This window comes from Gossypium hirsutum, chromosome A08 (genome assembly GCF_007990345.1).
Source record: "Gossypium hirsutum isolate 1008001.06 chromosome A08, Gossypium_hirsutum_v2.1, whole genome shotgun sequence".
NCBI lineage: Eukaryota > Viridiplantae > Streptophyta > Magnoliopsida > Malvales > Malvaceae > Gossypium > Gossypium hirsutum.
The window spans coordinates 108,287,276-108,355,101 of NC_053431.1; the positions used below are offsets into that span (position 1 = coordinate 108,287,276).

Consider the following 67,826-nt stretch of genomic DNA (forward strand, 5'->3'; position numbering starts at 1 on the left):
AACATCATATAGTTTGTGGCTCTTATGTCAAGAATCCAACCGTGACTAGGAGAAGCAAGATTTATACTTGCCATATGAGCAGCAGCATACACTATTGACTCATTTCCACGCAAATTAAGAATCTGCTCAGCTGTAAAGAGAGGTGTCTAACAAGGAATAGAAGAGGCAATACTGTTGGACGATGACTCATTCAAGGCAGGATCAGACACACTTGTTGTCACAGCATTATTGGCAGATGATTCTTTTTTTTAGTAAACTTATAATCAACTGGATAGCCTACAAGTTTGTAGCATGTCTCCTTTTTATGACCTTTAATATGACAATAATCACATACATCATTGAAGCATTTCCTTGGCTGAGAAGAAAAGAAATTTGTGTATAATGTTGTTGGTTCAGCAGCCAACAAGGATCCACCAAAATTCTGACGCTTCCCTCCTCTTGAACCAGTATGGAATATGCTTGGGTAATAGAAGGTATTGGCTGCATCAACAAGAGTTGACTACAAACCATAAGAATAAGAGTTATTCAATCCCATGAGAAATTGAAACGGACGTTGATTTACATATTCAGTATTTTTCCAAGATACTTCACAATTGCATAATGCAAACGGCACAATCGTATCTAATTCATCCCAAAGAAAACACAGACGAGTATGATAAGCTGAAATGAAAGAAGTACCTTGAGAGTGTGAGACAATTTCCCTGTGCAAGAAGTACACACGAAGCCATCAATTTTATCAAATCGTTCCTTAAGATCTTGCCAAACCAACGAGACGCTGGAAGCAAACACAGTCCCTGCAGAGAGCTCTTGAGTAACAGTGTTCAAGATCCAAGAAAGACAATGGTGTTACATCGATCCCACTGAGCCAAAAGTTCCAGTGACAAGGCATCACGAGAACAAGAACCAGCAATAAATCTTATTTTGTTTTTGGCAAGGAGGGCTATTCAGATTGATCAACTCCACAGATTGTAATTTTCAATCGTAGTCAACTGACGAGACACAAGGAACGTCCTAGGTGTATCTGACGGATGAAGATAAAATGGATAACTAAAGTCAATTTGGTGTTCTTGTGGAGTAACCATGATTTTGTGGAAAAAGAAAAACAAAAAAAAGTGCAAATCTAGAGAAGAGAATAAATAAATCTAAAATGAGGTAGAAGAAGGAACTTGAGCAAGTTGAACCATTATTGACTAATGGCAGCAAGTTGAATGGAAGCAACCACCGATGGTGGGTCTGATACCATGTCAACTGGTGGCTGATGATCGATGTTGATTGAAGTCCGATGACCAGAAGGCTGCGTATACTAACAGAGATAGACAGGAGTTGAATAAATTCCTTCTATTTTATCGTGATAATTACGAAACAAAACCAATGAATATATACTACTACCTAATTGCTAATAACCAACCGCTAACTAACTAACAGTTCTTCAACACATTCAAACTGTTTGATCAACCTATATATATAATAAATTAATTTTGGTCATGAAAGGTTAGCTTGCTTTCATTAATATGTTTAAATTTACTTATTTGATTTTAGTACTGACAATACCACAAGCTCCTTTATCCGCGATTCTAACAAACTTTGTTCATTGTGAGGTAAGAGTAAGGTTCCTAGAAGTCTTACTTTTTATTCTTCTATTTTTAAATTTGTTTATTTATGATTGTGGACTTGAGTGTAAAATATATTATTTATATGTTGTTAATTTTTTAAGGAATAATATTTAGTACTACAACTAAGATTAAATAATAAATATTAAAATAATAAACATGATAATTTTTAAATTTTTTGTATGGAATAGAAAAAAGTAAACTATAAGTGTACTAAATATTAACCTATTTTTAATTAATTTATTAATGAGGTGATAATACTGATACACGAATGATGTCTTAATTGAATAATTAATTTAAAAGAAATAAAATTTTAAAATATCTTTAGCCTAATAAATATAAAAAGAAAGCCTAGAAATTTGCATTGAAGTAAAAACTGTTAATCCTTATCCCAATCCCAAATCACTTTTAATGTAAACGACTAAACAAATGAAAATCAAAATAAAAACTGGTAAACTTCAATCAAATTTGTCCACTTATGTAAAGTAGTTGAAAAAGTAAGAGGCAGGCCTTGCCTTTGGTCAGCCTTGGCGTCTCAACCCAGCCCATGGTTTTTTTCTCCAAATAAAGATAGGTGATTCTGAAATTAAAACTTCTCATTGGCCATATAATTTATTTTAATATTATATGCCCCTTCAGTGTCAAGGATTCATCCATAGAATTACACCAAGTAGTAGACACTTGTGAATTTTAGATATCACATGATGTATCCATTTCCATAAAAAAGTCATGCTGACTAGAAAATTCTAAGTTAATAAAGGTTTAGCTCTGCTTCCCCCCTTTGTTTTGCGGTTACAAATCATATTTTTTATTTTAATCGCAAAATAAGTTAGTGGTAGGGTAGGGAATCATTATCCGTTCGCTTGTGGAGCTTGGAACGCTTTCGATCTAAGCTGTTATAAAAATAGACGGACCCGTGTACTCGGCTGCCCCATCATTTATTTATATATATATATTATATAATAAATAATATAAACGAAATTAAAATAAAAAATAGTTTAAATTAAAAAAATTTAAATAGGTAAATATATTATATTAAATGTTATATTTCAATAAAAAAAACATTACCAATATATTGTGGGTGACATAATTGTAATAAGATTCAAATATTAAAATAAAATTTTGAGTGAATTAATAAAAAAATATTTAAATTTTAATATCCGTAAATTTTATCTTTATTTTATTAAAAATGTAAACGAATAAAAATGCCCTTAAGAGTATAAGTTATTTCAAATATGCAAGAATAATTTAGTAATTTTCAACTGATCTGATTTTCCGTCAATTTGTAATATTAATTTAATGAAAAATTTAAATAATAGTATAGATTATAAGATAATTATAAATTGAAAAATAAATAATAAAAAAAATCAAGGAAAAGATGTGAAAGATGTACTTACCATTTAATAGAGATTTTTTTTTTCAATTTTATTTTAACATTTTCCTTTTAAATAATTAACCTTGAATTTAAAAAAAAAGTAAAATCGAAATTTGTTACAAGTATGACATTTTAACTTAGATTTAATGGATTGATACAACTTTGACGCCAGATATTATCCGTACATTAAATATTGAACTTATTTGTGTTTTCTCTTCATATTTCCAGTACTTCCTCCCTTTCTCTGTTCCTTCCATAACCCATTCGCTTTGCATACCTTTCTTCCATCCAATTACTTCTTGTTATACTTACATATGATAATATTTTTTATTCCACCATCAACAACTACTATAACCAAACCCTACCTAGTTTTTTCTTTTTCTCTGTTTTCTCAACCAAACCAACCTTTCTGCACTGCTTTCTTTCAGTCTTCATACCACTCTGCTCTTCAAATTAGTTTGGGGGTTTTTTTGGAGGCTCTGCTTCTAGGCCTTGCCTGTCCAAAAACATAATAAAAGAATCCATTTCAATCGCAACAGAGACGGGGATGTTGCAGCTGTTCTTCACAATTGCTTTCTCTGCAGCGCCGTTGACTCTATATGTCCCGCCTGTGAGGAGCTTGAATCACTTCGTAGAGACCATGGAGGATCTGGTAAGGGAGTCGCGGGTGTATACCCACAGGCTTTACCCACGTGCACGCTTCGTCTGGTCTAGGCTCTTGGATTGCATGCTTTGCAACTTGAGTTTAGATTAGAGTAGGCTGTGTTGTGTTGTGCCATCTCCTAACCCTACTTTAATTATTAGATCTCTTTCAATGTACATATGGAATTTTGGTTTCTTTTGCCTCTCTGGTCATGTGACAAAGGCTCTTGTTATAGCCAGGAATAAAAGTCAAAAGCATTCTTTTGGTGGTTCCATATATGTTTCTTTGTGTTGTATATATATCTTCGCGGGATCCATAGAGTGATTGGTGAGTGTTATTTAAAGTTTATGCTATCAACCCTTTTTTATTTTAATCACTAGTCTATATGAAATCCCCCAGGGTTAGGGTTTTGATGTAATATTTGTATCTGCTTGTGATGGGATTCTGAAATTTGATTATGTATCTGGGTTTGTCCGTTTCCTCATTAACCTTTGTATCAACCTCAATTAGCAATCTTACTTCCAACATTAGGAAACCCCTTTACTTGACTTCAAATTCGACGCTGAATCCCCATTTTAAGCATCCAACTGTTTATTTACTCTTTCTTTGTTTAAGTCAACTAAATTTGCACTCAAGCTGAGGTGGATTCATTACGGTTAAGTTGCTCAGCTTTATTTAGCTCGATCATAGGTGATGTATTGTTACCTGCCTAGGGCTTTTGGTGCGGTATGTATGTTAGCGTAGTATGCCAGTTTGTGTGTGTTTTTGGGTTTTGTTGCTTACTCTAATCTATGAGGAATTAGGTAGATAAAGATGATAGGAGAAATTGTCTGGATATGGAAATGGCGGTGGGAGGACAAAATTAAACACAGAAAAGCCGTACTCATGTACCTTGTCATAAAGACAGAACTTTCTTTAGTATTAACAGACAATTAATGCTTCATTAGTAGTGTTAAATGTTGATTTGAGTACAAACTGATAGTCAAGAAAAAGGCGAGAGAGAAAGAAATAAAGAATCATGATATTGGCTTTTTATTCACTGAAAAGGGTTTTCAATACAATTATTAAACAGAGAGAAAGCTACATAGCTGACACTCATATGAATGAAAGAATGAAGACATTTGAGTTTTGTTTACTCAGACATTGTGCAAGGCTTGAGGAACCAAAATACATCCAACGCCCTTGCTTGTCTTCCATCCGTAACATTAACATTATTAATAACAGAAGAACAAGAAGATACACTGCTTCCTGCTTTTTCTGTCTTCATATCCTTGTTTTGCTTCACTTCTTGAAGGATTCCCCTCTCCTACGGACACATCATATACAAATATAAACTAAACAAATCATACCCAAAGCAAAAAGCATGCATACTGAAGCAACTAGTTGCATACCATAAGTCTGGATCTGGAAGCCTTGGAAGGGGTGGCAGTTGTTTTGGTAGGGGCAGAAAAGCACTGAGGAGAGGGTGGATTGGTCCGTATTTGCAGTAACCTTTCTTCCCCTTTGTTTTTGTGCTTCACATCCTCCAAATTTAGTGAGATATTAGAGGGTGCCATGTTCTCTGCCTCATCACCATGTGTTCTGCTTCTGTTTCTGCAACAATATCATTCAACATGAATCAAACTTAAAGATCTTTTAAAATTAGTTTTTCACATAAGTGATACTCACATTTTCATCTTTTCTTTCTCTTTAGCAATGCCTTGTTTCTCTTGACCCAATTCAAGCAATGGTTTCCTCTCTTTGTCCAACTCACCCAGAACCTGGGTCTTTTCATCTTGAGTGTTTTCCTCTCTCTCTTTCTCCCTAGCCCTGCTTGCCAATTTCTTTAACTCGTTGCAAAACTCACTTATATGACTCAGTATATCCCTACCAGCAAACAAATTCCTAGCTGACGCACTACTTTTCAGAGACCGTATCTCGTCACTTTGGGACTGGAGTATACCATCTGTTATAATGGGTTTATTTTTTTCACTGCTGGACTTGATTGCCGCTTTCAAAGACTTAGCTTGGTGATTAGTAGGAGGAGTTGATAAATTTGGGTTATGGTTTTCACTATCGTCGAACTTTGAAAAACTAGAAGATTGAGTTTGTTGCCCTCTTCTCTTCAATTTGGCATCTCTGAAAACAATACAACGCCCAAAAATGGAAATAAGATGTAAAGAAAAAAAAAACACAGAATCTTGAAACCAAGACATGTTGTAAGGTAATTAAGTTGCGTTTAGTAAATACCCTTGATTCAATTCCCGAAATGGGAAGTTTCCAGCTCCACCGCCAGGAACTGATCGTCGTGGAAGCTTCAAAAGATTAACAAAAACAAAACAAAAAATGAGACAAATGGTCCATAAATACATGCAGCAGCATTGTAGTATCTGGAACTAAATGGAAAGAGGCATAAAAGCAGAGAATAAAAACCTTAGAAGGAGGAGAGGGTTGAAGGAAATCCTCAGCAGTCTTGGGATGGTTACAGTCTGCAGTATCCAGATAAGAAAAAGTTTACAAAAAAAAAGAAGAAATGAAGTGAGAGGGCAGAGGAGAAAAGGGAAAAGAAGAGAAATGAAAGGGTACCAGGAGTGCAGAACCAGGCATCATCGTCGATGGAAGGTTGGTGAGGGTCAGGGGCCAAGAAATCAACCCATTTAGGGGCGTTGATGTGTTCGTAAACGCAGTCCTCAACGAAGCGGGAGTCTATTCTGGTCCAGTCGATTTTTGCTGGTTCCATTATGCGAAAGCCAAAAAAGTAGGGGATTAGCAGGAGGGCAGAGAGAGATGGAAAAATGCGTCAATAGGCTGAGTTTCTATTCTTAAGTGCGAGTGAAAGTGAACGTTATTACGTTACGTTAGTGGGGTCCTTTTTCTTCATTTTTAATTAGAATTTATTGTTTCTTCTGACCGTTGGGGATTTTTTTTTTTTTTAATAATCGGTGTGTAGTTTACTTGGTCTTGATGGCCAGGGATGGCAAACCACTTCCAGTGTGGGTTTGTGGAATAACAGAGGCTGGGTAGGGCAGAATGATATTTTTTGGGTACCAACTGCCACCACTTATTCCATTCCATTCAATATATGAAATTAACATTTATTATTTTTAATTGTAAAAGAAAAAAAAACCAAGCATATTATAGAATAAATCTTAAATTCTTCTAATTTTTCATTTTCTATTTGTATGTAACAGCATTATTTAAATTGAATTGAATTAATTAATTAGTTTGGTTAAATTGAAAATGAATCGATTCATAAATTAGATTAAATATTAATTGAATTGACTTTTTTTTAATAATTTATTTGATTACGTGAATTAAATTTAAAGTTAATTAATTAGCGAAAATATTGAGTATTGATTACAATATAAAATTATGTATTAAAACAAAAATAGATAGAGCGGAAGCTGTATTGTGATCCCTACCGAAGAATATATCCTAAAAGAAAATGGAAAGGCTTTGTTTAGTTTAGTTTCACGTGCCAAAGGGCATGTGATGAGTAAACTTCGGTTGTTGCCTAGATCCAAATCAACGGCTTTTTTTTTCTTTTATGCCAGAATCTTACTTAAGATTCAATCTTTTACGCTTTACTATTATTTGTTCATTCCTCACTATAATTACATAACTTCTTTTTAATAATTGAAGATGCTAGGGTTTCATCATTCACATTAGGATTCAGACTTTAACTCTCCACCAAAAACAATCACATGTTTTTTTCTATCATGTTCAACATTACTCTTTTATAGGATAATTTTAATATATGTTGGAGAAATTTTTTTTATTTGACTATATATGTTATTGTTTTTATTTAGAGAAAAAGGAAAACGCGTTCTACATAGTACGCTTTCAGTCACATTAGCTGAAAATACATTCTGTAAGACACATTTTCACTAAAAATAGACAAAATTTCTTTCGGCCAAGTGGTTAAATGTTAATATTTTTGTCCCTGAGTTTCGAGTTCAATTCCTCTCCTACTCACATTTATATTTTTTATTCCATGTTGTTTTAAGCTTCTTCTTTTTTAATTAATATTTTTAACATATTAATTCTTTTGGTTAGATGGTTAGATAATTGTGATTTTATCTTTGAGTTTTAAGTTTGATTCCTCTTATAAACATTTTAATATGTATTTTTTATTTTATGTTATTTCAAATTTTTTATTATTTTTAATTAATGTATATAATTAGTAAATATATTATTTTTAAGTTTTTTATTTTTAATTAATCTTTTTAACTAATAACTCTTTTATTTATAAAATCAGATAATTATTGTAAATATCATTGTTTTTAGTAATTATAATTTTTATATGTGTAATATTTATATTTCAATCCATATAATGAGTGTTACACATTGACATTTTATATATTTTTCTATGTGTATTTGACATAATTATTTGAAATATTTTACATATAGACATAATGATATTTGAAATAATTATTTGATTTTATAATATTAGAAATCCCATGCTTCCACAATATAGGTGGATAAAATAAATATTTGACATATAAATATTATGTATAAAAAAATATATATCTAAAAATTAGTCAATATTTTTAAAAAGTAATTACATATTTATTATTTGATTTTATAAATAAAAGAGATGAATTAAAAAAAATAAAAAAATATATATTTATTAATTATAAAAATTAATTAAAAATAATAAAAAAGCTTGAAACAACATTAAAATAAAAATACATATTTTTTGAGAAAATACTGATATTCCATTAAAAAAGATTAAGTGGCTCAAAAAGAGACTGACACAGAAAACAGGAAACGACATAAAGGAAGCATAAACAACAGAAAGCAATTAAACCCACTACAGAAGCACACTAACCAAAACAACAAAAACAAATAGAAAGCCAACAGACACAAAAAACAGCCACAAAATCAAAACCATTAGCAGAGAAACCCACTAAGAATACCAGCCAATTCTTTCCGACGAACAGAACCCCTTCACAGCCTTAAAAAAGAAACGGAAAGAGACGACTTTGAAACCCAGCAAAGGAGATTCAACGAACCTTCTCCAATTTTCAAAGCCCACTAACAGCTCAGCACCAATGATACCTAGCAGATCAATCCATCTCGGCCAACGGTGCAACAGAACTTGGTGCCTCCTCAACCCAGAAACATGGTAAGATCCGATGACGACCATCCATTGCCAACGCAGGCGTCATCCGATTAGTATCTCTGGGAACAAACTGGTACACCACCTCCTTAAAAAATCTCTCTAAAAGCTGAATATTCTGTGAAATTGGGCTTAGAATAGATCTATCCACTATGTTTGAGTTTAATTTCTTAATAACAGTAAGAGAATCAGCTTCCAGGATGAGATTTCTGAAACCCATATCCAACGCAAAGTAAAGAGCCCTTTTACACGCTCTCACCTCTGCTACAAAAGCATCTGCCACATCCGCTATCGTGTAAGTACAAGCACCCAATATCTATCATTCCTCATCTCTAGTTAACACTGCTAAAATAGAAATCTTAGTGTTGTCCATAAACGATGTGTCGAAATTCAGCTTAATAAACCCAAATGTAGGTGGCCGCCACAAAATATTCCTTGGTATATCAAGAGAAAAACTTTAAACTCTACTGGTACTGAAATCGTGGGCATAACTTTGAACAAACCCCACAATTTCATGTATGTCAAAATTGAAACCTTTATTTACCAGCCTATTCCTCTTAAACTAAAGGGCCCATAAAGAAATAGTTAGAAGTTTCTTAAATTTCATATAACTGCAAGAAAGAAACTTACAAATTGTGTTCTTCCATCTGAGGGACCTATACTGTTATCAAAGGAGAGATGCAGATAAAGCCAGAGTTGACGCAAGACACTATAGAACCATAATAGATGGTGCAAGTCCTCCGGGGACTTTTTACACAAGGGACAGACTTATCAACATGCAGTCTCCTTTTGGCCAAATTGGAGAAATGAGGCACATAGTCCTTTAGAATACACCATAGATGAATTTTAATATTAGCAGGGATTTTAAGGTCCCAACTAGATGTATAGAGTATTTTGTCATTTTCATTTGTACTCAAATTACTGTCTGTATACTAGGTCACTTTTGTAAGTAATGCTCGATACCCACTCTTCATTGAATACTCCCCTGAAGCATCATAGTGCCAAACAAGAAAATCTGGAATACTACACCCAGCAAGAGGAATGTTGATAATGTGTCGAGCATGAACTTCATCGCATATCTTAAAAATCACCTCATTTTTCCAAGTACCAGAATCCGCATTAATCAATTGATCAATAGTAGACCAATGAGAATCCATATTCGTTACTAACAATCTGCCATTTCCAGGACTAGGGAGCCAGGGATCATTCCAGATATTCACCTTCGCACCATTTCTAATTCTCCACAAGAGCCCGTCATCAAATAAGTCCCTAGCACAACAGATACTCCTCCAGGTAAAAGAAGGGTAAGAACCAATTTTAGCTGATAGTATATTAGTAAAAGGATAATATCGGGATTTAAAAACTTTTGAGATATGGCAGTAGGGCTGGGTTAAAAGCTTCTAGACTTGCTTAGCTAAAAGGGCTTTATTGAACAAATATAGGTCCCGAAAACTCATCCCACCATTAACCTTCGGCAAACAGGGTGCACTTCAAGTGCTCAAATGGATTCCTTTGGCAATTTTACTATTTGCCCACCAAAACTTGTTCAATATACCTTCAAGTTGATAACTTATCTTTTTTGGCAATGCAAAACATTGTATCACATAAACCGGAATTGCTTGAAGGACAATATTGATACAAATTTCTTTACCGCCCATCAATAAATACCGAAGCTTCCAACCCTCAATTCGCCTGCGAAATCTGTCCACGAAATAAGCAAAAGCCCATTTTTTCTTCGCCGGTAAACTGTCATTATGAATAGCCCATACCTTTAGAACTGTCTCTTCAAAAGAATTATCCAAACACCATGAAGTAAAATGCTTATAAAAGGAATTGAATTTAGGACTGAAGAATGAAATTACAATTATCTAATAATCTAATCAAAAGAGCTAATGTGTCAAAAATATTAATTAAAAATAAAAAAAAAGCTTAAAACAACATGAAATAAAAAAAATACAAATGTGAGTAGGAGAGGAATAAAACCTAGGACTCAAAGATAAAAATACTAACATTTAACCATCTAACCAAAAGAGACGAGTTATCTATTTTCAGCTGATGTGGCTAAAAGCACACTCTATAGGATGCGTTTGCATTATTTAAACGCATTTTCCTTTCTCTAAAAAAACAAAGATCGATAAATTTAAAAAAAAAATAGCATAATACTCAAATAAATTTTTTTTCAGCATATATTAAAAAATTAGTTCTTTTTTATATGAGTGTTAGATTTGCTGCAGCTATGAACATATAGATAAATAATAGTTTACAACACCGTTTTTTTTTGTTTTGTTTTCTCCACTAACCAAATATGAAGACATTTCCATCGGTTGCACCGTATTGCATTGTAGCTTAGCATGACATTACATTTGTTACATATATACATACTTACAATTTCAATTCGACTGAAAAATTAATAAAAATTGTTTTTTTACAGAATCATATATATTATTATGAAAATATTTTTATCTTTTTATATTTTATATAAAATTAAATAAAAAAATTATACATAATAATATTTCAACAGTTCTAATATAATTTTTTTATACAATACCTAAAACTACCCATAACCTTCCTACTCGTAAATAATATTTCAACAATTAATAGGACAATAAATGGGCTTCAACGCATTTGAACCCATCTACTCCTGCTCTAGCAATAATAATGTTTGATATCTCACTCAGCCAACAAAGAACTAAAACTAAGCTATGAACAAAAAAAATGAAAACAAAAAACAAAATAAAGTCTACTTCTTTTATTGATAATAACTCTGATAATCTCAAAATGTTGAAACTGACTCAAAACGATGAAACTGAGTCTAGGATTTATACAAAGAGATTAGGAGCTGCAAATAGTAGTTAATGCTAACAAAAATCCTACACTGACTTTCCTTGCAGTTGACTAACAAAATACCAAAAATACAATAGCTTAGAAACTAACTACTTGACTAACTGAAGAAACTGAAATATAGTTTACCTAAGCTAATACAATATGTGCTAATACAGTTCTCTAATATCCACCTATTTACCCGCCTTTTGAAAGCTCTCCAAACTTGTTTTCAACCTTTAGTTTGCTTCAAAATTTGCCGAAAAGTAACTCATACAAAGGTTTTGTAAACACATAAGCTATTTGGTCTTGATTAGGCACCTAACCAACAACCAAATTTCTAGTTGCTACCTTTTATTGAATGAAAAACAGATCCAATTCAACATGTTTAAATTTGAAATGCAACACAAGATTGATTGCAACAACAACTCCTCCTGAGTTATCACACCAAAGTTGAGATTTATCAACAAGTGATGTTTGCAACTCACCAAGTAAAGACTCGAGCCACATAATCTATATTGTGGTATGTGTCATAGTATGTGTCATACTCCTGTATTTTGCCTCAAAAGTAAAATGTGACACAATATGTTGCTTCTTAGAGCACCAAGCTATTTGATTCCCACCAAAGAACACACAAAATCCAATTGTTAATCTTCAATTGTTGATATTAGCTCCCCAATTAACATCAACAAAGCTACCCAAAGACAAACATGAAGTAGGTTGAAAAGACAAACCGTGATCCGTTGTTCCCTGGAGATACCTTAAGATGCGCTTGACAACTTTAAAATGAGCATCTAAGGGCTTTTTGCATGAACTGGTAGACCTTGTTGACAACAAATGCAATCTTTGGCCTTGTAATCACTACGTACTGAAGTGCTTCCACAATGCTATGATACTTAGACTCATTTTCAATAAGGCTACCAACTTGAGCAGAAAAGATACCATTGCTAACCATGGGTGTAAAGAACTTTTACTTGGTCCATATAAAATAAAATTTAACTTAGTTCATAAATTAAGGATTAAGCTAGAGGGGTACTATGCATAAAAAGGTGTGACACAACCTTCAAGTTTTTGAGAATCAACTAAACCTTGACTTTGATACCAAAATTGATACATAAAGAGTGCGGAAATGTGGAAGAGGATTGTAAAGTTTTTCTAAGTTGTAGATTTGACTTATGGCTCTAGACATTCAAAAAAAACTTGGATTTTGACACAACCTAAAACGCAATCAAATCCAAATTAGATAAAACGATTAACTAAGATAAATAAAATAGAACGATAAAGAAGAAAATAAAGAAGATAGATAGAAAAGATAAAACATGACAAGTAAAAGTCCTAAGAAGCCTTGGAAACAAAAAGAATCCACAATCCCCTTCAAGTGACTCTAATTTTCCCACTAAGAAAGAAAACTTGGTAGGAAAAAGTTTGAAAATTATCCCCATAATCTGAAAAGATTGTTAAAACTTTTCTAAAAGAAAACTCAAGAGAAATTCTTGAAAAGAAAAACTCAAAGAGAATTTATTAACTCAAAAGAGAAGTTGCTGAATAATAATGAACTGATCTTTGTGTACAATATAAAGGCCTTTATATAGGCTAGCTAAATAAATCTAAATAGAAATCTTAAGTATACTAAAAATTTAATTAAACTAAACAAGAAGCAGTTTAAAACTAAACTTTCTTGTTGGCATAAAACTCCTAAATAACTTAAAATACTTAATAATTATAAAAAATTTGGAATAAAAAATAATAAAATAATAAGAGCTGATAAATACAATATTGAGCTCACATATAATAAAAATTAAGCTTAAAACCCGAACCCAATATGATTTAAACTCGAATTAAATGCCCAAAACACGTAATTCTTGTCCAAAACTTTTGCTCACATAGTCTTCACTAAAACGGTCATAACTTAAGCTCCTGAACTCAAAATTGAGTGATTCAAAGTGCGTTTCGAAACTAAGAGATAGATCTTCAAACATTATGAGACATCTTAACCAAGAAATGCCTGGATCCCATCCAAAAAGTTGTCGCAAGTCTGCTGATTCCCCAAACTTAAAAACTGGCAACTTCGGTGAATGTAATTTAATAAATTTCACCCATTTCGTGCATGTATCATTCCTCGTTTCCTCAAAAAGATTTATCCTTACATATTGTCTTTGATCAAAACTTAGTTTGATTTGTTTGGCCTTTGATTTATTGTTAGGCCTTGAGGTAGTGTAAGTCCATCACATCCATGGGTTTAAAATTGGGTTTTGAGACTCGCATCATTCCCGCTTTACTCAAGAAGATTCGTCCTCGAATATTTAGCTGCATAAAAAGAACAGGGATTAGAATTTATTAACATTAAAATTTTAAAAAAAATACTTATCTAAACTTTCTTGGATGCCAAAAATATTTTCAGGATCAAAGACATTATTTCGATCCTTTAAATCAGCTTCGATCATAGACAGCTCCTTTAAAAATAAGGTATCAACACTAAACAAACAAAATGTTAGGCACACGAGTGTTCAAGTAAAAAATAACCTATAACTTTCTTTGAATATGCATGGTCATCCATAAGAATTTCCACCGACGAGTCAATAATTTCACATGATTATAAAAATCAAGAAAATTAAGATTATGTAAAATTTCATCATTAAAGGTCAAGATAGAAAATTTTGTTGCTATGGAAAATGTATAAAATACTTTACTAAACCTATTTAATGCAACAAAACTACTATTTTTAACCTTTACAGATCTAGATAAATCCATAAAACTAATTGAAACTTGAATAACGGGAAAACATGTCATAAGGAAATTTAAAATTAGTAGCATACTTATCAAACAAATGCAATGCCTTCTTAATTCAATTTCTAATGTTCTGTTGCCTTTCTTAACTTGTAGCACTTGTGGATAATTATCAATGTTCAACTTACCTCCCTCCTACAAGTAAAATTGTCTATCGATGGTAGAGTAATGTAATTGGAAGTCTTTCAATAGATCCTTGAAATCCTGTAACAAGAAAACACCACTAAACAAATTTGAGTTATGGTTAGTTAAAACATAATCATTCCTCACATTTGCACGAGTATTTTCTTGTTTTTCATTTTCTTTTCCCACTTGACAACTCTCCAATTTTACCTCATATGGATTTTCACTCACCAAAAGTGGACCATCAAATAGATTTTTATCACTCAAAGTCTCTTTTCCATCTATCTTCTTTATTATTCTAATCTTTAATTTATTGTTCTATTTTATTTATCTTAGTTAATTATTTTATCTTTGTAACGGCCTAATTTTCAGTGGTGTCGGAAATGGTGATTTGAGATCACTAAATCCGACAAATAAGATTGAACAAGATAGTGATTTAATATTTATTAGTCAAGTAAGAATTTAGAAGAATTTGTGAAATGGTGAAATTAGTGAATTAAAAGAATTTATTAGGTCAAATGGGTCAAAAACGAGGTATCGAGACCTCGAATTTGAAAATCAAGCTATAAATATTTTTATAAATATTTATGAAGTTTCAGTTAGCTAGTATTAAAGTTTGGTTGAGAAATTTTAACGATTAGGTAGTCAATTAAATAAAAAGGACTAAATTGTAATAAAAATAAATTTTGCTAAAAGGATTAAATAGCTCAAGTGTTAAAAGAAGGAAGATTTAAAGGGAAATTAAGCCTAAAAGTGAATAGGCTGGACGGCAAAGGCAAGAAAGTCAGTAGAAAAATAAGGGAAATAAAGGCAAAATTGGAAATTTTACAACTTTAACATATAAAATAAGAACAAAATTGAAGAATCTAGAGATCTCTTCATATTTTATCAGCCAAAACGCCATAGAAGGTCTGGAGAAAGCTGGTTTTTCATATTTTACATCATATCAAGAAAACGAATTGAATCGTGGAAAGGAGAAAATTCAAGAATAGTCCCTGAATTTCTACGACTTTTGCAAATTAGTCCAGGTAAGTTCGTATGGCAAAGTTCAATGTTTTGATATGAAAATCTTATGATTGTTAAAGTATTTTATTGTTGATGAATACTATCAATTTGTATTAACTAATAAATAATGTGTAACTAAAAGTACAAATTAGTAGGAACAATGGATTTGAGTGCTTCTATTCTGTGACCCTGATGAATTGACGAAAAATATGTGATAAGTGCGCCCGTTTAAGACCATAGCTGGGCTATGGCATCGGTGCAATGTGATAATGTGACTCCGTATAAGACCATAGCTGGGCTATGGCATCGGTATAATGTGATAATGTGATTCCGTATAAGGCCATGTCTGGGATATGGCTTCGGTATGATATGTGAACAATGTAAGACCATGGCAAGGCTATGGCTTCGGTGTGTGATGCGTAACTATGTGAAAGTCCATAGTTTACTATGGCAATGTGATAATGAAGCACTCAATTCCCTTATTGTTCCCTAATTTGACAATGAAGTAAATGAGAAATGAGCCTAAGGGAGTTAAATTGTGAGTAGCCATATGAAAATTATTCCAATGAGTTATTAATGAAATTGTGATTTGGAGGATGAAATAGTTAAACTAATAGATAAATGATTGTGTACAATATTTAATATGATTTGTGTTTTTATGCCTATGAGCTTACTAAGCTTCAATAAGCTTACTTGTGTGTGTTTGATAATTTCTTTTGTAGATTGAATTAAAGAGAAGTTGGTAGATCGGATCAACACAACAGGGCACACTATTCAGATCAATTCCGGTAGTTTTTGTTTTATGTTTAAAGATTTATATGGCATGTATAGAGTTTGAATGAATTGAAGTAAGGATGTTATAAACTAGTTAATAATATTTGTACTAAAACAATTTTTGATAAGTAGCAGTAGTTTGACTTTAAAAATTCACCATAAATTGTGGAAATTGAGTTAAGGGCTGAGAAAAAAAATGAGATTAAAGCTTACTGAGTCTAGTTTCATATAGAGGAAACGGTGCATGCAATTGGATTTTATGTTATGAGATATTTAAATTGTGGTGAGACAGAGTCTGAATGACTTCGAGTTCTCCTGTTCTGATTTTAGAAAATCATTAAAAATTTTAAAAAAATAATTATGAGTCATACTGTATATGTATGGATTCCTCATTGGGTCTATTTTTAAGAGAAACAAACGGCATGGTTATTTGAATTTTTTACAGAGAGAAATTTGGTTTGTAGTGCACAGGGGTTAAAGTAGCCAAACCCTGAAATAGGGGAGGATTTAACTAATAAACTGTACTAATTGGACCAACCAAAAATTATATAAAAAATTGTTAAGTAGATATATGAGTATAAATTCGGGGAAAATTTACGGATTTGGATTTCGAGTTTTATAACTCGAGATATGAATTATTTAGCAAGTATGACGCAGTTGGACAGCTTGTCTGAAAAATATGATATAAATTATCTGAATTTGGTTAAGTGCTCAAATAAGTTTAGTAGTGCCTTGTGCTCGACTCCGGCAACGGTCTCGGGTAAAGGGCGTTACAATATTTGATTTATTTGTAACACATCAAACCCGATCCCTTTGAAGGACCCATGTATGATATGTCACTACTTAGAAATAATCCATATTTAAAACTATTTTTGGCGAAAACTTTGTATAATTTGCAGTATTTGGATTAAACTTTTAATAAAATACTAAAATAAAGTATAAGCCAAATGATGTATAAACTTTAATAAGGTAATTTCATTATTGAAATATATAATTATGAAACCATTCCAAAAACTTAAATGAAATTTCATTAAAGCATTATTTATCAATCATAAGTTTCAATTACGATTTCATCTAAAAAATACAATTAGACATCACTGATAAACCGTAAATTATACATATTTTTACCCCATGTTTAATGCATTTTATAGATGATTTCTCATTAGAATTGGTGAATTCGATACTCTTAATGCTTTAATTTCATGTTTTGTACTCAGGAGAGCACCAAGAGTCAAAAGGAGCCAAAAACGAGCCAAAAAGAGACAAAACGGACCAAATTGAGAAGTTGGCATAGCTTAAGCCTTGCCACACGGGCAGCTCACACGCCCGTGTCTTTCGAGGGTGTCGACCAAGGCTTTCACGATTCACACGGCCTGACCATTGACCCACACGGCTGTGTGCAATTTAACGGATCGAACATGGCCTGGCAATCACGTCACACGGCCGTGTCACACGGGCGTGTCCCTGCTGAGCCCAAGTTAAGTCCAATTCAGAAAAGGCCACTTTGGAGGGTTTCTAGGCATTCCAAAGCCTATACATACGCACTAGAGGAGGAGAAAAGGGGAGAAGGAGAAGAGGGGTAAGGAATTACCCTAAGGAAGCCGATTGATCCATCTCAGAAGCCGGATTCATCATCAAGACTAAAGATCTCTCCCCAATTCCCCTTCAGGAGTTTTAGGTTTTCTTTATATTTTGTATTCTTTATTCTTCTGAAATGTTTTCTTATTTAGTTATGAACTAAATCCCCTAAATACCTAAGGGGAATGAAACCTAAGACGAATCTTGTTATTATTTTCTGAATCGTATGATAAATATTTAACTTGTTCTTAATTATGTGTTCTTAATTATGTGTTCTTAATTCTTGTTTTGATATCCTAGGATATTGATTCAAGACACGCTCTTATTCAGAGGGGGAATAGACCCTGTCTAAGAGTGCATTTGCCATAATTAAGCGGAGTTGATTGCTTGCCTAGAAATAGGGTGACAAGATTTTTCCGGATTAGGGTGAAACCTAATAAGGGGATCCATAGATCGAGTTAATGCAACCTTAGAGTGTTAATTAGAGAAAAGTCTCGGTTATTCAATCTAGGGATTAGACGTTATTAGTATTGAATAGGGATAATAACATAACTTAGGGATCTCTACGGAACAAGTTGAATGAATAAATCGTCCGATTCGGAGCCAGAATAACAAGTAAAGTCTAGCTGGATTTTTCCTTAGGTATTGTCTCAAATCAATCGATTTTCCCAAAAGCAATTCCCCAATTCTTTTATCTGTGCGTTCTTAGTTTAAATAATTAGTTAATTAAAACAAACCCTTTTATTCTTAGGCTAGATAATAAAAAGATAGTTATTACTAGTACTTTTGGTTCCTTTGGGTACGATATCTCGGTCTTGCCATTACTATACTATTGTTCGATAGGTGCGCTTGCCTTTTCATCGTGATAATAGTTAGTCTAGGTTTGATCTTCATTATAAATATTTATTACTTGTCACGATCAAGTTTTTGGCACCGTTGCCGGGGAACTGAAATATTAGGAACACTAAATTTTTATTACTTTAGCCATTTATTTTTCTTGCAATTTTATTTTATTTTATTATTTATTAATTTACTTTTTTCTCTTTCTTGGCAGATTTTTATAGTTTATGACTAGAAGAAAACCGTCAGACCATTACTCTTTGACAAAGAAACCGATTGTATAATTCAAAAAAATCAAAGAGAAATAAGGCGTAATTTACGCTACAAGGAGAACGAGAGAGAAAACGATACTGAAACCCCAACCGAAGAGATGGCCAAAAACCCAGGCGATCAGCTGCCTCCTACAATTGCAGCTAATCAAAATCCTGCTCCACGTACTATGTATGGCTATGCTAAACCTTCTTTAACAGGAACCGAGTCTGGTATAGTTAGACCTGCTATTGCTGCGAATAATTTCGAACTAAAACCTAACACAATTCAGATGATACAGCAGTTTGTTCAGTTTGATGGTTTGCAGGATGAGGATCCTAACAAGCACTTGGCGAATTTTCTTGAATTTTGCGATACATTCAAAATCAATGACGTTTCTGATGATGCCATTCGTCTTCGGTTATTTCTCTTTTCACTGAGAAACAAAGCTAAACAGTGGTTAAACTCGTTACCATGAGGGTTTATCACTACTTGGAAACAAATGACCGAGAAGTTTTTACTAAAATATTTTTCGCCGGCTAAAATGACTAAATTGCGTAATGATATCTCTTCTTTTGTGCAGATGGATTTAGAAACACGTTACGATGCATGTGAGAGATACAAGGGCTTACTGAGAAGGTGCCCTTACCATGGGTTACCGCTTTGGCTGCAAGTTCAAACGTTCTACAATGGTGTGAATCCCTCGACAAGACAAATGATTGACGCAGCTGCTGGCGGAACCATCAACAATAAAACACCGGAAGATGCATATGAATTCATAGAGGAGATGTCTCTGAACAACTATCAGTGGCAAGTTATGAGGACAAAGTCGACGAAAACAGCCGGCGTCTATAACATCAATTCAGTGACCATGCTCCCAAATCAGGTAGAACTTCTCAATAAAAAGATTGATAGTTTTCTTGATTCTACGCAGGTACATCCAGTAATGAGGTGTGACTCAAGCAGAGGAGATGTGCATACAGAATATCAATCCTTCAATCCCACAACCAAAGAGGAACAAGTCAACTATATGGGTAATAATAACTTTAGATCTCAAAATAACCCATATAGTAATACTTATAATGTAGGTTGGAGGAACCACCCAAATTTTTCCTGGGGAGGTCAAGGAAATCCAAAGCCACAAAATCCTCAAGGTTTTCAACAGCCACCTTATCAACAGGAGAAAAAACCAAACCTTGAAGAGATGCTTTCTCAATTCATCTCGGTGACAGAAACTCATTTTCAAAATACCGAGACAGCACTTAAAAATCAACAAGTATTGATCCAAGGACTCGAAACTCAGATAGGCCAGCTATCCAAACTAATCTCCAAACGACCACATGGTAGCCTACCAAGTAATACTGAACCTAATCCGAGGGAACACCTCAATGCAATTAGCACTCAAGATACGGAAAGATTCATTACACCTGAGCCAGAAATACAGCAAGACAACGCGATGAACAAAGGACGAGAAGAGGTAAACAATAATGATCCCAAACAGGTAAGTACAAATCATGGACCTCGTGTGCCATATCCTAAAGAAATGATAAAAGACAGAACAGAAGAATAATTCGGTAAGTTTGTCAAACTTTTAAAGAAATTACATATTAACTTACCCTTTATTGAAGTTCTTTCGCAGATGCCCAACTCAGCAAAATTCTTAAAGGAACTTCTAAGAAATAAAAGGAAATTAGACGCTACATTGCATGTAGAACTCAATGCAGTCTGCTCAGCGATTCTAAAGAATGAGCTACCTAACAAATTGAAAGATCTAGGCAGTTTTACAATTCCTTGCTTAATTGGTAGTCTATCTGTGAATAACGCTTTAGCTGATCTAGGGGCAAGTATAAATGTTATGCCATATAAAATGTTTAAATGACTAGGTCTCGGTAAACCCAAACAGACTAGGATGAGTATACAATTGGCTGACAAAACAGTTAGATTTCCTAAGGGTATTATTGAAGACGTTATTGTTAAAATTGATATATTTATTTACCCAGTAGACTTTATTGTCTTAGATATGGATGAGGATAACGAAGTACCTTTAATTTTAGGATGACCATTTTTAGCAACTGCCAGAACCATTATATAGGCACAGGAGAGCTAACACTTCGTGCAGGTGATGACGCAGTAACACTCCAAGTACGCGACTCAGTCAAAACCTCTAAGACTCAAGATAATGCTATAAAAACTGTCGATGATGAAACTAATATTCAATCGTCCTTGTAGGAACTTCCTCAAACAATGACAACAGAGACAGTGCGCTACTATCATGAAGTGAAAAAAGACGTCCATGAAGAACGAAGACTACGGATAGAGGAGCTAGACGAATGGCGAGAACACAAATCGAGCTCACATGATAAACCGAAATTATGCAAAAACAAGCCCGATGCCTCTCCTATTCAACTTCAGGTCGGCGATACAGTCTTACTAGATGCCGTTGATCCTCACATTATTACTACCACACCAAATGAGGAAATCCCTCTTACGGTACTTAGTATTTTTTCATTCGGTACAGTAGAGGTGAGTCATCCCAAGTTCGGCACTTTCAAGGTAAACAACACCCTTTTAAAACCTTATTTTAAAATTGACAATAGGAATGAGGAGTATGAACTCCTCGAACCACCATGATCATTCAACGGAGAGGTAAGTCGAGCTTAGACTATAAATAAGTGCTTCTCGGGAGGCAACCTAAGCACTAACATATTTTGATTTCTTTATTTTTGTTTTCTCACACTTCGAATCAATTAACTTAATCTTTGAATTGCAAATTTTTTCAGCACACACGGCCAGGCACACGAGCGTGCCTAAAGTCGTGGACAAACAGGGAAAGAGACACGGCCGTGCGATATGGTCGTGTTGAAGAAGGACATGATTTCCCCAAAACACGGGGTGCGATAAATCCCCAAAGCCATGCGACATGGCCGTGGATGAACTTGATAGGAACCCACGGGCATAGGAATGAAAACCCATTTGCGTGCCAAACACAAGGCTCGGTTCTGTTTCTTCGACATTGGCATGCGACACGCCCGTGCCATTCAGCCATGTACAACAATACACGGGTGTGCTACCATAACACACGGGTGTGGGAGAAGCGAACAAAGCTAGGCACGACTGTACAACATGGCCGTGTGGCACACACGCCCAAGACACACGGGCGTGGGACTGTAGCCGGGCACGACCTAAATTGAAAAATTCAAAAAACACGGGCTCACCCTCATAAGTACACGGGCGTGGCCCTAGGCTGTGTGGCCCTCCCCTATATAAGCAAATCACTGTTCATTTTCTTCTTCATTTCCAAAGCCCTAGCCGAAATCTCCCCTTCTCCACTCTCTGATCCTTATTCTCAGCCACCACTATCCTCTCGTCCAGTTCATGTGGCAGCTTCATATGCTAACATCTCTAAGCGCCCACCCGATTTAACATCAGTGTTTTCAATGATTTGACAACATTGATGCTACTTTACACCAGATTTGTTAGCACCTCCACATCTCATCGCTAGTCCCACCTCGCGAACCATCCAGCGATGAGGATATTTAGAAATATTTATTTATCATTTTATGTTTTTAATTGAAACTACTTTTTATTTTTTTAGATTTTAGAATTTTATTTTTAATCATAAATTTCGGTTATTCCTTTTCGAGTACTAATTCTTCCTAATATCCCCTAAAAAGTTCATAATTTTATCACAGTTATATAGAACTCCTAAGCTCATCATCACATAGGAACTACAACTCCACCGGGGAAGGTTCTCCATGACTGCCATGTCTTGCTCGACCACGACCATAGCTGCCACTAGATATAATATTCTTTTGGCGCAGGACTTATGGCCTAATGAACCTCTACGACCGCCGAAGTATCCTCCTCCACTCTCAAACCGATCACTCTCCAAAACTCTAAGTTCAAGGAATTTATCATACAGGAAGTTTCACTTCTCTCCCCATCTTATTTTTATTCTCTAACATCTATCTTTGTACATTGAGGACAATGTAGATCTTAAGTGTGGGGGGTATTCATTAATAATCAGCTTGTTCTCATGAAAAAATCTCATATCATATTTAGGATAAATTTTAATTGATTTATGATTCTGATTGATATATCTTGAATTAAAACATAGGGATTTATGCATTGGTTATTTAAACTTTAAGACATTAGAGAATCAAGTATGATAAGTTGATTTTTAAGAAATTAAAATTATAGGCTGTTTCCCCAAGTCTAGGTATTACTTTGAATTAGAATTCATGAGTCTAAACATTAAAAAGCCATAATTTTTGTGAGATTTTTGAGCCTTTTGAGCATCTATTCATCCTTTCATGCTCACTTTTATTATTGCTTTGAGTGCGTCAGTATTGAACTGTTATTCTAGAACTTACTTGATTATGCATGTCGAGACCACACCATTTGATTTGATATATCAAAATGATTAAGGCACTTAGGATTAACTCACTCATGCCATGAAAAGCCTACCTCCACGATTAACCCCTAGTAAACCCCATTGAGCCTAACAAGCTATTCCTTGTATTACCCTTAATATTAACCATTAAACCATTATTGCTGAAATTCCCAAAATTAATTTGATTCCTATTTTTGTCGAGATCTGAGTTGGAAAAGTTGCTTAGCTATGTTTTTCTTTTTTATTTAACTTGTTCTTAAAAAAAAAGCCTATGTATACATATTAGTAATTCCATATTCTGAGAAGAAGCTCTGTTGTACGCAAGTGAAGGTTAACTCTTTTTCTAGTTAGGCAATTTTTCAAGTCAATCTCGATTCTAACCCTTTCTTTCAGCTTGTGACCACACCCCCTAACCAAACCTCATTACAACCCTCTAAAGACCTTTTGATTGATGTATCATCTTAAATTATAGTGCTGGAGATTTGATTTTCATGCAAGCCTATGGTAATGACTTTTCATTATTGACTATTGGGTGTTTCATTTATTGTCCTTAAACACCTCGAGTGATTTGAGTGAATCTGTAGTCAGAATGTGAAACTCTGTGATATTTTGAATCAAAGGTAATTACTTAGATGAGGGGAGACACCCATGTTTGCATGAATAAAATACTCAACTTGGAATGTTTGAAACTTTTATGTTCTTTTAGTTGAACTCTCAATGTATGATTACCTATGGATTATTTTGAGATATTATCGATAAGAATTATAAGTTGAGAAGAATTTATCTTGATTATGAGTTGAGAATTTTGCTTGAGGACAAGCAAATGCTTAAGTGGGGAGGTATTTGATAAACCGTAAATTATACATATTTTTACCCCATGTTTAATGCATTTTATAGATGATTTCTCAGTAGAATTGGTGAATTCGATACTTTTAATGCTTTAATTTCATGTTTTGTACTCAGGAGAACACCAAGAGTCAAAAGAAGCCAAAAACGAGCCAAAAAGAGACAAAACGGACCAAATCGAGAAGATGACACGGCCTAAGCCTTGCCACACGGATAGGTCACAGCTTGTGACTTTCAAGGGTGTCGACCAAGGCTTTCACTATTCACACGGCCTGGCCATTGACCCACACGGTCGTGTGCAATTTAACGGATCGAACACGGCCTGGCAATCACATCACACGGCCGTGTCACACGGGCGTGTCCTTGCTGAGCCCAAGTTAAGTCCAATTCAGAAAAGGCCACTTTGGAGGGTTTCTAGGCATTCCAAAGCCTATAAATATGCACTAGAGGAGGAGAAAATGGGAGATGGAGAAGAGGGGTAAAGAATTACCCTAAGGAAGCCGATTGACCCATCTCAGAAGCCGGATTCATCATCAAGACTGAAGATCTCTCCTTCATTCCCCTTCAGGAGTTTTGGGATTTCTTTATGTTTTGTTTTCTTTATTCTTCTGAGATGTTTTCTCATTTATTTATGAACTAAATCCCCTAAATACTTAAGGGGAATAAAACCTAAGACGAATCTTGTTATTATTTTCTGAATCGTATGATAAATATTTAACTTGTTCTTAATTATGTGTTCTTAATTCTTGTTTTGATATCCCAGGATACTGATTCAAGACACGCTCTTATTCAGAGGAGGAATAGACCCTGTCTAAGAGTACATTTGCCATAATTAAGCGGAGTTGATTGCGCGCCTAGAAATAGGGTGACAAGATTTTTCCGGATAAGGGTGAAAAATAATAAGGGGATCCGTAAATCGAGTTAATGCAACCCTAGAGTGTTAATTAGAGAAAAGTCTCGGTTATTCAATCTAGGGATTAGACATTATTAGTCTTGAATAGGGATAATAACATAACTTAGGGATCTCTACGGAACAAGTTGAATGAATAGATCGTCCGATTTAGAGCCAGAATAACAAGTAAAGTCTAGGTGGATTTTTCCTTAGGTATTGTCTCAAATGAATCGATTTTCCCAAAAGCAATTCCCTAATTCTTTTCTCTGTGCGTTCTTAGTTTAAATAATTAGTTAATTAAAACAAACCCTTTTATTCTTAGGCTAGATAATAAAAAGATAGTTATTACTAATACTTTTGGTTCCCTTGGGTACGATATCCCGGTCTTGCCATTACTATACTATTGTTCGATAGGTGCACTTGCCTTTTCATCGTGATAATAGTTAGTCTAGGTTTGATCTTCATTATAAATATTTATTACTTGTTACAAATCACGCGATCAATCACCCTTATATGTCATGCATAGTACAAATAGCAGATGTCTCATAGCAGTAGATGTCCTCTGGCGTAGTCCTTTGGAAAGTCTTCCTTCAACAGTAGGCTTGAGAAGGAAAGGGTAACAGGGTAAGTTCAAAAGAACTTAGTGAGTTCCATGAAAATATTAAGTAAAAGTATGAATAACATAGTTTAATATTGTAAAGGATTCACTCATAGTACGCCTACTAGCGTATATAAAACTCAGACGGGCTTAGTACGCCAATAACGTGTCACATGGGTGAATTCTATGAGCCAAGACAATCATAACAAAAACATTCCATTTTCATGCCAGCCACATACCTAGAGTTCAGAGTCAGATTCATATCAGATGTTTCTATTTCATTCATATACATTCTCTCCTTATAACTCCCCATTTCAGAATCATTCAGTAGCATGTTTAATTATGTTATGCCAATTCAATTTACAATATATATTTCCTCTACCGGAGGCTACACAACGTGTTTCCTTTACTCTATTTCTGTAGATTATATCATTCATACCAGAAATAGCTGGTAGTGACTTAACATGAAAATGACCCATACTTCTTATCCTAAACATACAAAACTTGGTCTAATGACTCTGGACAAATAACTATTATTGACACACACACATACACTAATCATCTTTATAATATTATAAAGTAAATATAATCATAACACATGAAAGTAAGAAGGAACTCACTAGAAAAATAACAAAGTCTAATAGCAGGTCATTTACCTTTGTTACTCTGACCATCAGTAGCAGCTTACCTAAAAATAAGGTTATTTAAACATATTAGATTACTACTTTATTGAATTTAAATATGCATGCATGAAACATTAACATAAACCAGAACCAGAAAATTTCCTTCCTTACATACTAGTTTGACACTTATGTATGTAGAGTCAAAAACACGTAAATAACTTTAAGAATAACCTAGGGTTCATCAGTAAGTACGAGAGAGGTATGGAAAATGTATAAGTTGGCTGACTAAGCAAACCCAACTTCATACATGTTTTCTGGACTTTGGTTTTCAGGAAAAACAAAGAAGATTAACGAGGAAAATGAATATAAAGAAAACACAAAGATTTTCGATGAAGGCACTAGTACCCTTATATACTTAAGCACAAAGACAATGTTTAGTGGAAAAATTAGATAATTCCACTAACACTCTTGATTCTCGTGATTAAGTGCACTTATCATAATTTATTAACTCAGAAGAATCAACTTGAGAACCAATAGGGAAGTTGACTTAGCATTTGAGATGTTGTGGTGGAAGTAATAAAAATTGTGCAACAAAGAACACAATGATTTATAGTGGTTCGACCCCAATTGCCTACTCCATTACCTTAGCTTACCACAACTAAAGATTTTTCCAAATTCACTAACTTGGAAACCTTTGAGGATAAGGTTTAACCTTACAATCTCCCTTAAGATTTATACCCAAAATATTAAGATACACTCACTTAAGGTTTCTACCTAAACCTTAAGAATTAACCCTATCTCAAAGAGAAACAAATAAGCAAACAAAGAAACAATCTGTAAAAGATTAGAATGTTAGCCAATTAATAACAAATATAAAGAACACTTGAGTTAAATGAATACAATGAAAACTCACAAGTGTTTACAAGAAAATGTATGAAAGAATTAAGCTCTAAGTTGTTTTTATTGACGTAACACCCTATACCCTTAACCCACGCCGAGGTGGAGTACGAGACATTACCTAACTTGATCTCATGCACACAAACAATCTCAAGACAACGAGACTCGGTCCAAAATAAAAATTTTTCAATTTCTACTTTAAACTTCTTATTATGGGCCTACGAGCCCTAAATCAATCGTTAAAAACTATTCGGGACCATTCCTGGTCCTTAAACCAACTTTAAGAAATTTGCCTTTAAAACAGGGCACACTCTCGTGTGGAAGGGTAACACGCCCGTGTATCCATTTCGACATGGTCGTGTTAATGACCCATGTGGCTCACGCGGCCTAAGCACCCTGGGACATGCCCGTGTCCCACAGCCGTGTAGAATTAATTTCTAATTCACACCTACAGGGGTTTTCACACGGCCAGACACAGGCTCGTGTCAATGGCCCGTGTCTCTCACACGACCAGGACACACACCTTGTCCTAGCCCGTGTGCGAAAACATGAACATTCTATTTCTGACGTTAGCATGCTCAAAATGTCACACGGCTAAGGCACACGCCCGTGTGCTAGGCCGTGTCCTTCACACGGCTGAGACACACGGCCGTGTCTCTGCCCGTGTGGACAATATAAGGCTATTTACCAAGCCTCATTGCCACCTTTACATAGCTAGATCGAACAAATACCAACCAATACCAAAACAAGCACGATTCATATGATCAAATTACCCATATTAGACATTCATTCAACCATGAAAACGTATCTTTTATAAACTCAAAATGGATGTTAGCCATGATTCAATGCTTAATACAAAATGAAGGGTTTCTAACCCAAGCCGACCCATTTGGCCAATTTTTTTAAAGTCACAAAATAATAAATTCTAAACCCTATACATGCCATATTAAAAAATATAAATCCAACTATACCGAATGCTTCAGTCGATAGTGTGATTGATATCTCTGACTTCCGGTGATCCTTGAGCTAGTTAGGCGGCACTATAAGAAAATGGGAAAGGAAAGAAGTAAGCATACAAGCTTAGTAAGTTGCATAAAAATAAATATACAACAACAATTTATCAATAATCAACATGCTCATAACACAAAGGTGGGCATAAGCACAACTTACTCATTACCATCCATACGAGGCACACATTATATATTAAGCTTATATCTCATACGTACCAAATAGGTACCTGTACCACTCACCAAAAAGTTATACTTTTCTTCATTAACTTAAAATCATGACTCTCACTGTTGAGCCATTCAGAACGCTATCAGACATTCCATAAGCCCCCAATATGGGGTAAGTTGCCGATGCCATGTCCCAGATATGGTCTTACACTGGCTATCATCATCGAGGCCGATGCTATGTCCCAGACATGATCTTACACTAGCTCTCGCATATCCGTGCCGATGCCATATCCCAGACATGGTCTTACACTAACACATCTCGTAGTCGATGCATGTCCCAAACATGTCTTACACTGGCTTACGTCTCGAAGCTGATGCATGTCCCAGACATGTCTTACACTAGCACTTGTCTTAATGCCGATGCCATGTCCCGAACATGGTCTTACACTGGCTCTCATAATGTGGCTGATGCATGTCCCAGACATGTCTTACACTAGCCCACAATAACCCATATGTCATGGCATGAATATCCGATATATTTCCTAGGTTTGAATGGGAACTCTACTATCTCTATTATCATCATACTTTCTCAATTTCAAAATCAAGCAATTCATGCTATATTAATTCAATACAATTCAACACATATACATTAGTGATGTAGTTGTATTATCTACATACAACTTACCTCGGATTACAAAACGTACACGACTAGTCGGTTTAGTCGATTTGCTTGGCTTTCCCCCGGTCTAGGTTCGAATTTGGAAATTCTTAATTTAAAATAGCAAAACGAACTCATTTAATAACTAAATAAAATTAAGCAATTAAAATTTCACATCTTCGATAAAATGACCATTTTGCCCCTAAACTTTGGCAAAATAACTATTTTACCCCTATACTCGAAAATCGATTTTTATCGAATTTCTTTGCATCTTAAGTCTAGATGAACTTTTTTTACTCTTATAGCAACTCCAAATTCTTTCTATTTCACACATTTATTAACTATTTTACAACTTGTGCAAAATAGTCCCTTTAGGTGTTTTCATGCTAACACCTTTCACAAAAGTTGTCTATTACACTACTAAGACTCATTTTCTTCCATAAAAACTCAGCAACTATTACAAATCTATTCATGGAAAAACCCTAAACTCTTAATCATTTTGCAACATATACCCCTCATTTGAAAGTTCATGCTTCAAGGGTCTCAAAAATGCAAAAATCATCAACAAAAGGTATGGAAATCACTTACTTCTAAGGATGATAAGTTGCTGCAAATTTTGAAGTTCAAAACCCCCCAAAAATGGATGAAAATTGGTTGAGAAAGAAGATGGAAAAGGGATGATATCATCTTTCTTTATTTTATTTCCTTTTTAGTTAAATAAGCCACCCAATTCCACCTAACCTTGAAAATTGTCTCATCTTTTTCTCATGGTCGGCTATGCTATCATAATAAGGTCTAATTGCCCTTTAAAGACCCCAAATTTTCCTTCTCTAGCTATTGAAACCTTTAGCTATCAATTTAGGACTTTTGTATTTTATGGGATTTAGTCCTTTTTCGCAATTAGGCTAAAAAACGTTAAAATTTCTCCACCAAAATTTTCATGCACTATATTAAAGATGCAATGGCTCCAAAATAATAATAAAATAATTTATTTGACTCCGTATTTGTGTTCTTGAGACCACTATCCTGACTAGGCCCTAAATTGGGTCGTTACGATTGATCTTTAAGCTTTGCACATGTCTCTTGTTGTTGCTAAACATTTGGAAGATGGTATTTATACCCTCTAATTGATTTTCAACCTTTGTGGTTGTTGTAGAAGTGAATATAGCCGTTGGAGATGAAATACCAGGTCATTAACTTCATCTGCAGCAACGAGTATTGATACCTACTAAAAGGGTATCAATATTTTTTGTAATTAATGCTAATTTTAGTGACTGTTGGAGCAGGAATATCGATACCTAAGGGATTTATTGATACTTTTATGAAAAGTATCGATACTAGATCGATACCTAGTGGAGGCTACAAATTCCAGAATGTCAATTTGATATCGATTAACAAAGGGGTATGATATCTTGTAAAATATCGATACTTTTTGTCGTGGAGCAATTCTAACTAGTTTGAAAAGGATTAAAACATATTTGAAAATTTTTGACTCAATTGAAACCATTTCAACTTAATTTTACGAAATTGCTCAACTTTACTTTTATTCAAAAACACTTTAATTTGTTATCTCAAAATATATTATCCAATAAGGCTTAGTTTAACAATCTCCTCCTTTTTGGTATAACAAAACATTTTATAAATTTATTTTTAAATAAACTGCTTCCCCTTAATAAAAGTTATTTTCAATCTAAGTTCCCCCTGTATAAAAATCATTTTCGTTATTTTCAATCTAAGTTCCCCCTGTATAAAAATCATTTTCAATTTAAGGCATAAAAATTTCGAGCATAAAAATTTGAAATAAGCTCAAATTTGACTTTCATTTTGCTTTAAAAACATAGTCACTAAAATTGGCATATAAGTAATCAATCAACCATAAAATTTACCTTTCTCTTCTCCCTCTTTTTGTTATATAAAAAAAATCAAGAAAAACTCAAGAGGAAAAGAATGTGGCTAATCTAAAGATAGATATTAAAAATAAAGAACAAATGAACTACCATACCAATCAACATTAAGGTGCAATCACATAAAATTTGGATTTGATCACCCTAAAGCAATGCACCTTACCTACAAACATAGAATTAAGTTTTTGGTACCCAATATCTTTTGGGTTCATAATCATTAGTCTTCAAAATCTTAATATCTTTAGGTATCCATTTTGAAAGAGCTTCCTTGTCTTGAGTAACACTAAGTCCTTTAGGGACCCATACACTCTTAACAAGATTTCCCTTATAAAATCTTGAGGAATCTCTATGTTTATAGAAAATAACACTATTTTAACAAGTTTTGTTTTGAATTTTCTCCTTTTTCAAAAACTTTTTTAGAGTGACCTTTTTCACTCTTAATTCAAACTCAATAGTAATTGGACTTTTACAATTTAACCTTTGAGCTTTAATTAACTATTTTATCAGTTAAATTTCTTAACCATTCTTTATTATATTTTCTTATTAACTTTATAAATATTCTTATTTTTTATTTATGGACTTGGTTTATGAAAATAGGGTTTCAAAATCGTATTTTTCGATACCACTAAAAACTGGATCATTACAATTCATAGGTTGTTCACCACTAGACTAGGGAGCAATGCCAGAAAATGTGTGATCAAATTGATAACAACATTTCTACACTAAGTGGCCAAATTTGCATTTCTACACATAAAGAATGAATGATTTTACCTTTGAGGGAAACACAAGAAAATATGTTGAATCACTCTCTCCTTGAACACCATCTAAATTACATGGTTCTGTTTTACTATCTCAAGAAGCTTCGACTTCTAAATTCACCATGATGAAAGAATAAGCAAGAACAACAAATCACCTGAAATTAGCAATGAAACCACTCAAACCTACTCTATTTAGCTAACTTTGATACCATGTTTGATATCTCACTTAGCCAACAAAGAACTAAAACTAAGCTATGAACAATAGAAATGAAAACAGAAAACAAATTAAGGTTGACTTCTTTTATTGATAAAGATTAATAATCTCATAATGATGAGATCGAGTCTAATATTTATACAAAGAGGTTATGAGTTGCAAATCTTAGTCAATGCTAACAAGAATCCCACACTAACTTTCTCTGTAACAGACTAACAAAAAATACCAAAAATACAACAACTTAGAAACTAACTACTTGACCAATTGAAGAAACTGAAATGCAATTTACCTAAGCTAATGTAACATGTGCAAATACATTTCTCTAATGAATACCGATGCCAACCGAATTAAAACCCAATTACAATTCTAATACAAACTTTTAATAAATATATATTTCTTAATATAATATTTTTTCACCATAATCTAGTGTTTATTAAGACTGAATACCTACCCTGAAAATTATTACTTTCAAAATTACAATAAAATAACCATAAAAAATAATAATAAAAAAAGCAAGTTAAATTGCCAAGGACAATGACACACAATCCTTGAAACAAATTGCATGCAAATGAAGCAAAATATCAAGGCAACGAAGAAAATCAAATGTCTCAAAAAGCACCTTAATACATATATGATATGCCAATTCAAACTTCATAAACAAGGGTAAAAATATCATTAATATTATGGATGTCCATGAAGATCAAGATAAGTTTTGATGTACTTTAAAATCTAGTAGTCATTAGAATTAGATCTCTACTTCATTTATACTTCTTATGCCTATAAATAGAGACTTTGAAGAAGCATTGTAATTATTCCATTGAGCAATAAAATACACTCTCTATTGCTTCCCATATTTTCTTTGTTCTTTACTCTCTCTATCTCTCTTTATTGTATAACACGTTATCAACACAATACTCAATTTTTTTTTCATAATTCTAATCCCATCTTGTCCTTATTTTTCATTTGATAACCCCCAAGAAATTGAAACCCATACCCCAATTGCTTTCTATCCCTTTCTAGTCCCCTATTGAATTACTTTCATTATTTTTCTAACTTAGCATTCAAATTGGTTGCTTGGCTACCCCAAAATTGACGAAAAAAGAGGGTTTTAGACTTGTGCAGTGATTTGCTTAAAGTTCTCGGGAGGAATCAAATTTGATTTTTCTTTCTACTTAAGAATATGAATGATCAACAAAAATTTGTTGGATCCAAAATCAATGGAGACGTGTGTCTTGTAGATAGTGCTACAACACATATTATACTCAAAGATAAAAAATATTTTTTTATTTAACAATAAGTGATGCTCATATTAATACAATATCGAGTAATTCAAAATTTATTGAAGGCTCTGGAAGAGCTATTATATTATTAACTAAAGGTACAAAATTTGTCATTAATGATGCTTTATTTTCCACTAAGTCGCAAAGAAATTTATTGAGTTTTAAAGATATTCGTATTAATGGATATCATATTAAAACTATGAATAAGAAAAATATTGAATATCTATATATTACAAATGTTGAATGTAGAAAGAAATATATTTTGGAAACACTACATGTTTTCTAACTAAAAGTTTTTAGAGCCACATCCTTTTACAATTTGCTATAACCAGTTAGGTCATCTCGAATCTATTATGATGCAAAGAATAATTAAGAATTCAATTGAGCTATTATTAAAGAACCAAGAAATTTTTAAATTCAAGGATTTTTCTTGTAATGCTTATTCTTAAGGTAAACTAATTATTAAACCATCACCAGTTAAAGTTGAGATTGAATCTCTTGCATTTTTGAAATGTATTTATGGTGATATATGTGGGTTTATTTATCCACCATGTGGACGATTTAAATATTTTATGGTATTGATAGATGCATTAACATAAAATATGTAACATATCATATATCACTATTTGATGGTTGTCATGGTTGTCAGCAGGTACAACACTTCGTATAAAAACCTTCCCATAAACAAAGTGTTTAACAACTTGAAACAGAAACAATTATTAAAATTAGAACTTTAAATATAAAGTATCCCTGAATTCATAAAAACCAACAAATCAGAGAGGCGGCAATGGCATTAGTCACTGCTCTTTTTATCAGCTTTTTTCTAAAGCAAAACTTTCATGGTAAAATAGAAAAATTGTTTGGAGAGCAACTCCCCAGTCCCCACTAAATCTGAATTATTTTAACGAAATCTTTGCCAAAATAAATTTATCCGGACTAAAGAGTTTTTCATCACCATCTAAACCTATAAACGGAACCAAAAAGGGAAATATACCCAAAAGTTTAAGCACCACCCGATCCATATTTCTTTCCGAACACAATGAGCTGCAACTTGTCATATCCAGCAAGCACACCAGCACCAGCAATAGCACGAAGAATGTTAGCTCCAGCACCCTTAAATAGAGACTTGGCACCCTCATTTTTCAAGATCTGAGAGAATGCATTAAGTGAGCTCTTGTACTTCACTGCTTCACCAGAGGTCATCATCATTCTTCTACGAACAGTGTCAATCGGGTAGGATGCAAGGCCAGCACCATTCGTGATGAGCCAACCAAGGGCAAAGCTAGCAAAGAAACTATCCTGCAATTATCAAAGAGGGAAACAAAAAGCAACTTGTCATTACAACATTACTTATAGAAGTAACATTTACAAGCTCAATGAGTGAAAATAATAATAATAACATACATACAAATGAGGATCAGTTTAACTAGATAATGTTGTCATATAAACAAACTGCAATCAGAATTATTTAATCACACAGGATAAAAACAACTTTATATTCACATAGCTATCAAACAACAAACTAACCTGCATCTTTCCCGTCAAAACCACTGGCTTCAGGGAGTCGTACATTCCGAAGTATAGACCACGGTAAACAATGATTCCAACACATGAGATATTGAAACCACGGTAAAGCCCAGCAATACCATCAGATTTTAAAGTCTTCCTGTAGACATCAACAAGGCCATTGAATTGCCTCTCTCCTCCCTTCTTTGCAGCCTTTGCATCATTGGCAAGTCGTGTTCGCGCATAGTCCAAGGAGTAAACAAACAGAAGGGAAGAAGCACCAGCAGCTCCTCCAGATGCCAAGTTACCAGCAAACCATTTCCAGTAACCATCTCTGTCTTTCTTGAAGTTGAAAAGCCTCTAGAAGTAGTCCTTGAAAGCAAAGTTCAAGGCCTGTTGCCCAAGGAACAACGCAATAGGTGTAAAACACAAGAGAAATCAAATTAATTCAACAAAAAAACAATAGTTACAATTGCTATGCTAACCTGAGTGGGGAAATAACGAATAACATTTGCGGTGTTTCCTCTCCACAAAGAGGCAAATCCTTCATCCTTAATCGTTCGCTTGAAACAATCACCAATACCCTTGTAGGGTTCAGAGAGCCTACCACTTTTAATCATTTCATCCTGGTTCTGAATCAAAAGCTTAACACGCTCAATTGGAGCAGCAGCTGTCTTAGATACAGCAGCAGAAACTCCACCCATAAGGAAATCAACAGCAAAGCCGGTAAACCCTTTCTCAGCAGGAGCTTGAATACAAATAGCAGATGCTGTTGATGGAACCATAGGCATGTCACTGGTAACTCCACAAGCTCGGACAATAGGGTACTGCAGTGCAGCATTGGAGTAATTTTGATATGCAACATTTCTTTGGTAGAGAGCAGGCCTACGGAAAGACCCATCACACCCTTGAAAATCTTGGGAATTGCTAAAACGAGTGAGCTGCCCTGCTACCTTCTGCATGACAGTTGGGTGTTGAGCCTGATCCATGCTGACTTTCCTGCAAGAAAGCTGGCGAGTCAATTAAAAATGAAAAGAAATGTCTGCTACTCGAAACAAACATATCAATGCATCAATTGTAAAAAATGACAACACAGTCAGATGTAAGATCATGGACACAAAAGTGCTATAACCATGAAAACTACCTAAAACTCAAAATATCTTGCAGAATGAAAATTTTGTAGCAAGCACAAGCAAAAGATGCAACAAGGTAAACTAAAGGGGATATACATCTAGACGAAAATAATATGAAGCAAAATGATAAGCAAAAGCAACCCGGACACAAGAATTTAATCATCACACTAGCATATGCAGAAAACAATTATTTACAACTAATAAATAGCAAGTAAAAAACCGTAGGATCAAATGAAATACATGGCCATTTTAAAAACATCCCAAACAGTCCTAGATATAACAAATAGATCAGGTAAGCTGACATTCGATTGTTATATTACTATCTTACAAAATATTAGAAGATACGAACAATAAACATCAACCACAGTTTATCACCTGACTAACATAAGTAAATGTATTCTAAATGCAAGTATTGCACTATGAGGTGACAAATCTCTGAGGAAAAGGTTTGAAAATGTTTAAACTACAATTACATAACATGTTGCCTCCTATTAAAGTAAGCAGTAGCTACTGAGCTTAAGGGAGTGAAATGAGCCATTTTAAAAGGTCAGAAAGAATTAGCTTAAAAGTAACGCAAAGCAACAAACAAGAGAAATATAAGATTCGTAACCCAGTACCAATAACCGAAAGCAACAGGTCGGAAGAATCCAACTACAAGTAAGGGTCAGATGCAGATCGGACAGATTTTCAGGCCACCGATTGCACTCAAAGGCCAATAGATCTAATGAATCAAGACTCAATTTTACAGATAACATTGTATTTACTGCTGACAACATATCAGATCAAACGTGGACAAAATTATTTAAAATTCATTTCTCGGGAAACAAAATTTATAACAGATCTACGAATAATGATGAATAGTAGAACAGTAAGCTAACAGTTGAACAGTAGTATAGATCTATGAGAAAAGTAAGGAACTAGAATAAGTAAACAACAGAAAGAAAGAACATCGGATCTGACATGTTGGGATATTTTAGAGTAATAATATTTTACCTTAAAGAGTAGAGCGTGATTGGTGGCCACAAGAGATTGTGGGAGGACTCCGCCTTTCGGTCTGCGTTGAAAGGGAAGGACAGAGGAAAAAATAATCCTTTTTTTGTGGAGAGGCGAGCATGGACCATACTGCCACTTTTATGGGCTTTATATATAAGTGGGAGGCCTGCTCAGCTCAGGCCCCATGTGGGTAAGCAATAATTAATTGCAGTTAAGAGGTTCACTGCTCAGCTCTTTTCCTTTTTTTTTTTTAAATTTTAGGTTAAAATATGTGATAAACTATTTACTTTTATAAATTTTAAATTTTAGTTTTTATACTTTTATATTTAAGAATTTAATATTTTTATATTTTAGATTTTAAAATTTAAGTGGAACAATTTTGTTAATTTTTTTATTAGATTTAAGTTAATTAATTATTATTTTATATAACTATCAAGTGAGTTTTTTTTTCAAAATTCGCAACATTATTAACAGTTAACTTGAATTTTTAAAATATAAAAAGTAAAATAATTAAATTTCTGAAAATAAAAATAAAAGGATTAAATTCTTAATTTTAAAAAGTATATTAATTAAGTTTTTTTGGTACATATATGTAAAATAAGTTTCAAATATTAAAAATCTATGAAAAGTTTAAAGAAAAACATACCTTATACTTCAAATTGAAAAAAAACAATAAATTTTTTTCTTCTTTTCTTGTTAAGCACCAATATGAAGAAGAAAGATGATAAAAATCTCTTCATCTTTTCTTTTCTTTTTATATATATTATTATGTTAAGTAAACTATTAAATAAATATTAATTTATTATTATTTAATAAAAATATCATCCACAAGTCATCAAGAATAAATTTTTTAATTTTATTTTTAATCCTATAAAAATATTGGAAGGGCCTACTTATATTTGTAGGAGGGTTATAATATATATACAAAGAGACAAATTGTAAAAATCTTAAATCTTGGGAGGGCATATTTATATTTTTAAGAGAGCCATAATGTAAATTTAGAAAAGGTTAAATTAAAAATTTTACACTTTAGGGCTGATTGGCCCTGGGCTGGCTCCGCCATTGCATTGATGAATGGACAAGTAAGCAATGTGATTTTATTGTTTTGAAGGCTAATTCTGTACTTTGCTATGTAAGGAATGGAAAAATAATAAAACTAAGAAAAGAATCGAAATATGGAAGAAACACAAAAATTGAGAAATATTTTTAGTGAGTTTAATTATTTTTAAAGTTGATGGGCATCGAAACCACTAAATATAAATTCTTACGATAAAATAACAGTAAATTGAAATATAGAGTAGTAAGGTCGAATCCACAGGGACTAGTTGTCTAATTTCGCCTTTTCTCGTGACCAAAATTGTTATCGCGGTAATAATCGTGCCCATGACTAGTGCATTGCAACGCTGGAAAATAAAAATAGTCGTTTAAATTTGATCACTATCTCCCTTGACAGAATCTAACTAGCTTTTTTCAATTGAACACGCCAATTTGTTCATGAGATTTTGAATATAGCACCGCCGATTCAGCTTCCCAACTGTACGCCAAACGATTCTAACCTAACGCGCACTTTTTGAATTGAAATCGAATCAACTTTGAGGGATGAATTTATACTATCTTACATATCGGAGAGATAGCGAATACCGAATTGCAAAGTCTTTAGTGTGGGTTTATATCTCACGATTATTTTGTCGAAATGATAACAGGGCTAAGGCTAAAAAAGATTTAGTTAATCATGAAAAAAATCATGATTTGAAAGTAATTTTGTGGGATTGTAAAAGGTGGAAAGGGAAAGGGCCTTGGAAGGAATTAAACCAAAAAGCTAAAAGTTAAAGGAAAAAAAATTGAAAGAACAGAATATGGGTGACGCACGATGAGAGAAAAGAAAGAAAAAGGAATTTATTAAATGTCAAAAAGTAAAGTGTGTTGAGTTGGTTGTAACTATTAGATATTTATACATATTTTTAGTGTTAAAATTTAACTAGATTTTTCATAAATGTTATCACTAAATAATTTTAAATATTATTAGTATATAATTCAAAATTTAAAAATTAAATTTAAACTAGAATTTAAATTAATTATAGAGTTGTAACAATATAAAAAATCATTCAATCTTTATCTTTGAATCTTCAATCTTTCAATCAAGCCCTCCTCTTTACTTTTTGTTCCAATTTAGCCCTTTTTTCTAAGAGTTTGAATTCAGCACACCAACTTTATTCCTGATAAGAAAAATCCAAATTTAATAACATTTTATTTAATAATTATCCAAAAATAAATATATTAAAAATACGAATTTATCTTGCTATCAAATTCCCCCTACTTAGTCGATGCTTGTCCTCAAGCATGATATCCACTAAAAATAATTTGTTAATCCCTTTCAAAATCAAAACCCCCTTTCCTAGTCAAGCATACATCAAACAATTAGGTGAATCAAAAATAAATAATTGCTAAACTCAATCAATAAGCATTTTATAAAATCTCAAACAGCATGTCAAACTCAACTATTTCACTAAATTTTGGCTCAATCAAACATGCAAAACGGTCATACTCAATATATGCTTTTATTTATACCTATATAATTTTTTTTTTATTTTTTTGTTTTATTTTTTTCAAACGTAGTCAAGTCTTTTGACGTGAAGTGAGATGACAACCCAAGCGCTTCACCCCGGTTACTCAACCCGACACGTTCTCTTTATTTAATTTTTTATTTTTAATGAATTCGAGACATAATCAAAACTTTTGACGCGAAATGAGATGACAACCCAAGCACCTCATCCCGATTACTTAGTTTCACATGCCCTTAGTCGATTTATTTCTTAAGGCAGCTCGATTTGCGAAGTGTTACAAGCTACGGCTCGTCACCAAACCTTTTGACGCGAAATGAGATGACAACCCAAGCACCTCATCCTGGTTACTCAACTTGGTCACATTTCTGAATCTTCACTTTTAACCAAGCTATTTATTTATTTATTTATTTAAATGAGTACTTTCATTAGGCAAGTTCAATAAGACCAACAATTTTCATGAAATATCAACTAAGGCATAACATTTTCAATTCTAGAAAATATTCATTGATCAAGCAACCAATAGTTATTCATGATTCACCCACTTATTTAAGTAAATTAAACATAAGAATTAGAGATTTATTTTCGAAACGAATTAAAAAATTATTCTTAGCAAAACACATGCAAAAAGAAAGTATGGCATGATCCAAAATTCTCGCTACTTAGCCCATATTGCCCCCAATGTGTAAAAAGAATAATATGAATGGAGAAAGTGTACTCCCAGTTTATATTTAATGGGCCGGAGGGCGATGGAAGTGATCACTTTGTAGAATGGTGAGGACGTTTGAGATGTCGGCTTCCATTATTTCGAGGCGAGCTTCAATGTGATGAAGTCGTTCGTCTACAGTTGAAGATGGTTGTTGTTGGAAAACAGCACGATCAAATCGATTAAAATAATATTTTATTTAATTCTCAAGCTAAACTTAAATTTAAAATTAGATTAAATAAATAAATAAAAATAAATGTAGGTTGCCTCCCATTAAGCGCATTTGTTTAACGTAGTTAGCTCGACGACCTGAGCGTTATTTGTTTGGTTTCTCAAGAATTAATTCTTCCATTATGTGCAGTTGGAATTCCTCCATTAATGGTAGATTAAGGCGTCTTTGAGCTTCTCCTTTCGGGTTTGCCTTTTCCTCTATCGGAATCCTTAAATGTTCTAGTAACGATTTGAGTTCCAATTCCGAAACCTGCAAAATAGAAGGCGAGAGTTTAGTTTTACAAGGAGAAAGTACAAAATATTTACCTTGACTTCTAGGAAATTGTGGAGTCTCCAATAGAATAATGGTTTCACGAATCAGTTCTTTGAATGTTATTAATTCCTCCAATTTATCCATTGTATTCCTATAAAGCACAGTTTGTAACTCATCCTCTTCATCATACTCAAAATGAAATTTCGTTAGTGGTTCAATAATATCAAACTAGAAATATTCGACATTGTACTAGGTTGGCCCATCGCCGCATAAACATTAAATTTTACCATATTACTTTTGAATTCCATAGTGAGGGTTCCACTTCGAACATCAATCTTTGTACGTGCGGTACTTAGGAATGGTCTCCCGAGTAAAATATCAGAAGTATTTTTTGAGTAGTTGTCCTTTATGTCGATGATGTAAAAGTCTGCAGGAAAAATTAGCTCATTTACCTTTACGAGGACATCTTCCAGCACCTCTTCTGGAGATACGCATGACCTATCTGCCAATTGAATAATCACTCCTATTTTTTTCAAAGGACATATGTTTAGCAATTTAAAAATAGATAAAGTCATAACATTAATAGATGCTCCTAAATCACACATGGTTTTCTTTATGCCAATATTATCTATTTTGCAGGATATAGAAAACATACATTGGTCATTACACTTCGACGAGATTTTCCTTTGTAGCACTGCAAAAATGTTTTCTCCCACATTCACTCATTCATTTCCTTAGAGCTTCTTTTTGCCGGTGCACAATTCTTTTAAAAATTTTGCATAGCGTGGAACCTGTTTAATTGCATCAAGAAAAGGAAAATTAATTTTTACCTTTCGGAATGTTTCAAGGATTTCTTTTTCCTCTCATTCCTTTTTAACTTGGGTAAGCCTTCCAAGGTATAAGGGAGGTACCACAAATGGTTTATGAGGCACCGGCTCAGTGGGAACTACTGGTTCAGCTTCTTGTTCAACATCATGGTCACGACTCATGCCAGGCACTAGTTCTGAATCTTTCCCATCCTTTATGGTCACAACACTTGCATTTGGAAGTGGATTCGACTCAGTTTGAGATGGTAATTTTCCTTGGTTCTCCAAATGACTAACCGTAAGAGCTAACTTATTTATTGATCCATTTCTTGAAGATGTGCTTTAGTCTTTTGTTGGAACTTTTCAGTGTTAATGGCTAACCTTTTTACTATGGTTTCGAGAGATGATTTTGGAGGTTAATACTGTTGAGGTGGAGGTGGTCTTGGTTGATATAGTTGATTGTATCGATGGTTCGATCCATAGCTTAGATTTGGGTGGTCCCTCCACCCTGTGTTGTACGTGTTGAATATGGATCATAGTGCCTTTGAAGAGGCATTGGGAAGTTCCCAATGACATCTACTTATGTAGTTGTATCTTCAAGTAAAATCAGGTACGAGTCAGTAAGATGATCAGGCTTAGCACAAATTTCGTACAACAGAGTTGGGTTCGTCTGTCCTACAAGCATATTTTTAACCACATTATTAAGTTCATCAATTTTATTTACTATAGAAGGAGTACTTAGCTCATGAACCTTTCTCGTAGGTTCCATAGGTGGTCGATATTGTTAAGAATCTGCAGCCATAGTTGAAATTAATTCCCTAGCTCTTTGGGGATTCATGTTCACAAGAGCCCCTCCACTAGTGACATCAATCATTTTCATTTCCATTAGGAGTAACCTCTCGTAGAAATATTGTAGAAGCGATTGTTCAGACAAAACATGTCGTGCGCAACTTGCGTACAACTTTTTGTATCGCTCTCAATATTCATAGAGTGATTCTACTTCTTTTTGTTGTATTCCGACTATGCTCCTCCTTAACTCAGCTGCTCAAGTTGCTGAGAAAAACCTGTCAAGAAACAATCGAGACATTTCAGTCCAAGTATTAATAGATCCTGGAGGTAAACAAAACAGCCATTCTCTAGTAGAGTCAGCTAATGAAAAAGGAAAAACTCATAGTTTTATTTGATCCTCAGTTACTCCTTCTACTTTCATGCTTAGACAAACCATGTGGAACTTTTTCAGATAAGTATGAGGGTTCTCATTTTTCAAACCGTAGAAAGTAGGCAATAAATGTATTAATCTCGACTTCAACTCGAATAGTGTTTCACCTGCCGAATAAGATATGCATAGCTGTTGTTGTTCGTCCAGTGCAGCTACAAGTTCATGTATAGTTTGATCTGCCATGTCGTCTGAATCTTCGGATGAGTAAATATCTTCTGTCTAAGATCCTTCTTTAAAATCAGGTTGTGATTGTTTACTGCGTCAAATTGCTTCTCTTCGAAGTGTTCAAGCCAACTTTTCTATCTCTGGTTCAAATGCTAAAGTCCTCGATTCTGACCTAGTCATAAAGAAAAACAAACAAAAATTAGAAAATTTTCACTAATCCCCAGCAACGGCGCCAAAATTTGATAGGAGTCGAAACAACCAAATATAAATTCTTACGACAAAATAATAGTAAATTGAAATATTGAGTAGTATGGTTGAATCCATAGGGATTAGTTATCTAATTTCGCCTTTTCTCGTGACCAAAATTATTGTCGTGGTAATAGTCGTGCCCACGACCAGTACGTTGCAATGTTAGAAAATAAAAATGGGGGTTTTAAATTGATTAAGATAATAAAATAAAGAGATACAAAAAATAAAATAAAATAAAATATATTCCAAAATACAAAAATAAATTAAAAAAAAACAAATGGATAAATAAAATACATTTTAAGCCTAGCATTAGCCTTAGTGCACTCCAATCTTGAATCGATCCTTAAAATAGATTTTCCATTCCAATTGATAAGCTGGTTATAACAATCGAGGATCCCTCAAACCGCCAACTCTTTCTCTCTTAGTCGATCCCAATATCACCTGCAAATCGACCCTTGTCAAATTTCCAACCACGTGGCACGTACCCGTAATTTAAGACTTTGACAGCCTTGCGATCTGAAAAGCCCAACTCGAATTAACGGCCTCAACCATGTAAGTCGTTTAAATCCGATCACTATCTCCCTTGACGGAATCTAACTAGATTTTTCCAATGAACATGCCAATTTGTTCGCAGGATTTTGAATACAGCACCACTGACTCAACTTCCCAACTATATGCCAAACGATTCCAACCTAACGCGCGCTTTTTGAATTGAAATTGAATCAACTTTGAGGGACGAATTTGTACTATCCCATATACCGGAGAGATAGCAAATACTGAATTGCAAAGTCTTTAGTGTGGGTCTATAACTTACGATTACTTTGTCGAAGTGATAATCTGGCTAAGGTTAAAAAGGATTTAATTAATCATGAAAAAAATCATGCTTTGAAAGTGGTTTTGTAAAATTATGAAAGGTGGAAAGGAAAATGGCCTTGAAAGGCAATTAAAACAAAAAGCTAAAAGTTAAAAGGAAATTTTTTTTGAAAGAACAGAATATGGGTAACGCAGGAAGGGAGAAAAAGGATAAATAAATAATTTATTAAATGCTAAAGATAAAGTGTGTTCAATTAGTTTTAGCTACTAGGTATTTATAAATACTTTTAGTGCTAAAATTTAGCTAGATTTTTTCTAAATATTATCACTAAATAATTCTAAATATTATTAAATATTATCACTAAATAATTCAAAATTTAAAAATCGAATTTAAATTAGAATTTAAATTAGTTACAGAGTTGTAACAATATAAAAAATCATTCAGTCTTTATCCTGTCACTTTTAAAAAAATTCTTCAACCCTTCAATCTTTATCCAATCATCTTTGAATTTTTAATCTTTTAATCAAGCCCTCCTTTTTGCTTTTTGTTCCAATTTAGCCATTTTTTAAGAGTTTGAATTCAACACACCAACTTCATTCCTGATAAGAAAAATCTAAATTTAATAGCATTTTATTTGATAATTATCCAAAAATAAATATATTAAAAATACAAATTTATCTTGCTATCAAATGTATTAAAAAATATATTTTTTATATGTTAATAATTTATTTTATGTATGTGTTTATATAATAAGTATTTTTTAATGTATTTAAAGTATTATGGCAGTCTTAGCTATGAGGATACCGGTTGACTGAAAAATATTGGAAGTCTTATTTTCTAATTTTTGTTGTATCTAATTTAGTGCTAGCAGAGAACTAGCGTATGCTTGCTAATGTTATGCATTAATCATCACTGATTTAATTCTGTTCTACTCTCTATTCAATAAAAAAAAGTATTATAAATTTACGTTTTTTTTACATATATTTTACATATACTAAATTTTCTTACACTCACGATCTAGGTATGAAACAATTTATATTAAAAAATATTTATAAAATTATTTTAGCAAAAGATTACTGATGGAGTGGTAAGAAATTTTAATTTAAATTTGTTGTTCTCGTCTTCTATTTTCAAATAATATTCTTCAGTTGTTTTAATTGAAATATTGTATAAAAGTATTAAATGACAAAAATATCCTTATAATAATATTAATTACCCTTTACAGTTAAGGTATTTTAATAATTTCAAAACTAAGTTAGTGTCGAATTGATAACACCAACTCAGTCAACCATTTTATATATAGTATATATTTGGTTATTTATGTTATCTTTAGTATTCTATTTTAATTATTTAATGTTATTTTTGTTTAAATTTTATTCATGTTTTTAATAATTTTTCCATATAATTCAATTAGAGAAAATTGTGTTTTCATGTAAATTTTATGACTTAATTCATGAGATATTTTTCATATTTGTTAATATTGGGGATCGACTCGATTAAGCAACGAACAAGTAAAAAAATAGTAGAAGAATTTGAGAAATTGAACACACAAATTTAACGTGAAAAAACCTCTCCAAAGAGGATAAAAAATCATGGACAAAGATAATTTTACTATAATGGAAAAAGATCGAAGAGTACAAAGATAGAGATAAAAACTAAATCCTGAAACCCGAAAAACAAAGAACCTGAAAAACGTAAACGCAAAATTCTCCAAAAGTTTTATGAGTTCTGATCTCTAATGAGTGTATTTTCTAATGTTGTAAAAGAGCCTATTTATAAGCTAAATTCATGGGTCAAATAATAATAAAATTATCTAAACTAACCAGAGTTTGATTGAAACAAATAAGCAGAGTTTAACTGGAAGATTATTTCTCAAATTTGACTAAAATAAGAGTCATACACAACAAATCTCTACCTTGACTCATATTTCCACAACACCATCTTTGCCAAAGCCTGTCATGGGCCTATCTTGATGCAGGGAATTAACTAAGTCGAATATGTGCTTAGAAACTGGAAGACTTCTAGCTTTCGACTTGTACACTACTAAATCAAAACTAACCCGAGTCTGCTTTTCACGAACACAGTACCCTAACTTTTCAAAACTTGCATCCAAAAGAGAATCTCTCTTCAACGAAATGGTCATACATTTTTTCCTCCTATGACCAAGTTGCCTCCGCTCCAAACAAATTGACTTCGCCTCCGTAATGGATGAGGGATATCCGATTTCACCAGTCACTGTAGAACCTTCCAGAATATAGAGACTGTCGGTTCTTTTACTTTTAATAAAATAAGAGCCTCACGAGACACCTTAATGCCGTTCAACTCGATGTTGATTTTGCAACCTTTTGAGCATAAAATATTCAAGGAAATGAAATTCTTTTGTAAATCAGGTACATACCTGACATCTGAGAGTGTCCTAATCGTCCCATCGTGCATCCTAATTTTAACAGTACCAATGTGAAGAACCATTTTCTATTGGGACATATGTGAAAAGAACATCTGGAAAGAACCATTCTCTATTAGGACATATGTATGAATCGTTTTCCATGCGCACAAATCCACCTTCAATCGAACAATATGTGGAGAACCATTCTCTATTGGGACATATGTGAAAAGAAATCTTGAATCTAGGATCCATTCGAGCGTAAGCTCGAAGCTTTCACTCATTGACACTGACAAGAAATCATCATCAATTTCGTCGGCCAAATAACACCAGCTGCATTTTCCCGGTTACTCTCAGCAGCCCTTTATTTCACAGTTTATAACAATATGCTTTGACATGACCTAACTTCTTACAATAGCGACACCTTTTGTCTCGTTTCTTTGATGCTACCAAAATGAAAGTTTGCCTATCTCCCTTGCTATCCGAACCAAACTTATTGTCGAGTTTGTCTTTACTTAACAAATGACCCTTCACATCCTTGAACGAGAGTTTTTCTATGCCATAAATCAGAGTCTCCCTGAAAGACTTGTATAAAGGGGGTAAAGAACACAATAATAGCATAGCTTGATCTTTATCGTCAATCTGAACCTCAACGTTATTTAAATTATTTAAAATGATAATGAATTAACTGATGTGATTTGTAAGAAGCTCACATTCATTCATGCGAAACGTAAATAGACATTGTTTCAACACTAAAGGGTTAGTCAAAGACTTAGTCGCATAAAGAGTTTCTAATTTTTTCAACAAGGCGGATGAAGTCATCTCCATCAATGCCTCCTGCAATACCCTATTCGCGAGGCAAATTGGATTGCAGACAAGGCCTTTTCATCAAGCTCTTCCCATTTTGACTGATTTAGATTCTCGGGCTTTTTCTGGTAATAACCTTTTTCAAGCCGATCTGAACTAAAATTGCCATCATCCGAACTTGCCACAAATTGAAATTTGTGACACCATCGAACTTCTCAATTTCAAACCTTGTTGTTTCCATCTCTGAACGGATTAATCTACTAAAATTGAACTAGCTCTGATATCACTTGTTGGGGATCAACTAGATTAAGTAACGAACAAGTAAAAAAAATAGCGGAAGAAATTGAGAAATTGAACACACAAATTTAATGTGGAAAAACCTCTCCAAAGAAGATAAAAAACCAATGGCAAAAAATGAAGAATACAAAGATGGAAATAAAAACTAAATCCCAAAACCCGAAAAACAAGGAACCTGAAAAACGTAAACACAAAATTCTCCAAAAGTGTTATGAGTTCTAATCTCTAATGGGTGTATTTTCTAATGTTGTAAAAGAGCCTATTTATAGGCTAAATTCATAGGTTAAATATTAATAAAATATCTAGACAAATCAAGGTTTGATTGAAACAAATAAACAGAGTTTAACTGGAAGATTATTTCTCAAATTTGACTGAAATAAAAGTCATATTCAACAGTTAAAATAATTTTATTTAGATAAAAATTTGTGAAACATGACATATTTATGTCCATATTTCATACCAAGAGCAGTACAAAGGGGATTTACAATTCAATCTTGACCCTTTTAATAAAAGGTTTTTGGCTTACCCATATTTTATGTGTCGAAACCATTTTTAAATCGAGTTTTGGAAAATAGGAATCGAATTTGAGATAAACGAAAACGGGAGTCGCCACCAATCTTTTTAGGTGTGATTGGATCACCTTTAAAACATTTTGTTTTAAAATCATTAGTTTTGGTCTACGAAATAAAAAGAACGGGTTCGGGATTCGGTTACGTACGAGGAAGGATTAGCACCCTCGTAACGCCCAAAAATTCGTACCTAATTAATTATCAAATGTCTTTAAGGTCAGAAATTTAAAATTTTTAAGATGCAATCCTCTTTAAAATATATTGATTTTGAAAATTGGGGTTCACTTGTATCAAAATATTGACACTAGGTTAGCCTTTTTTGGAAATCACTATCTCGAAACGACAAAACACCACATCCAGTAAGTTAGGACACAATGCTTTGAAATTCCAAGACAGTTGCTCGTATTTTGAAAATCTTAAAAACTTAGAAGGGTACTTGACTATTCGAACTCAACGAGAAAAATTGCAACCCAATAAGTTAGGGCACTACTTTTCTCGATGCTTCCAAACACCAAGCATTGCCTTTTTATTTTTGAAAACATTGAAGTCTCGTTTTTAAAACCGATGCATGAAGGAGCATATTAACATAACATATGAGATAACATGTTATAATAATAGGTAAATAAAAGCACAACAGCATAAATATCATACACTAATTAACATATAAGAAATAAAACATGACAAATTTTAAAAAGAAAAATAAACATAAAACGCGATATATATTTAAGAAGAATAGGTAAAAACCCATAAACATGTAATTCAACATATATTTAATATATAAATGATGCATGATATACAATTTTGACATATATATATATATATAGAGAGAGAGAGAGAGAGAGAAAATATGCATTTGAAAATAAATTATAAAAGTCTAAGATATTACATAACATATAAAATACCTAACATAGCAATAATATATTAATTCTAAAGTAAAAGCAAATATTGTATAATAATAAAAACATAAGTTTTAAAAATATATGTATAATATAAACAATTGATAAATAGAATGAGCCTATATAAAAAAATGTGATATTTAATAACAGATTTAAAATATAATATATAATAAAAATATATTTATAAGAATAATAATTATATAAAAATATAAATATATTGGTATATAAAATATCAAATGTGTAAAAGAATTTATATTTATAATAAAATAACTATAATATATATAAGTATAAGTTTAGAATAATATGAAGTAAGTAATTAATGATGAAATATACGTATTATATAAATTATAATATTATAATATCTTCAAAATGTGTAATAATAGAATATGAGTAAAGTAATTATTAACATATAAATAAAGATACGTATATAATACAAGTTAAAACTTTTAATGATAATAATATATAGATAAAAATATATAAAGGTATAAAATATAAAATAATTATAATTTATAATATGAAAGTGTATATATGTAAAAATAATATATAATAAATAATAATAATATGAAATAATATATTGTTAAAATGTAAAATAATATAATAGTATAAAGATATATAAACATTATGTGATAAAAATATACTATAATAAATAATAAGTAATGATATATGTTAAAATATATATTAATATAATAATAGAAAGATATGAAGTAATATAATATAATAAAATATAAGTAAATTATTATAAGATATATAATACGTATATTCATATTAAAATATAATAGTATATGTATAAAGTTAAAAATAAATAGATTATAAATAGATTAAAGGGGATAAAAGGGACTAAATTGAACATAAATAAAAGTCAGTGGCTAATTTAATAAGAAAATAACTGAGATCAGACCTAATTGAAACGGCCATTAAAACACTAGGGACTCATCGGGAAATTTTCCCTTGTCCCTAAACGGGATCGTTTTAAATCCAGGACTTAAAACAGTTACTACAAGGACTAAATTAAAACTGAAACAAAATATCAGGGCTAAATCATAAGTAAAACAAAACAAAATTGTAAACATAAAAAAGGTGGAGGGACTAACTGGGTAATTAACCCAATTCTCAAAAACACGCGGATCCTCCCCAGGTAATCGGGTCAACGCGCGGATCCTGGGGCCTTAAAACGTCGTCGTTTTAAGCTTATCAGACTAAGCTAAAACGGGACCGTTTTGAAAGGGCTATATAAGCCAAACTTTAAGCTTAAAAATCATTTTTACACCGGTCTTTAAAAAAAAAGGGCCTAAAACGCTCTGCAGAAGGGAAGAGAGAGGTCCTCGGCTCTGGCCTCCGGCTACAGTGCAGTGCTTGCAGACGCGCCTCACGCGCCGCCGTACGCGGTGTCTGAAGGTTCAAAACCTTCGTCCTTCCACAGGTAACCTCTTTTCTTTTAATCGTTACTGTTTTTTTTAAAACAAGAACGATTCATAAATTCGTAAAAGAGAAAAGAAAATAAAGTATGGAAAATAATCACCTTCTGAAATATTATTGCAAATGTTTGGTGTACAATGCTTTTTGTGGTGTGTTTTTCTCTATTTCTCTGTGTATTAGTGTGTCTTTTTACAGATTTGAGAAAACGCTTTATAGCCTTGATTTACTGCCTATTTTGGAAAGAAATGGAAAGATTTCTTTCCAAACTCTGTTCTAATCTATTTACTGCAATCTTGCTTTGATTTCTTTCCTTTTCTTGCAGGTGACCGCGAGAATCTCGAGGGCTGCTGGCGTTGATGGAGGCCTGAAGTCTGGTGGTGAGGATTCGTGGTGACGGTGAGGCGCTGATTACGGAGGCAGAGCCTTGAATGGTGGCCTCGATTCGGGAGCTGGACAGACGCTCCCTGAACCTTCTAGAATCAGTAGCGGCTCGAGGAGAAGGAGAGCTAGGGTTTCTAACCCTATCTGAAAGTCATTTGGGCCCCTACTATTTGGGCCTTCGGGTTTGGGTCTGCAGTAGGTTAAGTTTGGGTTTGTAAGTTATTTGGGTTAAGGTTGTAGCTGGTATAGGGTAATAGGTCTAAGGTATTTGGGCTTAACAGGCCTTGGCTGTAAATGAACTGTGGACTGTTAAATAAATAAATATTTATTTATTTATCTATTTTCTTTTGCTTTATTCAAGCCCGGTCAAGTTTGGGCTACTACATTATGCACTTGTTCAAATTATTGTAAGCTTATACAAAATTTTACACATTAATAATTTGTTTCATACTAATTTTGATATTGATATATTGATATATTCATGTTGTGTTTATATTTTTTTTTGTGTTTTTCATACTTAAATTATTTTCTCATATTATGTCTAATTTATTTTTATTTTATATTTATTTGATTCAAATTCAAATTCAAATTTATTTACCTAAAATTTATATAATAACATTTATAATACATTAATGTAATTAAGATAAATATTGTTTTAAAATATTATTATCTTTTTTATGGAGAGAGAGGGAAGTAAAGATTGTTCCGAATTTTCGTGTTGAAAGATTTAACTTGAAACTTAATGAGGGTATTCTTTAATTAATATTATGTTTTAGTTCAAAATCTAATATAGTTAAAAATTTTGTTAGTAGGTTGATGTGAATTTAAAAAAAAAATTGAACTTAAGATTTCCTAGTCTTTTAAAAGGTAAATTTATGGTAATCAAAATAGTTGTTTTTTATTAATTAGATTCTATTTGGTAATTGGTTTATAGTTGATAATTAATTGCTGATTGCAATAATTGGTTTGACTAACTAATTTTCTTGACTGTTTATTTAAAAGTGTTTGGTAAAATTTAGCTGAAAGCTGATATGTTTATAATACTTTAATTTTTACAGAACACTATCACCAATGAATTAAAACATCAATTATGGAAATTAATTAGTGAATATTTTTAAAAATTTAAATAAATAAATTTCCTAATTTCCTTATTTGCAAAATTAACCTTGTGGAAATCGATAAATATTAATATTGTATCAATATAATTGTAAACTATATTCTTAGTGATAATTATGTCATGTTCTTAGTATGTAAATTAGAGATAATCATGTCACACTCTGGATAAATTTGTCAAGTAGCATATTCCAATTAATATAAAGTTGCATAAAAAATCATTTTACACAAGTAAATTGAAAATAAATTAAGAGTACATAAATATTCAAGAAATAGATATATATCCAAGCAAGTAAAAAAATATTTAAGAAACACAACGTTGTCTTCTAATTGCCATCAAACTAGCAATGATGTCATTACAAACTTTTGTCATTTCATTTGTACTCATACGCTCAACTTCTTGAGTGGAAATGCATTCGGCATTCGAAATGCTTCAGGAGGAATAAAATTTGGATTTGCATATATGACTCTAAATGTTGGGTCAAGAATTTACTTAATCTGATGTAGTTATGTAATGCAAATGCAACATAAATTATTCTATTTTGATCTTGAGACAAATATATTAACATTTTTGCTAAAATCTTCCACCACGCCTTTAAAATTCCAAATGCCCTCTCAATACAACTTCTTAAGGATGAATAGGCTCGATTAAAAATTTATCGTGGCCCTCTTGGATTTGCACCACGGAACTCTGATGGGTGATACCTTATCTTATGATAAGCTGTCAAGTAGCCTTGTCTTTCAGGGTATCTTTTGTTGACTAAGTAATATTTGACTAAGCATGACAAAATAGAGCCATAAAATTAAAATTCCTTTATTTTAAAATTAAAATGAATATGCACAAACAAATAAAAATAAAATATTAACTAAGAATAAAGAAATTTACCCGGAGGAGGTTTTGAAAAATTTAGACTCGGGTTCCTAATTATATCTAGGAAAATACAAGAATCATGAGCTGATCCCTTCCAACCACTTAGCACATATGTAAAAAGCAAATCAAAATCGCACGCCGCCAATACAATAATGGTGGGTGTCCCTTTCCTTCCTTTATAACGCAATTGATTTTCCTCATGAATTATAGCATCTATATAAGTACCATTAATTGCTCTAATGCGATCCTAAAATGAAAGAATTTATTATCATATGAGATATTGATGAGATTGTAAATTATTACTATAGAATGGAATATAAGGAACAACAATATCCATAAATAATTACCTTAAAATGTGGCATATATTTGGTATCATTAACAATTTGTGAAATAATTCCCTTGAATTTGGGATCTCTTGGTCTTATTATGTCTCTTAACAAGCCATCTATGGCATCTAAAACCCTTTTAAAAATTGTACTTACAGTTTCAACAAAATTTTGAAACAACTTTTGGACATCCCGATTGGAGGCTCCCTTACTAAGATTAAAGACAAATAAACCCACATTCTCCAAAGTTGATATTCTATCTGAAAGAAGCGACCTATAATTACTTTTTAAATCCGTACACAATTGGCGAAATGTGCTTTGTGTCATTCTAAACATGGTAAAACAACACTTTTCATAACCATTCAACAATTCTTGCATCCATTTTTCTCCCGTTTGAAAAGAAGTCATGCATTGCTCATTGTTATGTACTTTACATAATAAAGAGATATACAACCAAATGCACAAGTTACCAAGTCTCATAATTCACTATTTTTTCACCTCTTACGTATTCTATTATTTATAACATGCAAATCCATGCCTACAAATAAATATAAATAAACTATAATTGCTTCAAATGTTTCCCACATCAAAAAAATTAGGAGAACAAACATTGCTTTCAAAATCAAAACAAAAATCAAAAGTAACAACCAAAATTTAGATAAGCCACTTTCACATCACAAATAAGATCTATTACAAAAGGTATATGTAGCATCAACTTGCTCTTTAAAATGTCATCACATATTGCATCAAACAAAAAAATCTAAGCAAACATACATTTGCTAAATACTAATTGAAAGTTGACTTCAAAATATGTTTACAATCGATAATAGAAGCAACTACAAGATAACAACTACATTAAAGTTAGTATGTTCATTTTTCCCTCTCATACAAATATTTAATCCAATGAAGTCTAGCATCGTCATCTGGTAAACCATTAAGGATTGTCTTTTTCTAGGGATCCTTAATCAAGGTGTAAGCAAAACAAAATTCTGGAGTACTAGGTATTAAGCTAAGCAATGATACTAACTTCGTTAGAGAATCAACAAGTGTGTGTGCTTCAAGATTTATTAACTCCATATCTTTAATGCTCCTCTTAGTAACAACTTGAACCATAGCATCAAGTTTCTCAATCAACATTGTCGATCCTTCAAACCTTCTCAATGATTAAGTCTTAGAAATCTTATTACTCCCAGAATCATCATTCTCAGAGCCTTGTTTGCTTCCTCTTCTTTAAACTCCTCCTTTATTAAAGTATGGAGAATAAAAGGGGGAAGGAACTAGGCTACAATCATTGCAAACTTCTTGCCATTCTGTATTAGCTTGGCTATGGTTAAAGGCATTATTCTCACTCATTACATCATCATAATCATAAGGTGCATTACCAACATTATAATTTTAGAGAGAAGGGATGTAAATTGTTCCTTTTCAAGCCTATCAAGAGTAAACTTAAGAACCTCTTGTGCAATTGAAACTCCAAACGATTGTTCCATCTTATATTCCAGTTCAGGTTCAATCCCTTCACCTTAAAATTCTTTAAAATGCATATTTTCTTATATAACAAGATAAATTAAATCAATTCTAAGAATTTAAACCAACTTAGTTTGTGTAATTTTTTGACAATAAAGTAGTAAAACAAGTGTAATTAAATAAGCTAACCTCAAATTTTTTCTTTTACCACTCCTCACTAGCACTTATTGTTCCTTTTTCATGATCCCAACCTAATCTCATTTCATTTTCTTTCAAGGCTTTCCAAAGGCTCGATTTATTTCTCATCCAATCCTACTTGTTCTCAAGCTTAGCCTTGTTATATGCTACGCCTATCTTTTTTTGAAATTGCACTTCTATGACCTTCCATGGCATTCTTTGTGATATTGTTACACCATGTTTTCCCTTACTTCTATCAGCATATTGGATACATAAATCACAAAATATGTGAACATTTATTTTCGACCAACTAGCCCGACTTACATCTTTTCCCCCACTTTACTTTCTTTATTGTCCTTTTTCTTTTTTGGTGCCATCTAAGTATTATATACTATAATTAAGTTCACTTATTTTAATTATATACTTCTAAAAAAAATTGAAGCAAAAACACTTGGTGTAACACAGCAGTTCTGGTGGGTACAAGGTTTGGCACATATTCCTAATGTAGTATGATTGGTGGAGTAGGCTTCGCCTAAGTGCATCTTTCAGTGTTAAAGCAGATGTGTACAATTCTGTGGTTAAGTTAATAAAGGTTCCTTTTCAGGTGGCTATATTAGTTAGAATAAGATTAGTGACCAAGTAAAATTGGTATTGAGACTATGAGTTCACATCAGGAATAGTACACCCATTAACTGTTGTACTGTACAAGTTAAGTTGCAAAGGTAACTTGGTTAGGAACCAACTGAATGTGAATCAAAATAGTTAAAAGATAAAGGAATACTCAATTAGGTTTCTTAGAAGTTGTAGAATTTTGATAAGACAATTCAGTAATTATGTGACATTTCTTATGTTACAATAAGAACTTAGGTTATAATAATAGATATTTAAGTTTGGGAAAAAGGATTTCTCTTCTTCTTTATTCTAAGACAAGGTTATACGAGGCTTAAGGAACAAAAGACATTTCTCTAAGCTGAAGTTGAAAACCCATATTTTATCAGTGATTAGTCCATGTCAAGGTAAGTTTTATGACTCTGCATCTTGTGCTATGAAAGAGTAGGTTTGTAAGAGTGCATGAATAGCAATATAAAGAATTAAGGCTTAGTATAAGCATTATCTAGGTTTGTGATGATGGTAAAGGTTACGAATGAGTTTTAATGGTTTTATTCGAATTTATAAGCAGTGGTTGTTGCAATTCCTTATTGGATTTGGAGTTCAAGCTATTGTTCATGGTTGTTAGGTGAGTCTCTGCACCGAATCTTACATTTATATTGTTCACGTGAGATATCTTTGTAGAAACTAATTGAACGATGAAACCGAAGCTAGAAAAGTATAGTATGATGGTTATGTAACTATAGATTGAATGCATGTTATGGTATGGAATCTGAGAAGTAGGTTTGGTCGTACATGTGTGTCTTAGATGTATGCTATGAGTTTGTTCTGTTAAAAGTAAGTTGTGGAGTTAAAGATAAAGGTCAACTATGTCAGTGCATGAAGGTTTTGTCAAGAGAGTATGTGTTTGTTCACCGCGGTAGAGTCTAAAGGGGTTTTTTAAACTAAAAACACTACCTCTGATATGTATATTGAAGGAAAAACCAATGACCACTGCACCTTCTGAAAGGAACTAAAGGACAGTGAATACCTAATCAGGTTTTCTGCGTGTCCTAGGACAATGATGGACAAACCTCAAATAACGTGAGTTTAGGCTAATCCATATCGTAAGCACGTCAAAAAAAGAATGCCTTTGTGGCAAAATTATAAAAGGAACGCCTTTGTGGCGAAGTATGAAAGAAATGCCTCTGTGGTACAATATAAAATGAAAGCCTTTGTGGTGTAATATGTAAGAATGCCTTTTTGGAAAACTTCGTAAGAAATGCCTTCATGGCGCACTCTTAAAAACCACCATTATGGCGAATAATGAATTAATAGCCTTTGTGGCGAAAACTTGAAAGAACAACGTACATGGTGAAATCTAAAAGTAATGCTCTTATGGCGTATTCTAATAAGGCTTGTAATGGTGTAACCAAAAGGAATGATTCTTGGCGGATTCTATATTAAATTGCTTTGGTGTGTTCAACATGGCTGGTAAGTGTGATTAGAAATATCAGTAAGGCACAGTGTCTCTATGGGCTACGGTAAAGTCTTATATAAGACCATGATTGGACTGTGAATAATGAAGTGATGAGACATAGAAGAAGTGATGGGTAAACGTAAAAGAAATGTATTTTGAATAATAATTTTTCTAACTATATACAGAAGGAATGTACCTATTATGTATAGGTGATCAAACATGGATTGTGGAGCAGTGACTTAAAGTTACGTATACAAGAGTGAGGGTAATTCGGTCGTATAGACCTTTGTAAAGGAAATGTGTAAAGACTTATGAAAGATCATATTGAAAGAGACAAATGGCATATCGAAGATATTGATGGGTAAGATATGAGCTCTGAGCAAGGTATGGTATCTGACGTGTAAATGAGAATAGAAGTTGAGAGAGTATTCGATAGTGACTAAGTTGAAGGTTCAAAACGATTTGATTATCTAAATGACTTAGGGGCTTAAATTGCAATTAACCAAAGGTCCAAAATAGCAATTTGACAATACCTAATTGAGACTTAGTGGACGTATGATGTTAGTAAGATTAATAAGTGAGATTAAGATTAATTGTAAGTAAAACATAATTAGCTAAAATAATAAAACAGTAAGCTACAAATAAAAGGTGATTTTGGTGGAAAGAAAGAGAAAATAAATCACTTTCTTATCCACCTAAATTGAGCACCATTGTTGAACCAAAGAAACCCTTTAATTTTGAAGCATTCGACCATAGATTGGTGAGTTCATTTAGGTCATTTTCTTGTAATTTTTGTAGAGTTGAGGTCATGGGATTTAATCTAGCTAGCCCATGTACCAATTAGTAAAATTATTAAATTTTTGAAAAATCTCATTGTTGAGAATTGAATGATTTAGTTGTTAAATTGATAGAAATTAAGCATGGTTTAAAAAAAAGAACTAAATTGTAAAGCTTAATTGATAATTTTGTACATTAGGGAACAAATTGAATAAAATATAAAATTGACATGAAATTTTAGTAGGAATAAGTAATAGGAGGTCCATAATAAGTTTTTGTGAAATCAAATTCTAATCCAAGGCTTTAAATTGAAAGTTATGTTTGTCCTGGTATTAAGAACTAAATTGAATAAATTGAAAATTTTGTATGAATTGAGAATTGATTGTGAATTGGTTTGAAATTGATAGTGTTACATGTTTTGTGATTATTTAGCTAACTTTGACACGAAAACATCGAGAGGAAAGGAAAATCGAAAGTTGATGACGAATAGCTCAAAATTTCGGTTTGTATTTCTATGATTCGAGAAATAATTTTTTTTGCATGATCATGTCATTTTGAATTATATGGAGTTAAGGTAAGTCGTTGATGGTTATTTGAACTGAATTGATATATATTTGAGATTGGTTACCGAGATGGGGACTAAATTGAAAAGAATAGAAATTTATTGATTCGATTGATATTTGACGATTAGTATGAAATTGAGTTGAAGCATCTTGTGTTATATGACAAATTAATGATTCGGTGATAAATTGAGAATAAAAGATTGGGAATTAATCTATATGTAATAAATCAGAAATTTGTTATCATAACACCCTAAAATTGGGCCTAGAAGTTTCGAGGGTATTTTAGGAATTTTAGCTTATATGTGGTTGGAATTTTGTAAGGTTGGTAATCGATAATATTTTTGACAATGGCTATTAGGAAATTAAGTCAATTTCTGAAAATGAGTTTTAAATATCTTTACTTTTGAAAATATGACCGATTTGTAAAAGAGTCAAAATTGAGAGTTTTTATGTAGCAATTTTCCTAGAATTTTAAACCCCCCTTCTCCAGTTTGTTTTAACAATAGTTTGCTCCTCACTTGGCTTGTGTCGTCTTTTCTACCCTCCTATCTCTCCTAATTGATTTTTACTGCCAAACCCTAATTCATATTCATTTTTACCATCAACCTAACCGTAAATCTCCATTGAAACCAAGAAAAACACCCAAAAATCTCATTAATTTCACCAACTTCTTCATGTGTGGGTTTCTCAAATTTGTGTCAAAGTCTATTTTTCTCCCATCAAAGGTAACCATTCGTCTTCTTTTTAGTTTTAAGTGATATCTAGTCTTTTAAATTGAATTTTTAGCCATTAAAATGCATGTTTTAAATAAAAGCGAAAAATTGGGTCATTAATGGTGGATTTTGGGTTTGTGGATTAAAATGTGGTTTCGAAGTGTTTTTCAACTTGTTTTAACATGATTTAAGGTTTCTAAATTTACTTTGAATTTTTGTTAAGAATTTCTCGAGTTTTAAAAAATTTTGGTTATAATGGCCAAAACTTGTCAAAAAATGTTGATACCATGGACTGAGTAGTTTTGTGTAGGTTGAAGGTTGGGAATTATTCATAGATGAATATGTAAATGAACGTAATTTGTTTCATGCTAAAATACTAAGTGTAGATTGATAGATTTGAAGTTTAAGTTTTCTATCGAAGGTTTCAGTTAATAGAGAACGTAGCTTAGGCTATTATTTTAGTCTATTTAAGGTAAGTTATTGACTGGTTGTTGGTTTTCTATTTGTGTGGTTTGCCTTGTTGAAGCGTCGGATTCAATATGAGCTTCAACTAGTAGAAACAAAGACAAAGAAAAGCTTGTTAGAGCATTCGGCTTTTTGGTGAAAGCATATTTTAGTGAGAGTTTTGGAATCACTGCTCGTAGATGATTCATTGTGTATTTGGGAATTTAGAGGTAGCCTAAACCTTACTCTAAATTCTGAGTGTAAGTGTCCTCACACCTATGGTTAAATGTGATATATATGTGCTTGTACAATTGAGAAATTATGAACATATATATAATATGTAATGACATGTGTAATAAGCTTGTGATGAGTGTTGTGATAATGAATATGTAGGCACGTTATTCATGCCATTATTGGGAAATGTGCCCATATTGTAGTAAACATGTAACTGTTTTCTATTTATTTGAATAAATAAGTAAAGTTAATTTCACATTTCACTATTATATCTTTTATGTTTTTCATGCATAGCAAAATTGTGACAAGCAAATATTAGCTCATTGATTGTTTAAAGTCCAAACTGAAGATAAGTGACATTGTAAAGAATGTTTACATTGCAAGAAAGACAACTTACTTCAGGAGATAATCTAAATGAGTGCATAATCCCGTAAAATAATCAAGTGAGCATTTGATTCAAATACTGATAAGGATTATTATGTCGACTATAATTCCAATTGGGGAGATCGCTAGTCTTGGCTATTAGAGCAGTTGACTCTACGAGTAGAGACATAGATGAATTCATTGGTAGAATGATACATTAGACTGGACCCAAGATAAATTAATTCTAAATCCATTTATGAGTTAATTCACTTGTGACGTTCATGGTGTGGTTTACCTAAACTCTGAGTTAGTCACTAACCATGCGTATACAACTCATGTGCTTTAATATAAGTGGAGGCTTATGCTCCAAATATGGTCAAGCCCATAGCCGATATGTTGGGTACATGACTTTTGAATGGAATGCTTTACTAGCAACAATGGAATTCATAGCTCAATTAAAGAGTTAATGATATCCTCTAATTGGCATTGTTTGGATTGATAAATATGGAACATGGCCATGGGTTGTTAGTTCTTGAACGAGCAATTTAGTCATTTGTTGACAGTGGTCATATTAATCATTAAGAAGACACAATAGTGACAATGAGATAAAATAAGATTGTATTGAGTGAACAGATTTAACTCAAAGGAATCAAGGATATCGTATGAGGGTAACACACACATGATGAGGTTATTGGAAAAAACAGTTGGATAAACTGCTTTCGTAAAGAGTATACAATAAGGAGTTTTCTATCATGGTACTTCTTGTGGACTAACTCCATGATTAAGTAATTGTGAATTATCAAAATGATACTTTTGGACATAATTGCAGTCACTAGAGCCTAATTGTATATGTTCGATTGGTCCCTTTGCTAGCTCAACAAAAGCTCGATCGAACTACATTTGAATCAGAAGAAAATTCTATGACTTTGGGAATAATTTAATTGAGTTGATTTATTCAATGTGAAACTAAATTAGATGGTCATAAGAATTGTTCAACTAGAGAATTTGATTAAAGAATTTTCTTGAAAAATTAATTTGGAAAATCTAAGTGATTTTATGGAAAATTAATTTTGATCAAGTAAAATTAAATTAATCAAATAAATTAAAATTAATATGATAGTTAATTTCCAAACAATTGGCCTAATGGGTAATTGAACTTGAATATTTGACCTAAAATCGTAAATTGGGCCCAAGAGCCTAAAACCAAGACCAAGACCAAAAAATTGGTCGAACTGAGATCGGTATGTGAAACTAGGCCGACAGTCCAACTAGTGGCTAGAATGGATTGGTCGGGTCGTCATTGACCCAAACCGAACCGGCTCGGAGTGCCGTAAGGGTGTCGCACTTGCATCATTAGACACGGCAGGTGGTTGAGCTATGGGAGAGTTACACTCCTACTGGGACTCTACCAGAGAATTTGATTTTAGCTTAACTATTCCAAAAATAATAATATTTTAATAGTTTAATATTTACTTATCTTAATAGTATTTTATTAATTTAATATTAAAGTGATTATCTTAATATTAAATTCAATTTAATATTTATCTTGTATATAAACATTATATTATTTTAATAAGAATTATTATTAAATTTAATCTAATATTTATCTTTATAAATATTATATTAATTTAATATTAAAGTGATTAAGTTTAATCATAGTTGAACTTTCTAGGCTCTTTCTATATAAAGAGAGCTTTAAGTCATTATTTACACACACTTGAATTCAAGAGAAAGTTGCAAAGAGAAAATTCTCTGAAGAGATTATTTTAGAAAATTTCTAGATATATTTTTCTAATTTATAACATGACCTAAAAGTTTAGAGAAATTACAAAATTACCATATTGGTAATTTTTGTGAAAAATTTTCTGATTTGAAGCGAGCCCACACTCGATAGACGTGAGCTTGAGGATAGCGGAGAAGAGTACTCAATCGAAGTGCTCATCCTAGACGAATCGATAAGGTAAAAATTTGATTAAGTGTTTATTACTTTAGATATCACAATCAAGATCTTGTTTTGGAAAAAAAATTTAAAACTCTGGTTTTTCCCTAAATTTATTTTTCGCCGTGTTTTCCAAACTCGTTTTTTCCAAAAATTGGTATCATGAGCCAAGTTGTGTTCTATCGATAAGTACAAATAGATAATCAAAATTAATATATCTTCTTTTTGATTGATTTGATTACATATAAAGTGACACTCTTTAGATCTTATGCATCTTTTGAGTTATATATGAGAATGGATGCGATATTATATATTTATTATATTTTTTTTGTTGAGGTTTTGGTTATTAGGAAATAGACCGTGTACTATCATCTCCACGTAAGACTATTTTTATTTTAAATTCATAGAATTCTTGTGAGCCGAAAACGAATATAGGACTTAAATGTAATTTTTCCAAAATAAGGTCATGACGAGAAAAAGATGTGATGGCGGTTGAAGATCCAAGGAATGTCTTGTGGTGAAAATTTATGTAATTTATATTTCCATTTATTTTCTAGAAATAGAACCACGGAAACCTTGGCTGGAAATTTTATTTTAATTACCTATTTCATTATATATATGATTTATAATTGTTTATAATATTATGTAATGTTATAATTGTGATATATATATGAGATGATCCATAGTTAATCAATTAAAAGTAAGAATTGTCGTAATAAGAAAATACATGCGTTGTATTGTTCTATTCGCTTCTTTAGGTTATTCAATAAATTTGAGAAGTGTGGTAATGAAAAGGTGCATGTCTAGGATTGACTCTGGCTAGGAAAGGTTTGATTTTTAAGTGGTCAAATTTGACTCACCTCCCTTTCTTGGGACCCTACCTGGTGCACGGTTCTCATTCAGTTCTTCGGTTTTTTTCCTTAAAAGAAAAACTGTGGAGAATCAAAATTATTTGTTTTAAAATTGATTGATTCTTACGAATGGATATTATAAAATTTCCATAGCATGCCATGCATATTTTGGAAGCATACACTTAGATTAGGTAAGAATGCCACCAGGACTATTGTATGATTATTATTGAAATTTGGGATAAAAAAACCTTGTATGTTTTTAAAATATTGAGTGGGAGAAGGTCCTTGAACAAGACCTACGACCTCCATTAATGGTCCGTAAGTGATAGCACGATAAAGTTTTGAGTCGGTTCCTACGCTGGCCGCACCCTAAGGTAAACTTTGTCATGTGGGTTCACTAAATGGGATTTTCTTTTAAGGACAACTAGTCATGCATGACTTTCAAAGAGATTGTCCCAAGATGACTCACAAATGAAAGTATGTTCATGATAGGTGTTGAGTCAATGGTTACACCCATCATTTTATTTTTGAAAAAATTGTTTTGGAAAACTTTTTAAAACTCTGGTTTTTCGCTAAAATTTCACTGCATTTTTTAAACCTGTTTTTCCAATAGCTATGTGATAGTGGACCTATTGTGCTAATGTTGAGATTATGTAGTGAATATGTGCAGAAAATCATTAAGTAAATATGTGATGATAATGTGGAAATTTTGTCCTTGTAACCTTATGAGACAGTTGAATATAGTTGGCATGTCATAGGATTGTGAATACTTACCTTTGTGTTGTGATATGTGGGCGTTAAGGCTTGGAACAGTTTTTAGAGAGATAAAGGAATGTGAGCTAAGCTCCATTCACCGGGATATATATGTTTAAAGTGTTGGAGAGTGTTAGCTATATGCTTCACTTATGGGACATGTTTGACTTTACGAGTCTTTTTGGTGTGTTGGAGATCTATATATCCGATGAGTGGTGATAGAGTCCACTTTGTGTTTCATAACCTCAAGAGTCAAACTATCAACAAATGTGAATAACATGTGGTGTGATATGTGCGTAAATAATCATGTGATAAATGTGTAATAGTATAAATGGAAGATAATTAAATGTGTGAAGTATGATATTAGAGTTAAAGAGGTTATGAATATGTGACATGCCTGCTTAGTCGATGCATAATGACTTGTTTGCGTAGTGGTTGTTCCGAGCATTCACTGAGCTTGTTAAGCTCACCCACTCCTTTTTAATCATTGCAAATAAGTAGTATCGGTGTGAGCAGTGTGGTTTCGAGGGATGATCCAAATCAGAAACTTTAGTTTCTATTAATGGATGTTATTTGTTTATTTATGTTTTGGAAATAAGAGGCAATGTGGTAGACCATAAGTTAGTTTTGCAATAACTTTAGCTGCTTGCATGCCCGTTATTCTTTGGAAATTTGTGGACTTCAAACATGATGTTTGGAATTGTTATTTGAGACATTTTGGTGTTTATTTTATGAGGTAATTGATGCATGATGTTTAGAACTAATTTGGAATTATCTATGTGTTGATATATGTTTTTTATGGTCTCGAATGGATGTATCGATATTTGGGTTTTAAAAATGATACCTCTGTAATTGTCGAAGTAGGAGGGGTTCGGTGGTTGGGTTAGGGGAAAGGTAAAAAAAAATGAAATTGAAAAATGTAAGAAAAAGCTAGGGTTAAATATGGGACACAGTCATGTAATAGCTCGTGTTGGGCCACACGACCCTGTCTCGTCCCCGTGTAAGACAACCCAGGCTGTGTGCCATTTCGAATTCAAAAGAAATTAAGTTTCGAGACTCATACGGCCTAGGACATGCTTTTGTTTCCAAGTCGTGTGTCTCTTCTTTTTTTTTTTTACATACTAAACATGCAACAAAATTAAGGAAAATAAAAATTAAATCACTCGGGTTACCTCCCGAAAAATGCTTATTTTGAAGTCTAAGCTCAACTTTCCCTTACACACTCATGGTTAATTCGAATCTTAGCGCCGGAGCTCCTCTCTTCCATTATTAATATCACCACCAAGATAAGATTTGAGCCGATGACTGTTTACGTTAAATGTTTCGTATTCAGGATGTGTTACCTCTATTGTACCGTATGGAAAAATGATTTTTACCACAAATGGGCCTGACCATCTCGACTTCAACTTTCCAGGAAACAATTTGAGCCTTGAATTATATAAAAGCATTCGATCTCCAATTGTGAACTATTTAGGCTACTTTAAACGAGCGTCGTGATGTTGCTTTGTCACTTCCTTGTACAATCTCGAGCTCTTGTAAGTATTTGCTCGCCATTCTTCTAACTTATTTAGTTGCAACAGTCTCTTCTCACCTACAAGTTTAGGATCGTAATTTAGAAATTTTATTGCCCAAAATGCTTTGTGTTTGAGTTCAAGTGGTAAGTGACAGCTCTTTCTATAAACAAGTCTATAGGGGGATGTTCCTATGGGTGTTTTATACACAGTCCTGTAAGCCCATAAAGCATCATCTAATTTTAAAGTCCAGTCCTTTCTACTCGTCTCTACGGTCTTTCCTAGGATGCGTTTGAGTTCTCAGTTTGACACTTCAACTTGATCACTAGTTGAGGGTCATAAGGGGTAGCTATTCTATGATGTACACTATATTTCTTAAGGGTCTTATCAAATTAAACATTGTAAAAATGTGTACCCTTATCACTGATGATCGCTCTAGGTGCTCCAAAACTAAAGAAAAGTTTCTTAAGAAGCTGAACTACCACCCTAGCATCATTAGTAGGTAAAGCCTGAGCTTCCACCCATTTCGACACATAATCTATCACCACTAGTATGTATTTATTGCCATAAGAATTGGGAAATGGTTCCATGAAGTCAATACCCCAAATGTAAAAAATTTCACAAGAAAGCGTATAAGTTTGAGGCATTTCATCACGTTTGGAAATTTTACCTGTTTGCTAACATCTATCACAGAAGGCAACATACCTGTTAATGTCTTTGAACAAAGTGGGCTAATAAAAACCTGATTCAAGGACCTCATGTTCTATTCTAAGTCCACTATAGTGTCCTCCCGTCAGTTTAGAGTGACAATACTCCAAGATTCATTTCCTTCTAATTCTAAAACACTTTTTTGGATCATTTGATCTGCGCACATGTGAAAAAGAAAAGGACCCTCCCAAAAATTATTTTTCACATCTACAAAGAATCGTTTCTTTTGATGATAAGTCAAACCTTTTGGTAAGATATTAGCTACCAAATAATTCACAATATTTGCAAACTAAGGGCATTCAGAATCAATTACTACAAAAAGTCGTTCTTTAATAAACGAGTCATTTATTTCCCTTCATTGAGCTTCTCAAGGTTAGGGTTTTTGAGCCTTGAGAGGTGGTTTGCTGCAAGATTTTCAACTCCTTTCTTATCTTTAATTTCCAAATCAAATTCATGTAACAATAAAATGCACCTTATAAGTCGAGGTTTTGCATCTGGTTTAGTAAGAAGATAACGGAAAGCGGACTGATCAGTGTACACAACAACTTTAGTAAATATTAAATAAGGTTTAAATTTATCAAATGCAAAAACCACAGCTAGCAAATCTTTTTCTATAGTAGTGTAATTTTCTTGTGCGTCTGTCAAAGACTTGCTAGTATAATAAATCAGCTGAAAATGCTTGTCTCTTCGCTGTCCAAGTACTGCACCTATTGCAAAATCACTTGCATCACATATTAGTTCAAAGGGTAAATTGCAATTCGGTACAACCATAATTGGGGCATTAATTAATTTTTCCTTAAGAACATTAAATGCATTTAAACATTCCTGATTGAGATTAAATGACACATCTTTCTCTAACAAATTAGTTAAAGGCTTAACTATTTTAGAAAAATCTTTAATAAATTTCATATAGAACCCAACATGTCCTAGGAAACTTCTGATAGCCTTAACTGAATTAGGGGGAGATAATTTTTCGATAGTTTCAATCTTTGCTCTACCGACCTCGATCCCTTTACTAGAAATTTTAGGCCCAAAATAATTCATTTTGAACTATGAAGTGTCACTTTTCCCAATCACATCTCATTAGAATAAATTTTAAATTCTTAAGGCATAAATGGAAAAAATTACTGAATACTAAGAAGTCATCCATAAATACCTCTATGATATCTTCCACTAGTTCATCAAAGATAGCTAACATACAACACTGAAAAGTGGCAGGAGCATTACATAATCCAAAAGGCATTCTTCGGTAAGCAAATGTACCATATGGACATGTAAATGTCATTTTTTTCTTGATATTCAGAAGCTATCGAGATTTGAAAGTTTCCAGAAAGTCCATCTAAGAAGCAATAATACATGTGACCCGGTAATCTTTCCAACATTTGATCCACAAACGGCAGAGGATAATGGTCTTTCCTTGTAGAATCATTCAACTCTTGTAGTCAATACAAACTCTTCATCTCGTGGCTATTCTTGTTGGAATCAACTCATTCTCAAATATCATAAATTTTCTAGGCTATAGCTCTTTTGTGTGCCTTCAACACTTGCAATAACTCACCCTTCTCTTTCGGCTTTAAATCTGAAGCAATAATCACTGACAGTGTAGAATTTTTTCCAAGAAATAATATTCCAAATGATTCGGTAATTGCCTCAAATCTAATTTGGGAGGTTCTTCAATAGAGGGTTTCAACTTCAAATCTTTACTTACCTCAATGGCCTTAAAATATTTTTGTCTAAATGGAGACGCATTGCCATCCAAATCTGTTTTCATTTTACTCATCACAGAATTAACTTCATCAGCCTCCTGTCCTTGAATAAGACATAGTTCCAATATGTCCTTATGAACAATTTCTTGCAATGATTCTTGAATAGCATGATCAATAGAATCAATAAAATACCATGAATCATCTTAATCTCTAGAAAATCGCATGGCATCATAAATTTAAAAAATGATATCATCATCACTTACCCTAAGCACAAGTTTACTATTACCCACATCAATAATAACTCTAGCAGTGGCTAAAAAGGGTCGACCTAAAATTAATGGCACCTCAATATCCTCATCCATGTCAAGTATAACAAAATCAACACGGAATATGAATTTATCTACTTTCATAAGTACATCTTCAATAATGCCCCTAAGATATTTAACAGATTTGTTAGCTAATTGAATACTCACTCATCCTAATGGGTTTGGGTTCCCTAAGACCAAGTTGCTTGAACATTTTGTAAAGCATCAAATTAATACTAGCACCCACATCAGTCAATGCTTTGTCAATGTTTAAACTACCAATAAAGAAAGGAATAGTAAAACTTCATGGATCTTTCAGCTTAGTGGGCAATTTATTTTGGAGGATGGCTGAACACTCCTCATTGAGCTCCAAAGTGGATAGCTCTTCTAACTTCCTTTTATCTATCAA

At 32.8% G+C, this 67,826-nt stretch overlaps 1 protein-coding gene, 2 long non-coding RNA genes, 1 other non-coding gene and 1 pseudogene across 6 annotated transcripts; 1 reads left to right on the forward strand and 4 right to left on the reverse strand.

Moving 5' to 3' along the window:
• Window positions 1-4,637: 4,637 nt before the first annotated feature.
• Window positions 4,638-6,459, reverse strand: LOC107930121 (uncharacterized). The gene is made up of 6 exons (XM_016861688.2): window positions 6,194-6,459; window positions 6,041-6,096; window positions 5,858-5,922; window positions 5,297-5,746; window positions 5,020-5,221; window positions 4,638-4,934 (listed from the first exon to the last, which is right to left on the reverse strand). Exons 1-6 carry the CDS (start codon window positions 6,345-6,347, stop codon window positions 4,761-4,763), a joined length of 1,101 nt encoding a protein of 366 aa, XP_016717177.1. The 5' UTR covers window positions 6,348-6,459; the 3' UTR covers window positions 4,638-4,760.
• Window positions 6,460-8,308: 1,849 nt separating this feature from the next.
• On the forward strand, window positions 8,309-16,366 carry LOC107930119 (uncharacterized). Of its 3 annotated transcripts, none has more exons than XR_001692958.2 (4): window positions 8,309-8,805; window positions 8,910-9,833; window positions 9,916-10,033; window positions 16,187-16,366. It is a non-coding gene; the product is annotated as an uncharacterized lncRNA (long non-coding RNA). The 3 variants fall into 3 exon arrangements; XR_001692960.2 differs by having other exon boundaries at window positions 9,916-10,022; XR_001692957.2 differs by lacking the exon at window positions 16,187-16,366 and having other exon boundaries at window positions 9,916-11,527.
• A 3,089-nt stretch (window positions 16,367-19,455) lies between these two features.
• LOC121205241 (small nucleolar RNA R71) lies at window positions 19,456-19,562 on the reverse strand. Its single transcript, XR_005900326.1, has one exon. It is a non-coding gene; the product is annotated as a small nucleolar RNA R71 (small nucleolar RNA).
• Window positions 19,563-25,410: 5,848 nt separating this feature from the next.
• On the reverse strand, window positions 25,411-28,562 carry LOC121204500 (uncharacterized). The gene is made up of 3 exons (XR_005899427.1): window positions 28,126-28,562; window positions 26,291-26,322; window positions 25,411-25,637 (listed from the first exon to the last, which is right to left on the reverse strand). It is a non-coding gene; the product is annotated as an uncharacterized lncRNA (long non-coding RNA).
• A 5,297-nt stretch (window positions 28,563-33,859) lies between these two features.
• LOC107930115 (ADP,ATP carrier protein 1, mitochondrial-like) lies at window positions 33,860-36,906 on the reverse strand (annotated as a pseudogene).
• Between the last annotated feature and the right edge of the window lie 30,920 nt (window positions 36,907-67,826).

Bases quoted from the DNA above. Each gene is read 5' to 3' on its own strand.
- LOC107930121 (XM_016861688.2), bottom strand. From the start codon at position 6,347: ATGGAACCAGCAAAAATCGACTGGACCAGAATAGACTCCCGCTTCGTT. The intron at 5,923-6,040 runs GTTTTTATTCTC...AATCTTTTGAAG, and splicing joins AACCCTCTCCTCCTTCTAAG to CTTCCACGACGATCAGTTCC. The intron at 5,747-5,857 runs GTATTTACTAAA...TATTGTTTTCAG, and splicing joins TTTCGGGAATTGAATCAAGG to AGATGCCAAATTGAAGAGAA.